Source organism: Uranotaenia lowii, chromosome 3, assembly GCF_029784155.1.
Source record: "Uranotaenia lowii strain MFRU-FL chromosome 3, ASM2978415v1, whole genome shotgun sequence".
In the NCBI taxonomy this organism is placed as follows: domain Eukaryota; kingdom Metazoa; phylum Arthropoda; class Insecta; order Diptera; family Culicidae; genus Uranotaenia; species Uranotaenia lowii.
The window spans coordinates 31209929-31281143 of record NC_073693.1 but is presented as its reverse complement, the minus strand read 5'-3'; the positions used below and the strand labels follow the sequence as shown (position 1 = coordinate 31281143).

Sequence of the window (71215 nt, the reverse complement as noted above, 5' to 3'; positions counted from 1 at the left end):
TCATCGGATTGCGGGCATTGAATCGATCGGAGAGATGGCCAACAAAATCATCTCCAACTTCAGAGGCAAATCGATGCAGTCTTCCATCGCAGAGATTCGATCTCTTTATAATTAGTTTAATTTTAGGATAGTGTTTAGTTTTAAGTTTAAAATATTTTTGCCATTACAGGATGTTCTCCTACATTAAATACTTGATTGCGCTCAGCAAGTTTAAATCTTACAAATAAATTTTTATTGTCTAGTTAACTATAGGGCTCTGAACAGTTCATTATTGAGCTGAACACCTAATTTAATGAAATAATGTAATATAAATGTAATGATGAAATGATACAAATAAAGACATATTAAAAAAAAAAGCTGGATATATGGTAACTTACGGTGACTTGTTGATGAAGCCTTAGCCACAACTGCGGAACAACCGTGCACCCAAGGTGGCTACCATACATACATACAAAATCACTAACCTTCAATTTGAGGAAATTACAGATTTTGTAGAAAGTTTGGTTTAGGATTGAAGTGGCCACGTCGTTTACCGAGGCGATATTCCATGCTACATTAGACTGAGTCGATTTGGAGTCATTTTTGAATTTCTCAAACCCTGGGGTCTTAAAATCTTCGTCTGGGTTCAAAACTCATCCATGATTTTTTGCAAAATTCTTAAGTAACGTTTACATGAGTAAATTTGAACTTTTAGGTTTGTATGGGGAAATTGAGTTTTTTGTACTGAAAAATCAACATCATTTTTGTTTCTTCTGAGGAACCGAGCCTGCTTATGGATTTTGTGCCAACTTATAAGTTTTTGAAATGAAATTTTCCGCAAAACAACTTTGTTGAAGACCGTAACTTAGTATCTCATTAGGCAAACAGTTTCTAGCAGGGTTATGTCTTTTTGCATTGATGAACAATAAATTCAATTGATATCACAAATCTAAAAGTTCAAATTTACTCATGTAAACATTCGTTGAAAATTCTGCAAAAAATCATGGATGAGTTTTGGACCAAGACGAAGCTTTTTAGACCCCAGGGTTTTAGAAATTCAAAAATGACCCCAAATCGACTCAGTCTAATGCTACATTGCCTTTCCCCCTCGTATTATCTCGAGCCAATCACGGAGTGCTCAAGAACATTTGGCGGAATTTCAGTCAGTACTTTTTGTTGACAAGCTCGCCTAGATGTTCTGGAGATAAACAAGGGAAACAATTTTTTTATGTATAGTTCTTGAGGTGTCTGAAGATCTGTGTAAGCTGCAAACTAATAAGTGTTACGTGACGGTTGACACAATTAATGGCTAAATTTACAAAGAAGGCTGCCTCCAAAAGCGATCGCTTACCCCCCATAGCACTTCCATGGGTCCCACAGAGTTGATAACCTATTTTGGTTGAATCAGGAAGACTTCCAGCTAACTAAGACTCTCTTTTAAACTGTGAATTTAATTACACTCAACCGAGGAACTTGTTATTACTATTACTCAATAATCAAAGATTTTCTTGATATAATTTTTCTTTAATAACTGATATTTTGGGGTATATATATGGTAAAACCTACAAAAAATTTTGTACAACTTCATCACACATTTTTATAAGCCAAAATATTTCCACTATTCACTTGATGATACTATTTTACCATATTTCACCTTAAGTAACCTGAACAGCTTAGCTAGGCGTCACATTCTGAGCGTATTGATTCCCAAAGTTACCCGGCGGATTGTAGTTGCAAACCACGTACACGTTCTTCCCATTAACGGCCATCCCGACACCTAGTTCAGTGGAAGCCTTCCAAACCACCTGGGTGAAATGTCCTACCCGGCTAAAATTTCCGCCCGGATTAGCCTGTCCAAAGGTGTAATCCTTCTTCTCCTGGTACCAGCTCTGCACCGCTTCTGCTCCACTGATGTCCGTCTTCCCGAACATGGCGTACAGATTTTCGCCATACTTGTTGTTCGATCGATGTTGCAGCGTATTGCGGCGCGCTATGTTCTGTGCCCATTCCTGAGCATAACGGCTGATTTCCGGATTCAGTCGTAGTGGTGGGGCCGAGTGAAGCGCCCGAAGCCGGTTGTGTTCCTCCAAAACTTTCTGTTGAAATTGCCTGTTTGCAAAGAAATTAGTGAAAACCTTATAAAACTCCTAAATTTAATTTAGCTGATCCTTACGCTGACATTTTTTCGCCGGACTAACTCAAGTTGGAACCAAATCGGTGACTGGGGCAGCACAAACTAGGTTGATCCCCAGAAAGGTTTTCCATTTTTATGCTGTTGTAAATCTTAACTGCTCCTCGGTTCATTCGGGGGTCACCTCATTTATCAAATGATAAGAAATTGGGGGGTTCTGAGAAAACGGCTTAAATTCACCATGACCAAAGCTTAGCGTAATTACCAATTGTTTCCAGAGGATGTTGCTGTTTTTTATCGGGCGCAATTTTATTTCTTTAAAATGATTAGCATGAATATTTCCTCGAAACGAACCGAGTGCTGTTAATAAAAACAGTCAATCTTGATGTTTATTATCTTGATTGTTTAGCGAGTGAATAATCATGGCATAATTCTGAGAAAAAAGAGACCCATTTAAGTAATTTATAACCCAGATGATCAATAATGTAAATGAAAACGATTATATTTTTTTCGTCTCATGAAGAAAGTTACAATAAATACAAAATTAAATTCAAATTAAGAAAAAAAAACAATTAAAAATAAAAAAGAAATATGCGAAAAACTGCATTGATCGGAGTGTTAATTATTATCAGCACTCGCCGGGAGGGTCTCTTCTTCATTTATAACTCTTTGATTGCCTCCGTTTATCGTCGTTTTGCTAGTTTACGCATCTTTGTACTAAGTGATCCATTGATTTAAAACTAAATGTAAATCTCAAGGGTTCTGGATAAAATCTTGAGAATTTCGCTTAACGGCTCCTAAAAAAAACGATCTTCATAACAAAAGGTATGATCATTTAGTATCCGGACACTTCATTACGGTGATAGCTAAATAACTAGAGATTGGATATGCAAAAATTTTGCTAAAGACATGCTAAAAATAATTTTGCACAAATTCGCGCCTTTTGCGCCTCGAAAATTCTTCATTGTCGACTTGAAAACTCATAAACTGTTGATTTTTTTTCTGATTCTTTTTTGGACCAAATGGTTCAGAAGTATAATGAGCCACTTTTGGATTCACACGAAGTTCAAATCATGCATCGGAGTGGAACCCTTGATCTTAAATATGGCAGTCAAAGTGTGTAACCATCCATTTGATGGGTTTCAATAACATTTTGGTTTTTGGGCCAAATTGGATGTTATTCTGTAAATATTGTACTTCTTTTATTGTTGTTAAATATCTAAAAATAGGACAAGATGTTAGACTCTGTGATTTTATGTTTGAGTGATATCTTTTCCTGTTTTTAGCAGCATAAGGCTGGTGTCAAATCGCGTTTTTTTTGTTTATCAATTTATTCATTTATTTATTTATTTATTTATTTGTTTATTTATTTATTTATTTATTTATTTATTTATTTATTTATTTATTTATTTATTTATTTTTCATTTACATATTATTCCGTCTCACGACATAACTTGACGAACATAATTCCTAAAATTCACTCGGTCCATGGCAATTCCAATTCCTCGGGCACCCCACGTTCGCCAGATCACGCTCCACTTGGTCTAACCACCTCGCTCGTTGCGCCCCCGCTCGTCTTGTTCCTACCGGATTCGTAGCGAACACCTGTTTTGCAGGACAGTCGTCCGGCATTCTTGCAACATGTCCCGCCCAGCGTATCCGGCCAGCTTTCACCACCTTCTGGATACTGGGTTCGCCGTAGAGTCGCGCGAGCTCGTGGTTCATCCTTCGCCTCCACACTCCGTTCTTCTGTACGCCGCCAAAGATGGTTCTTAACACTCGTCGCTCGAATACTCCGAGTGTACGCAGGTCCTCCTCGAGCAATATCCATGTCTCGTGCCCGTAGAGAACAACCGGTCTAATAAGCGTCATATAGGTTACACTTCGTGCGAGGGCTAAGTCTTCTCGACCGCAGTTGCTTGTGGAGTTCATAGTAGGCACGACTTCCGCTGATAATTCGCCTCCTGATTTTAAGAATTTAAGAAACTAAGAAATTCTATAATTTATCAATCACCCCCACGGAATGGAAAATTTTGAAAATTCTAAAGAACACCCACTAGAAAATGTTCGAACTTTTCATAAAAAATTATAGCGTTTGCGAGTATTTTGTAACGGTTTTTTGCCGCTTGGGGGGGTGATCACCCCGATCACCCCCCCCCCCCCCCATAGGACCGCGCCTGCTTAGGGTAAGTGATCCTAATTTGGCATGTGTACCTAATGTTAACATACCGTTCGATTTTGTCTGTTTTTGACGCTATTTTTCACTTATCACAATTATTAAAAAAATAATAATTTAACGAATCATCTGAACTTTCATTTTACAAACAAATTAGTTTTCTAACTCACAAGATTTTTCGTAAAATCCGGATTGTATCAAAGTATGTCCAAATTGAATGGAATTGTTAGCAAATTTATAAAAAAAACACCTGTTTAGAAATGGAAGATTAAAGCTCAATTTGTCAACCGATTTTTTATCATGATTTTCACTCTCAGTTGATCAGTTGTTCGAGTCGGACGTATATTCGATTGCTCTTCAATTCTTTACTGGTGCTCTAGTGGATAGTTTTAATATTTGGCTCTCTATTGTGTGGAAAGTTTGATTGTTTTTTCAAGGCCGACTGATAAACTGCATTAATAGTAGAGTCTGGTCCTCAAAATAAGCCCTCCAATGGGGGGATCTTCAAAAAAGAAGAAATCTGGGGCTGGTGGCGGAAATGGTGACGCATTTCCGAAACTTGATGGCCATAGAGAGGGACCTAAATTCCTCACCATATCTCGTGCGGATGAAGAAGGCGCATCTTTTGAAAAGGTTAGCCCTATCTTTATCCATAAAGGCATCAAAGTTGCGTGTGGTGAACCACTCAACACAGTGAAGCTGCGAAATGGTACCCTGCTGGTTAAGACAAAGAACATCGCGCAAGCTAATCAACTTCTCAGATGCAAGATGTTGTTCGACATGGCCGTAAAAATCGAGGAAAATGCAAAGCTGAATCAATCAAAAGGTATAGTTTCCTGTTACGATCTACGCTACGCCAAAGAGGAGGAAATTCTTGAAGATCTTCAGGGCCAAGGTGTTTGTAAAGTGGAGGTGATAAAACGGAAGAAGGATAAGATCCTTATACCAACAAGCAGTTATATCCTAACCTTCAAATCATCAAGCATTCCGGAACAGGTGAAAGTTGGGTACCTCGTGCTCAATGTCCGAATTTTTATACCACGACCTATTCGATGCTATAAGTGTCAATACTTCGGTCACTCATCGAAGTTTTGTGAGAACGACGAGGTTTGTAGCATGTGCTGTGAGGCAGGTCACAAATCCGAAGAGTGCTCAGGTACAACAAAGTGCAGGAACTGTGGACTACTCGATCACCCATCATGGTCAAATAAATGTGAAATATTCCAGAGAGAGCAGGAGATAGTAAAAATAAAAATTTTTGAGAACGTTAGTTTGGGTGAGGCTAGAAAATTGTATAGAATTAGGAATCCGTTCACACAAACTTTTAGACAAGTTGTTCAACAAAATGACACACAAAATGAGACAAGTAATGAATCCAAAACTTTAAGCAATTCCACAATATTAGTTGATAAACAACACACACAAACACCATACTCTATAGATGATAATCAAACACCAAGTACAAGTCACACTACATCACACAAACAGAAAAATCATGAAGAACTCACTGAAACTCAAATGGAATTTACTACTTCTAAAATGGCTCGTCCACTCTCTATTGATTCTAATGATGAGGTTATTGTTCATAAAAGAAAGAAAGATGATAGCAGTATAAGTTCTAATTCTGAAATATCTTCTCCTTCACGTGATGGATTTTAATCAATCAATTATTCAATGGAATTGCAATGGTTTTTTTAATAGTTTCCAAGAACTCAAACTGCTGGAATCATATTTTTCTCCCATTGTCTTTTGTTTACAGGAATCACATTTGAAATTTAATCAATTAGCGACATTTAAAAATTTTGACTTTTATAGATGCGATGCTTCTAGTCCACATGATAAAGCTCATGGTGGTGTTGTAACATTGGACGATCTATTTCAGCATCTCGTCGAATCAGTATTGACACAACTATTCAAGCAGTAGCGATAGAACTTCTTTTTCCAGTTAAATTCACCCTTTGTAATATTTATCTTCCTCCTAATGAACAAATTTCAAAAACTGATATTCAGAATTTAATTAATCAATTACCGAAACCGTTTATTTTACTAGGCGACTTTAATGCACATCACTCCCTTTGGGGATCTAAATTGATGTCATCTCGAGGAAAACTCATAGCCGAAATAATTTCAAATAATGATATTAACATATTAAATAATGGAAATGGTACTAGAGTTAATCCTATTAATGGTAATACATCTTGTATTGACCTGGCCCTGTGTTCTCCAAGCTTAAATACTATTTTTCATTGGAATATTCATAATGATACTTGTAACAGTGACCATTATCCTATTTTTCTTTGTCCTTACAATAATCGTATTTCTGAGGAGAAAAGATCACGTTGGATGCTTAAAACAGCAGATTGGAATAAATTTTCTAGTCTTGCAAAATTCGAGGATAATTTTTTTACAGCTTCTATTGATGATCAAAATGCTCATATCGTTAACACTATAGTAAAATCAGCTCAAAAAAGCATGAAGAAGTCATGTTCAGTTAGTGGACGAAAGTCAGTTCCTTGGTGGAATGATTCGATTTCCAAAGCAATAAAAGAAAGAAAAAAGTGCCTTAGAGAATTTAAAAAGAAACCCACTGAAAGAAACGAAATAAAATACAAAATAATTAAAGCGAAGGTTCGAGCCCTCATCCGTTTTCATAGTAAAGCGTCATGGAAGGATATGGTATCATCTATTACTTCTGAAACTCCACAATCTACTATTTGGAAACAAATAAATAGCATTAGTGGCAAACATAAAACTAGTTCGATAACAACTTTGAAAAACCCGATTTAATACACTTAACAGTGGATTGTAGCCTTTCTTACAGTCTAAAAATTATATTTGGATACACATGACACAAAATAATAAATAAATGATAGATTTATAAATACTGAGTAATGATTAAAGTATTTCGAACGTAGTAAATCCTAAATGAATTTAAGTAATTAGGATTCTAAATTTTTTAAAGGATGAAGGTATTTTGAAATAATTATAATTTTCACATAAATAATAACATAATTGTAAACTAATTGAAAAATTTTGAATGATTTAATTCTGGGATATCTTGTATGATCCCGTTTCTATGACATTATGATCTTATATTTATAAAATAGAAGAGGTCTAAAAATGAAGGGTATAATTTTTAAAAAAGATTCCTAACCATGTGTTTCAAATAATTCAACCTCTCAAGAAAAGGAAGCGAATAAATGAAAAAAAAAAACTAAAATACGATGCTTCAATGTAGATTACAATTATCTATCGATTTAACAATAGATATTAAACATTTTGACAACTTTGAAATGTCAATATTTTCAATTATGTCTATTTTATCATTTTTGTCAATTTTGTCAATTCTATTAGTTTTGTCAATTTTGTCAATTTTATAAATTTTGTAAATTTTGTAAATTTTGTAAATTTTGTAAATTTTGTAAATTTTGTAAATTTTGTAAATTTTGTAAACTTAGTAACTTTTGTAAATTTTGTGAATTTTGTAAATTTTGAAAATTTTGTAAATTTTGTAAATTTTGTCCATTTTGTCCACTTGGGTAGTTTTGTCAACATTTAGAACATTTAGAACGGCAAGTGAAATTGAATGATGCAAAAACTTATACTCGACAATATTTAAAATATTTATTTTTGATTTTTGACTTTAACTTGTCAATATACATGCTACTGCTAGATCAGTTGATCCTAGTATCACATTATTTTATTTCCAATAAGATTCTATTTTCCCTAACCAGCATGAGAGCAGCAGTGGTATAAATTATTTTAGCATACCTTTCAGGGGCATTCTTACTAGTATACAAGAAAGAATGCCCCTGATAGGTATGCTAAAGACTTTGATTTCTATGTTGATTCATTTTTGGAAAGGACGAAAGCTGTTTCGAGAAAATCGCGTTGAAAGTAATTAGGTTTAAAATGTAAGTCTTCAAACGGTACTTTTTCACCCAGCTGACAATTTGATTGTTAACATTTGGCCGCACGCCCTTTTGAAAAAAATTATACCACTGCTGCTCTCATTCTGGGTAGGGAATAAAGAATCTTAAATGGGATTCTGGGTATGCCAACGAATGATTCGCAACGTAAGGTCGATTTTTGAAAAGGGCACATTTTTTGCCATATTTGCAAAATTTGTCAGGTTATCAAGTTTGTGAATGTTGTCATTTTTTTTTTCAATTTTGTCAACTATGCAAGTTTGGTCCAATTTGTAATTTTTGATGATTTTAACAACCATGTCATTTTTGTAATTATAGACTATTTTGAAATGTTTGTAAATTATGTCAGTTTGGTAAATTTGATTAATTTTTTTCTATATTGATTCTGTCAATTTTGCATATTTTGAAAACTTTTTCAGTTTTATGATTTATATTCATTTTATCTATCCAGTTTTGTCAATTTTGTAAATGTTATAATTTATGTCAATCCATCCAAAATTGGTAAATTTTGGTCAATTTTTCCCATATTTGCGAAATATGTCAGGATTGTTAAAACTTGATTAAAGTTTGTGAATGTTGTCTATTTTGTAATTTTTATCAATTTTATCAATTATGTAAATTTGATACACTTTGTAATTTAAGAAAATTTAAACAATTGTCATTTTTGTAGTAATTGACTATTTTGACATTTTTGTCCATTATGTCGGTTTTGTAAATTTGTTTTGAAAATCGTCTAGCGCTGGATTGCATCTGAATTTGTGGATTTTAATCTGAATTCTGAAACTCACTATTGGACCCGATTTTTTTTTTAGTTAAGTTTAAAATCAGAAATATTTAAAGTCCAGGGAATTCAACATTTTGAAATTAACACGTCTGTACAAAAAATCACTTTAAACTTTAAAACAGTTGATAAAATTAAATTGGGTGAAACTTTTTGTTGATGCATTTTCTTTTGAACGCGAAATTACGCCTATTTAAAATGGGATTTTTTTATCCGGGTAGGGCCAATAGATAGTGTCGATTTTTGAAATAGGATTTGATTAGATGTTCCGAAGTTTCAAAAGCGTTTTTTTTTTCGAGCTAACTGATAGTTTCGCCCTTATGAAATGTTACGCTATGTTTGTTTACATTTGGTGCGTTCGCCCTTTTTCAAACATACTACAAAATTATCTAACAGATTCACGCTTGCTTCGACGTATCGAAGCCAGCCATCGCTGCAGAAAAATGCGGTGTTGAACCCTACACCCATCGGTTTGATATGGCAATTCGGGGTTGTACCCCTTTATGAAACTCCATATTATCACAATATGGTTTTGAAGCTTCGGCTGCAAAATTTTTGCGACCGGTTCGGTTAATACTGAGCTGGTAAAAAAGTAAAAAAATTGTTAAGATATAAGAATTCTTACTCCCATTCTACCGCTCGTTTTGTCGTCATGAAGACATTATGAGTGGGAGTGGAGTGCGCCCATCGTGTAGCGAATAGCGTGTAGCGAACGCGCCCATCGTGTATATGACGTCATATACACGATAGTTTTCATTTTAGTGATTGCTGGTTGTGGCTAGCAAGCCAAATTGACACGTTTTTAGGAGTGATGATTTGATGATAATTACTATGAAAAATTTTTTTTCAAACTATTTTGTTTTTTTTTCTTTCTTTTATACATTGAAGAGGGAAAAAAATCAAATTTTTTAAGACGAAAATCATTTTTATTGTACTTCCTAGTTTCGCAAAAACGTGTGGACAATGTTTACAAAAAATCACACCAGCACACACAAATACACTGACATCGTCTGAACTCGTCGAGCTGATTCGATAGGTACCTATAAAGGTATATCTAAGACCCAAAATTAAGGATCTCCCAAATCGACCGATAACTATACCTTTCTGAAAGAAAGGCAAAAAGATAATATGATAGTTTCTAATCCTACACAAATTGTTGAAGTGCTAGCCGAACATTTCTCTACTGTATCATCCTCTTCTAATTATTCAAATAAATTTAAAAGAATTAAAACCCAAGCTGAAAGAATTCCTTTGAAAATTTGTAAAGTTAGCAAACCGTATAATAACTTATTTAGTCCAGTAGAATTTGAAATAGCATTGAATCATACTAAAGGCTCTTCTCTTGGTGATGATCAAATTGACTATGATATGATAAAAAATTTATCTTCTCAGTCTAAAACATATTTGTTAAGATTTTATAATCGTATTTGGGATGAAAACGTTTTCCCAGATGCTTGGCGTTTATCTTTAATAGTTCCTGTACTCAAACCAAATAAAGATTCATCTCTACCAGATAGTTATAGACCTATTTCACTTACAAGTTGCTTGTCTAAACTTCTCGAAAGAATGATTAATAGACGTTTAATGTGGTACATAGAAACTAAAAAAATACTTTCTAATTATCAGTTTGGTTTTCGCACTAACGTTCAACGATTGATAGTTTAACGATTCTTGAAACAGAAATTCAAAATTCATTTTTAAATAAATCTCATACATTTGCTGTTTTCTTCGACTTGGAAAATGCATATGATTTAACTTGGCGTAGAAATGTATTAAACAAACTGAAATCTATAGGACTAGATGGAAATATGCTATATTTTATAGAAAATTTCTTAAAAAATAGAAAATTTCGCGTAGTTCAAGGAACTGTTGAATCATCAATTTTTAATCAGGATAATGGTTTACCTCAAGGTGCTGTAATCAGCGTTAGTTTATTTTTACTCGCTATAAACGATATAGTAAATGTTATATCTCCTAAGTGTAAAATCCTGCTGTATGCTGATGATATTACCCTTTATATGTCATCGAGATTTCTTAAATCAATTAACAAACAGTTACAACTATCAATTAATAAAATTAGTACTTGGCTTTCTGACCATGGTTTCAGAATATCTATTCGTAAAACATGTGTGGTTCATTTTTGTAGAAAGAAGAAACATTCAATGCATCCTGTTTTTCAAATTGAAGGCGAGACTTTACGCGAAGAAGATGAATTTAAATTTTTAGGAATGATTATGGATAAACGCCTAAGTTGGAAATCACATATCAATAACGTCAAAACCAAATCACTTAAAGCAATGAACATTATCAAAACTTTATGTAACAAAAAATGGGGTTCTGAACGCCGTATTTTAGCTAAACTTCACTCTCATCTAGTTTTATCTCGATTAGAATACGGAGATAGCATTTATTCGTCGGCTTCTTCTCAATTGTTGAAATCTTTAGATTCAGTCCATCATCAGGGATTAAGGTTAGCAAGCGGAGCATTTAGGTCTTCTCCAGTTGTTAGCATTTTGGTTGATATGAATCATCTTCCACTTAAAATGAGAAGAGATAAACATGCAATAGATCAAATGACTAGGATTATGAATAACATAACGCATCCATTGTATAGTACTATGAATAATGTTTCAGATTATTATAACAGAAAAGATCATTCGTTTCCATCTAGATGTTTCAAAATAATCAACGACTATGACCTTCCGTTACCAAATATTAGTGTTACTCAAGATGAAGAAGATCCACCGTGGATTTTTCCCAAATTAAATATCAACTTATCAATGAGTTCTTTACCTAAAAAATTAACCGGAAGAGTTATCTTTCAAAAATTATTCAAAGAGATTATTACTAAGTATAATGATTATGATATGTATTATTCTGATGGATCTCAATGTGGTCAAAAGACTGCATGTGCCATTTATGATGAAAGTAAGGATACAACTATGCGTTTTCGTTTAGCAAATTATAGTTCTGTGTTTAGTGCTGAACTTAGCGGAATTCTAAAAGTAACAGAAGAAGTTTTAAAAAATAATAAAGATAAAAACCTTTGTTTAACTGACTCATTGAGCTCTCTTAAAGCAATCAAAAACCCCTTTTCTAATCACTGCATAGTTAAAAAAATTTACCAAAATATTTTGAAAATCTCCAAGTCTTCAAAAATTCTCAAATTTTGTTTTGTGCCAAGCCACGTTGGAATAATAGGAAATGAGAAAGCGGATGTAGCAGCTAAGCAAGCAACTAATGAATCTATTTCACAAGTTTCACAGACATCTTCAGATTTCAAAAACATAGTCAAATTTAGTTTCAAACAAACTTGGAATTATAATTGGATATCTACTACCGAAAACAAATACAGAGAAATTAGAGATTCAACTAAGAGATGGAGTTGTGTCGAAATGTTCAGAAGAAAAGATTCAGTAATTTTAACTCGTTTGAGATTAGGTCATACCAATCTTACTCACTCCTATTTAATGTCACATGATAGTCCCCCGATCTGCGATCATTGCAATGTAAACCTTTCAGTCAAACATATTCTCAATGATTGTGAAAAATATGCATCACTTAGAGAAGAAAATGATATTTCAGATATTAATGCTTTAAAAGATGATTTGGTCAACCTTAAAAATGTTTTAAAATTCCTCAAAAAATCAGATTTATATGATTCCATTTGAGTTTTTATTGTTATGAGAAATAATAGATTATAGTTATAAAAAAAAAAACACAGTTAGCTTAGTTACACACTTTTTTTTGTAAACATTTAAAACACACTTACATTTATATTTAAGATTTTATGTATTATATATGTATTTATGAGCACAATATTGTAAAAACAACGGCCTAAATAGCCTTTAGTTGTGCTGATGGCCGACCAAATAAAACAAATAAAATAAAAATTTATCATGATTTTATTAATAAGTATGTTAGTACAATGTTTTTTTCGTGTAAAAACTCAAAAAAAGGCCACAATTAGGAACACTAGTTTCAATGTGTTCCTAAGAATGGACATAGTCAAAGTTTTCCAAAGTATATCAAAGTCATAGAATGTATTTGAAATAAATTTGATTGAATTGTGTTTAAACTTAAATTTCAACGATCTGTTAAAATAAACTGTTTTGAGCTAATAAAACATGATTTTTTTACTTCAGTGAATCTCAAAGCTAAAAATGTTGAAAACATATTTTCGCCAGGTTGTAAAGAACGCACCCTTCGCGACAGAGAAGGAAACCATCAAGTTACAGAGAGCTTCTCAACGAGAACAGAATCGAAAGGAAAAAATTAAAAAAAAACTCAATAAAATACGTTGTTTACCGTCATCTGGGACATCATGACATCGGGCATTTTCATCTTCTTAAAACCTAATGTCCACAGATAATTCTACCGTTTGTACATTAAAAGTTTTAAGGTTAAAGGGACATCAAATTAACGTAGTCAGCAAAATAATTGGTTCCACCAGTTATTTTTAAATTTACAAATCATGCGATTTTCACCCTACTAAGAAAAAGGGGTAAATTGCAAAAATCATTGTTTTTATTGTAAAAATAAAATAAAAAGTTTGAATAGTTATAGTTTTTTACATATGGGGCTCTCAGAGCCAAAGGGGTATAAGTGACAAAATGTTCGATTTTGAGTTAATGATGCGAAACGATTTTGCACATTACAAACTATATTTGATGATTTTTTCGGAATTTTAGAATTTTCTTTACATACTTTTACATTAAAAAGAAATATACAAATTCCCGGAAAATGTATGGAAAAAACCAGACACATCAATTTACAAGCTTGTTTTCTCGAAATAAGCTTTTATGCACTTATACCCCTTTGGCTCCAAGGGCCTCATATTTGTGATGTCGTTAAGCATAAAGCACGATCTGCAGTTATTTTTGATTTTTTTAGAATTAAAGTTTACATTTTTTTCAAAAACAAAGCATTAGGGTGCTGTATACATTTAGGGGCAAAAACATACTACAAAAAAATTTACATCATATTCTAGTATATGGAAACAAGATTTAAACTGTGAATCATTGATTTGCATGTCGATGTATTTTGGCCCAGACTGGTAAAGGATTTTAAAAATATTTATTTAAAAAAAATTAAACGATTGTCCGAAAAATATTCATATACCAACAGAGTTGAAATAGGATTAAAAAATCCATGTAAAATTTGAAGGTAATATCATTAAGTCATTCCGTCATATTGTGTTAAGTTTTTACGGCATCAAAATATGTAAAAATTTCGATTTTTAAAATTTTCTATGAGAATCAAAAACTTCAAAAAACTATCTCTGAGAAACTATGGCATCATCGTTTTATTATCATTAAATGATAATTTTATTACATTATATTCAAATAAAAGTTATAAAAGAGTTGTGGTACACAAATGTTGCATCGAACCATGCATGATGCTCTGTTTGACTGTTCTTATTTGTATCCATTACAATGAATTTTCTACTTTTTGAAATATAACAAATGTATCCATTGGAAAAGTAAAAGAATTTTAATAAGCTGCATTTAAATAAGCTCAACATCCACTACTTTCTTCAAAACTAGCGTAAAGGAATATTGTGTAAAATTTAAATAGTCCTTATTTCTCAATTCATATTCCAAAAACGTTGTAAAATTTAAAAAAAGGTGAGTTTTGAGATTTTTTCATTGAAGTATTAAAAAAACAGACGCTGGGTACGATTATAAATTTTTCCTAATATGTTAACATTAAGAACAATTAGTGCCAAATTAGGAACATCGACACACTTCATGAAACATGATATTTTTCGTAAATTAGGGCTTTAAATGATTATTTAAACCAAAACAGAGTTCAGAAAAAAATTTGGAACTAAGTTACCAAAAAATTGTATATCTAAGTATTAAAGATTCGGCGTAATAATATCAAGTCTAAAAACCTCTGACAAAATATAGCGGAATTAGGCTCACTTACCCTATTATAATTAACAAAGTGGCGCTAGTGTGACATCTCATTTTAAAATTTTGAACTGGTTTTTTTTATATAAATGCAATTCACAGTCTTAAAATTAAGTTCTTATTTTTCGCTAAAATGTTTGTGTTGGAATATCCTGATTTGTTGGTTATAATTTTTCATTAGTAGTTCGAGATCAATTCAGGCTCGTTGGCAGTTGAAGTTCGTAAATGTTCAGAATGCAAACAAATAAAATTCTGGAAATTTAAAGTTACGGCGTCGTTATTGGTTCAAATAAAAGTAGGAGATTCTCAAAACTGCACAGTGAGATTGTGATGCTTGTTCCCAGCACCTTTCGTTTGGTTCATTGCGCAATGGTGATTATCTCGAACCAATCACGGAGTGCAACCATTTTGCCATTGGCCAGGAGGGGCCGCAGGTAAACCGTAGTTGATAGCAAGCTCAAGCTCAAGCTCAATGGATAATTTTGGTAGATCAAAATGAAATCCTTCAAGTTTTGCCTTAAAATATGTAAAAAAGACTAAGATTTCTGTCTTTCTACATATGGAAAACAAAGGATTACCTGCTGCCATTTGGAACAACATATTTGTGCGATCAAGTCTTTTCCACTCGTAGAAACATTAAAACTAGGAATAGCAGATTAATCCAAATCGCACTTACATCAAAGGTTAAAACATGTAACAGCATAAATCCTCCAAATCGTAAAAGAAGGATATTTAAAAAAATTTATTAATTGTTTTCTTTCCATAATTATTATGGAGACGATGTCGTTCCTTCGCTCTTCGCCATCAACTAACACTTTTTTTTTGGGTAGTGATTAAAAAAGTTCCCCGACCGCTGGCTTGAGGTTTGGAGATTTTTTTTTATTATCGGACAATTTGCGCCGGGGGTCTTCAGATCTTCCCAAAATTTAAATTTTGATTCATTTTTAAGATTTAACCCTTTAATGCCTGACTTTTTTAAATGAGAATTGCAGATATTGATTCAGTGAAATAATAATATTTTAATTCAAATATCACAACTGTACAGGTTGGAAGTCGTATTATAAGAGTTATGGCCCATCCAAGTTGAAAAATAATTTAGAAATTCGTAATTCCTTCTTCCAAACCTTGTTAATTGGATTCTGGAAGATGTTTGTAATTGACTGAGATTAAAAGAAAAAAGTTGTAATTTGCAAATCTGAAGAATTAACAGCAATTTTCCAAAAATTACTTTAAAAAAATATATTTGATTTTTGTAATTTTTCCCCATACTTTGTTCAATATCTCACACATTCGCTCAGCTTTAGCTGAATCTTTTTCGCTCTGCCTCTCTAAAGTAAGCTCGATTTGCTCTCCGGCAGACGACATACTCATCATCGGTGACTTCAATCTACCTGGTTTGAAATGGTGCTCCTCCCCAAGCGGCTTTTTATTTCCGGATCCTGCTCGTTCTTCATTCTCAGCATCCTCCAACATCTTTCTAGACTCCTTGAGTACCGCGACTCTTCGACAGATCAACAAAATTGAAAACGAAAACGGCCGTATGCTTGATCTCTGCTTCGTGAACGAAGGGATCAAGAATCCGGCGATTGAATCTGCTCCTGCTCCTCTTGTTAAAACTGTCCCGCATCATCCAGCCTTAGTGATTTCACTCGATATCACTAAAATACACGGCTCAGAAGAGAAAATCGCTTCCTTCTATCACGATTTTAAGAACGTTGACTTTGAAGCTATATCCCTCGTCCTGCAATCCGTGGATTGGGAGGCTGAGCTCGATTTCTCTAATCCCAATGCAGCTGCTGAGACGTTTACGAACATCCTGAATTATATCATCGATCGTCATGTGCCGAAACGCAGCACGGCTACCAATCTACGGACCCCCTGGGTGACTGGAAGTCTTCGGAGACTTAAGACGGTCAAGCAGCGCGCACTACGCAACTACAACAAGCACAAGTCCCTCTACACTAAGGACATATATCGCAAATTGAATTCTGCCTATAAGAAAGCCAGTAAGCGTTGCTACCAGAATTATATTAATCGGTTACAAAAGAATTTCAAGAACAGTCCGAAATCTTTTTGGAAGCACGTGAAAAATCAGCGGAGAGAATCAGGGCTTCCGTCTCACATGTTCCTGAACAGCGACACAGTGAACTCTGATCCCGAAATTTGTGATCTATTTGCCGTGAAGTTCTCTAGCATTTTTACAACTGGATCCATTTCTCCTGAGCAACTGGCTAGAGCTGTGAGAAATATATTGCCTATACACACTAAGATTGCATTTATCCTGCTCGGGACCATGATTCTCTGTATCACAGGAAAGCTGCTCAATTCATACGAAACTCGAGTGGGAACTCACCCGAATCTCGGGACGCTTCATATCTCCTGAAATTCGCGATGAAATGTCTACGAACGCCCAGGAACTCGAACAAGTGTCCTGTATTACGTAGGATCGTATCAGCTGTCAACCGTTTTCTGTCGCGCTTTTTATTTTTTATCCTTTTTCATCTTGTGCTGTTGAGTAAGATACCGCGTGTGTGGTAGAAATATTCAAGCGGTGACGACAAAGTCCAGAAAAAAAACTTCAAGGAACGGTCATGTTCGTTTTTGTCAATCTTTCATCATCGAATCCAAAGCATCGAAAGCTCAGTAAGTTATCTACATATGTATGTTATCAGTATCGAAATAATAATTTTCATTTTCGTAGAAGAAATGCATATGAAGTGCGTCCACAAAAACAGCGGGAGTTGCCGGAGGCTTTTTTGTTCCAGAGGATCCACTGGTGGTGTTCGAAGTCGAACAAAAAGGACATAATTGGCCTTTGCTGCATTCGTTGTTCCAGTACTTTATCAGGTTGCTTGTCCAGAAACCCCAAATGACCTGCAAGAACTGAATCAAAAGGCTGAAGGAGGTAATTTTTTAAATAATTCATATGTGCATGAAACTAAATTGACTAACTAAATTGTTTTTATTTTTCAGACAAAATGCTTAAGCAAACACCCAGGCTCAATTGATGTTACTATTATTATTAATCAATATTACAATTAATCCATTTCTCTTCGAACCATGAATAAAGATAGAAAGGAGAAAATGTTATAATTTGAAAAAAATTGTGTTTTTAATTTTCTGCATAACAAATAACTAAGTTCTATGTAAATCTCGTGAGGGAGCATTCTCGAGGCTACAGGAGAATTTTGAAACTTCCTGTAAACCACAGGAGGAAACTGTTTCGTACCTACAGGTGCATTTGACAGTTGTTTTCCTGAGCACTTCTTCTGTCCCGAGATTTTTCCTGTAATTTCAGCTGTTGAAAATACAGGACAATATCGTTCCGACCACAGGAGAAAAGATTAAGTGTGTAGGTTCTTCGATTAACGGTATCATAATCGACGATGCATCCATATCGAAAGCGACAGCTAAGCTGAAAAACTCTACATCTATGGGCCCGGATGGTATACCTGCTACTTTTTTGAAGCGTTTTATGCCACTTTTGCTGTTTCCTATTCGGCTTATTTTCCAATCATCGCTGGATGTTGGAATCTTTCCCTCACTGTGGAAGGAAGCCTACATGTTTCCTGTTCACAAGAAGGGTGACAAGAGAGATGTTAACAACTACCGCGGAATTTCAGCGCGATAGCCAAATTGTTTGAATTGATTATCTTGGATCCCATTAATTCGTTCTTCAAGCACCAACTTTCCAATGATCAACACGGGTTCATGCCTAAACGATCCACGACTACTAACTTACTCACCTTCACATCTTTTGTGCAAGACAGCTTTGCTAGGAAAACCCAAACTGACGCCATATATACTGACCTTTCTGCTGCATTCGACAAGGTGAACCACGATATCGCTATCGCAAAGCTGGAACGTCTGGGTTTCTGTGGATCCCTTCTGCACTGGTTCCACAGTTACTTAACAGGTCGAAAGTTATCCGTTCGTATTGGTGACTCTTTTTCAAATCATTTTCTTGCCTGCTCCGGTGTGCCTCAAGGAAGTCATTTAGGACCACTAATTTTCGTGATATATTTTAATGACGTACTCTCGCTCCTTGACTGCAAAAAACTTGCATATGCCGACGACCTGAAACTCTTTCACACCATAAACAGCCAAGAGGACACCAATTTCCTGCAGCAGCAGTTCAATGTGTTTGCTCAGTGGTGTGACATGAATTGCCTGCCCCTGAATCGCAGTAAATGCTCGGTCGTATCATTCTCACGTAAGCGACAGCCTCTTATTGCGGAGTACGTTCTCGGAGACGGAATCATTTCTCGGGTGGACCACATCAACGATCTGGGCGTTATTCTCGATCAACGCCTGGAGTTTAAGACTCACACAAACTACATCGTCGACAAAGCATCCAGAAACCTTGGATTCTTATTTCGCACGGCCAAAGACTTCAAAGACGTGTATTGCCTGAAAAGTCTTTACTGCTGTATAGTTCGTTCCATCCTCGAGTATGCTTCAGCTGTTTGGTGCCCTTTCTACCAGAATGGGGCTGAACGAATCGAGGCTATCCAGCATCGCTTCTTGCGGTATGCCCTACGCCATCTGAACTGGCAAGACCCGTTCCGTTTACCAAGCTATGAGAATCGCTGCCGCCTTATAGACCTAGATACGCTTCAAGCCCGCAGAAACGCTACGCGCGCTCTAGTTGTTGCTGATCTCTTAACGTCCAGAGTTGACTGTCCCGTTTTGCTGGAGGCCATTCCTCTCAGCGTGCGTCCCCGAGGATTGAGAAACCAGCTTTTGCAGCTCTATGTTCCTATTCGTCTCAACAACTACGGAGCGAACAGCGCATTAATCGGCATATTGAAAACGTTCAATCGCTTTTCTGAGCATTTCGACTTCGATGTTTCGAGGAACGTGTTCCGGACAAAAATTTTAACTGTTTCAAGAACTGTATAGACCTATGTTAATTTTTAATCTTGTATTGTAATTATCTACTATTAAGTTATCATTAGGATCTACATATGATCCGTTGATTTTATTCTAATAAACAAATAAACAAATAAACAAATAAACATACATTGAAATAACGTAATAAACATACCATCGGCTAATTTTTTTATTCTCTAGAATATTTTTATAGAAAATATATCTCTCAAAAATATCATCGCGTTCCCGAGAAATTTGGATTTTGTGAAGCCAGTTTTGCTGCAAACTCTGTACAGAGCATGACATATTTTTGTTTTTTCAATATTTTACTTTAAAAGTTGATAAAATTTCAATGCGTTTTGATGTGTTATTTTATGATTTCCGTTAAAACATAGTAGAGTTATGTTACTTTCAAATATGGTTTCATTTTAACTACAAAAAAATCTAACCGAATCTAATTCGAAAAGTAAAAATTACATGTGTTTTAAGATCGTAAAAATAAACCAAATTTTCAATTATGGGGAAGATCTGAAGACCCCCGGCGCAAATTGCCAGATAATAACAAACGAATCCCCGTATCTGCAAACAGATTCTCTCAAATTTGGCGAGTGTGAATTTAAAAGTTCAAGACGGCAAGCACCTATTTACTAACGATTAACACATTGCGGTCAAACTACGAGATATCTCGTTTTTCGCGTGCAGCAAGTTTGCTTCACTCAGAAAAACAAACTTCGATGTTTAGGATTTATCCATGAAACTTTGTTTTACAAAATCAAACACGACACTTCAAGTAACTCATGGATATAAAATTTGTAGGATTTGGTCCAATGGTTGCCGAAATAAAGGACGCAAATTTGTTTTTTTTTCAGTTCAGATTTCTTTACAGTCTACACATGGGGAAAAGGACCTAAAAAGTGATTAAAATTAATTACGGTCTCTAACTGAAAACGATAGACAATTGATGTCTTCACAAAATTTTCATATATTCCGAGGATCTTTCATATTCTGAACAAAAAAAAAAATTTTTCTACCTAGTAGAAAAATAAAAAAAAAATCTAAAAATAATTGTTCTAGAGACTTTATGGCTTCACAAAAGTTATCTTATTAATTAAAGAAACTTTGTCGAAATAAAAAAAAATTACAAGCGTTTTAAAAATATAACAAGCAATTTTAAATTTTCAATCAATATCTTTTTCATTATAAGATTTTAAAAGTTGGTATTTTAGAAAAGAAGTTGTTTGAAGCGTTGAAACATACAATACAATGAACATCTCAAATGCATACATATCTCAACTAGGGAATGAGATATGTTTAAAAATAAGGTTGCCAGATTGCCCGGTTTTATCCGGGTTTGACAAAATTTTATAAAAATAATCATGAGAGGTTTTTTGGAAATCTAAAATACAATGCAAAGTCTGTCGATAAGTTTTGATGATAAATTCAAAATTTTTCAAATTTTTTTCTTGATTTTTATTGAGTAATTTCTGGATTTTGACAAAATTCGCCTGGATTTTTCCCGGATTTAAGATTGTCACTTTTGAAATCAAATGCCCGGATTTTGTCTCGTTTTCATATCAAATTGCCTGGTTTTTCCGGCCCGAATACGTGCTGAAAAAATTCTAGAAACCTTACAAAAAAAAATATTGCCCTTTTCCAGTGTTTTAGAACTTTAAGAGTTCAGCCGCGTTCGTATAATTTTTTGAATGAGTTTTATTTGTAAGTTATTGGTTTTCTATCGATGTATAAGTTTAACATCAGTTTTGGACTTTTTTTTGCAAATTAGCAATCAATACAGAGTTAAAAATAAAAAAAAGTTTTTTTTTTTCATTTTAAGTGTTTCAAGCGAAAAAAAAATCATTAGATATTGATTTATCAGTTTTCAAAAATTGTATCCAAAACTAATGTTGAACTTATGTATATATCAATAGAAAGCCTTGATCAATGAAACTCGCCAAAAAAATTAGACGAACTCGGCCCAACTCTGAAAGTTTTAAATCACTGAAAAATAGCATTTTTTGGATATTTTTAAACATATCTCATTTTCTAGTTTAAAAATGTATTAGACATGCCCCACAAAATAATGTGTTTCGACATTTCAAACAACTTTTGCAAATATACCAAGTTTATAAATTGTATACTAAAATAGATATTAAATAAAAACTCAAAATTACTTGTATTATTTTTAAAATGCTCGTAACTTTTATGATTTTCATGCGATATTGATAGTGTCTTCGACAAAGTTTTTTAAAATAATAAGATCTACTACTTTTGTGAAGACAAGGGTCTTTAAAATGATTATTTTAAGAATTTTTTTTTTATTTCCCTTCCAGATTGAAAATCACTTTTGATTTATATTCAGAACATTGAAAGATCTTCGAAAAAAATAAAAATCTCGTGAAGACATCAATTGTCTTATCGTTCACCGTTTGGCCGTAATTGATTTTGATCTTTTTTTTCAGGTCCATTTACCCCTAAGTGCAGTCCTTAATGTTTAAAAGTGCCGGGCGCCGACGACGGCAGCGTGAAATCGTTCTGTACTATTAAGTAATGTTATGAACATTCCAGACCTCCATTCAGAAGCATGCAAATCTGAAATTCAAACAAATTTCAAAACTGTTTCGGGCAGCGTCAGGAAAATACGTCTTAAACTGGACTTGGAGAAGGTTTCCTAAATTCGACAAAAAACTTTTTCCGTCAACAACTCCATTGCAAACCGAAACAAATTTAAAATATTTTTTTTTTTTTGAAAATTGTAGCTCAATCAATGGGCGATCCCTCTCGGGGGATTTTTGGAATTCTGTTTACATTCGAAGGTATTCAAATAAAAACTGATATATAAACAGGAAGCATGCGAAGAACGCTTCAGTTGTGGGTGATTCTCGAATATAGAATATCAGGAATTTTAATTCAAAATGTCACCTCTCTGTATCTTTTTCATGATCGTTACAGCCGGTTTTCATACATGTCGTGCAGCTACAGTATCGTGAGCATTAAAATAAAATTTTTACCTTCATTTGTGTTTTAGAAAAACCGCTCTTTCCAGTCAATTCCAGCAGCAGTTACTTTCGGAACACAACCGTCTCAGGGCCTTCCATTCGGCCGGGCCACTCCGATGGAATCCCACCATAAGCAAATGGGCCCAACAGTGGGCTCAGGAAATTGCCAAACGGAACAAGCTGGAACATCGGCCCAACAACAAGTACGGCGAAAATCTGTACGCCGTTTTCGGAACGACGACCATTTCGGCGGCCCAGGTTGTGCGCAGTTGGTACCAGGAAAAGAAGGACTTCACCTACGGTAGAGATCCGGGAGCGGAATTCAGCAAAGTGGGCCACTTCACCCAGCTGGTTTGGAAGAGTACCAAGGAAGTTGGTTGCGGAGCAGCCGTTAATGGCAAGAATGTTTACGTCGTGTGCAACTATAGTCCTCCGGGTAACTATCGGGGTCAGTATGCGCGAAATGTGTCGCCGAATTAGTTTCAAGTGATGTGCTGCTAAATAATGCTGCGATTATGAGTCAATATACTTTATTATACTGTTACCAATTCCGATTTATTTCCTTTTCGTTATATCCAATTAATGTCCAACTCCTATTTCTCACAAGTGCAATTGAAACCCGTGAAGCATTAATTCATCGATCAACCCTAAAATCTGAATCGAGGCTGCAAAATTAGGTCAACGAATTTGTTGAATTTATACGACTGAAGATCATTAGTCTCAATGGACGGTTCAAGTTGAAAGTTGACGCCCAGTGGTCAAAGATGGAGAAAAACGTGAATATCGCTTATAACTTCTTTTTTTTTACATTTCATGTTATAAATGTATTCCAAGAAGTTTTACAGTAAAATAAGTGCTAAGAGATTTTTTTTTAATTTTTGATTATTTCTCTGATAGTTAGTGTGTCTTCGAACGGGAGACAAACGTGTTTACTCACTGAATGTTGTCCGTTGACTGAATCCCGCTCACGACACGACAGCCCAGTCGTCGTGTGTGTGTGCGTGTGTAGAGTAAGGACGATGGAAGGAGATCCCCGACTCGGGAAGGTCTATCAGCCGAGAGGGTGTCGTGCTCGCAATTATCGGCTACACATCTCCCCCCTACACACAAATCGAAAAAACAGAAACAAAAATGCTTTTGATGCAATTGCTGATTTTCCTAGAATAACTGTATCTCAGGCCACACATACTTCAGGAAGCTCTTATATTGTGACATAATAGTGTGATAGTTGATCTCTCTTACGCAGAAATTTTGATCAAAAAATATCATCAGAGTAAAAAGTTATGGATGTTCTTAGTCGAAGTGGCAATGCGCGTGCTTCCAATTTCTATACAATTATGAACGGTACCGTATAAACACCGTAAATTTTTGCCTCGATTTCCAGCAATTTTTTTTGCTGGAAATGTTCAACAATCCAAATTTTTGCTGAAAACCAGCAAACATCATTTATTTTGCTGGTTTTTCCAGCATACGATCCGAATTGCTGGCAGATTAGGAACTTGTTTATTTTTTAAAGCAAAATTCAATTGAGTGAAAATGGAATGACTCCATTTCGGTGAGTATATGCTTCTGGTGATCCAAATATTGACTTTTAATAAATCTAACGGCTTTTTATATTTTACAGAGTGATTAAAAAAATCGATTTTATGACCGGAGGATCAGACGCAGCCGCAAGTGGGTCCCGGTCCAAGATTTCTATCCGCCGAATTGGTAAAATTTTTGTGTAGCACTTAGTTTTTATGAATAAATAAATTATGTTAACAAAATCATACAAAAGTTAATAATTTTAGGAAATAATATCCATAAGGCAGTATGAATAACAATATTTTAAAAGCGAACATTTGTAGGTTTCCTCGAAAACCTTTTTTCAATTGCTGATTTTCTAGCAAATGAGTTTGCTGATCTTTCTAGCAATCAATATTGCTGAAAACTTTGCTAAAAAGTCAGCGGGACAAAAACCAGCAAAATTTTGCTTGTTTCCAGCAATCTATAAAAAATTGTGTTTACTAAATGCAACGTGTAGCTTCTAGCTTCTGCTTTCTTGGAACTAATAGTGTTTTCGTTTATTAGCAGTGGTAACCTAGTTATCCACGAGTTTTGCCCTAACTCAGGCATGTCAAACTGGGGGTTTGCGGCCCGCGTAGCCCCGTCTTAAATTGTCACATAAAAAACCATCTCTGATTTTTGTGTAAAATATTACTCCAAAAATACTAAAGTTGAATGTAACGTTTTCAACTTAATGCAAATGTTTTTCGATGTTCAAATTTCCTATCAGAAAAACACGTGTAACATTGTTGCTCTGAACCACAGTTTGAGGTGAGATTCCGCTTCCGTGTAAGATTGTGCGTAAACATTCATAGCGTGAACAACATAAATATCTTCCAAGTATTTTGGTTCTATTATTTTTGCTTTACCGAAGGAACAACAGACATAATTTACCGTGATTAAATTTAAAGCTCAGAATAATTTTATTTCGGTGACCACTTGTCTAAAGTTTAGTTAATTTTGGGGTAAGTTTTTTGGTTGCACCGGAATTGAACAAAAACATATCCCACCGCTGGAGTCTTCTTATTGTCTCAAACCTATCCGAATACGTGAATATAAACAGCATACATTTTTAATAACATTAGTCAACAATATTTTTAATTCGTAAATTGAGAGTCATTTTTAATACCATACCGGTCACTGAATTGAAAAAAAATATCGAAAATTCTGATTATAGCAGTTTTTGAAATACTGTAAAATGAAAAAAAAATATGTGTTTTTTTAAATATAGCTGAAGAGCTACTGTTCATAAAATTATCTTTTTCTATAATCTGATCGATAAACTGCTCTTCGCAGATATTTTTTAAATATTTTTCTGGATTCAGAGGTCGATTTTAAATTTGAAACTTGACGCCAATAAATAAAGTTAAGTTTTTTTGTAAACAATTGCTATCACATCATATGAAGCCTCAAAGCCAAAGGGGTATTAGTGCACAAAAGCTACTTTCGAGATAGCACGCTTCAAAGTTTCTTTGTTGTGCGATTTTCCATATACTTTTTGGGAAGTTGTAGTGTTTGTCCGTTCAAAAAAATATGAAGATAAAATTATAAAAATCTGAAATAATCACTGAATAAAGATTTTAATACAACTAATTGTTTAGAGTGATCAACTCAAAAATGATCATTTTTCCACTTACACCCCTTTGGCCTCAAGAGCCTCATATATAAGCCAATATGTCAGAGCTTTTTTTAAATTTCTCAGAAAAATGGAAATTATTACAGACAAAGAATTAGTTACTACAGCAGCATCTACTAGCAGGAGAAAAATACAGGATGAAAAAAGAATATTTCAGGCAAAATGGGAGTTGAGTTATTTTGGCACATCGATATTAAACAAAATAATCTGCTTGATATGTAATTTCTGCATAAGTGTGCCAAAAGAGTACAATGTCAAAGGACACAACTCTAGACACAAAAAAACTTATGATGCTTACACCGGAAATTTTTTGCCGGAATTCTTGCTATGTTTGCAAGTACCTATCTATGTGAGTAGTTTTTTTTCCATAATGAAAGCTACAAAAACTCCTCATTGTTCGAGATTATCTGATACAAATTTATCGTCAATAATGAAGGTGTCAGTGACAAAGAAACTTCAACTTGATATTAATGAACTAGTATCTTAGAAAAGATGTCAAGCATCAGTACAATAGATATAAGTTTACTAATATGTTAAAGTCTATTTCACATAGAATCTGGTCGAATCTTTTCGTTTACTGCAGCGAAAAATTTCATGAAAATTTCATCAAGATTGAAGCAGTCAGTCAAAAGTTATCGACGATGGAACGCGAAAGGCGAGAGAAAATCCTGCACACTCACGTAGAGAAACCGATGTGGTCAGTGGTAAAGATCGCGAAATTCCTGAAATATCCAAAATCGACTGTAAATTCGGTACTGCAACGTTACCGGGAGACCCTTACGGTGGATCGAGCAAAACAAACCAGGCGTAAAAGTGGAACATATGGCCGGAAGCTGCGAGCAAAGATAATTCGATCAGTTCACAATAATCCAGGAATCTCCTTGCGTGATTTGGCGAAAAAATTCAAGGCGAACCACAGTATAGCTCGACGAATTTGTTTGCGAGAAGGCTTGCGGTAGTATCATGCAAGAAAACACCCCAACAGGACGCTGAAACAAAACCTGGTTGCCAAAACCAGAGCAAGGAAGTTGTTACGAGAAAGTGTTGACCAAGTACAACGGATGCATTTTGATGGACGACGAAACTTACGTCAAAATGATGTGAAACAGACTTTATGTTTTCTAGCTGATTTTGGCTGCGGCCCTCTACGTCATAGAAAATTTTTAATGCGGCCCGCACACCTAAACGAGTTTGACATGCCTGCCCTAACTGCTGTTTTTGTGTTCATTTATTGATTCAGAAGTCCACTAGTAGTGCCCTAGGTTTGAACCTCAAGCAGGCGGTTGCAACCCGTAGAAGTTGTCAGTGTTGGGGTAAGCATAAGGGTGAGAATAGCAACCATATATTTGCATCGTCCAGGGCGACAATTCTGTTTGTTTATTCAGAGAAAGTTTTGCCCCGCGCCAGTGGAGAAAAACGAAAACGGTATAAGTGAAATTCGTTTTAAGCTTTACGCAACTGATCTACAGCCTTTTTTCCGAAGCATATGTCTGACAAATATATTTGTGGTGGATTATGGGGTTTCGAAAGCTATAAATTTTGTAAAAATCGGTGAGAAACAAAAGAGATATAGCGGTTTAGTCAGAAGTGTCAAATTGACACTCCATTGACTGTAGCAATCGAAAATTCCAGGGACGGATGAGGGTTAACAGCTTAAAGTCTGCTTCATTTAATATTGGAACAAATTCTTTTGCTCATTGTGGCGCTCCGAGTGGACGGATTTGGAAACTTTTTTCACCCACGTGTCGGACAATTCATTACCTTTCACCATGTATTTATGTCATAACACCAAACGATAGCATTTTGTAAACAACCGCCATGGAAGCCGAACGGAGAGATCAAATTGTGCACAGTTTTCTTACGAGTACGAGTACGAGAATTTCTTCGAAACAGCAATGAATAATTTTTTTAATTTTTTTTTATGAAAGAGTAAAGAAAATGCTACATTTGTATGAAAAACAAATTATGAATTCGTTAATAAATGACTGAACTACACGCAATTGTTTGTGTTCTAATATTAAATGAAGCAGACTTTACATCCGTCGAACTTGGTCAGCACTTGGTCGTACAGCTTTCGAGCACGGATTCTGGCCACATTGTTCTGCTTCAGCGTCCGATTTGGCTGTTTGCTGGCTCGGAATGACCTTATTCCTTCCCGGAGACGAATTCGTCGCACCGTACTGTGAGCGGCCTGGAACTTTTTGGCCAAATCGCGGTCTGAAAGCTTGGGATTCCTCTTGACGGCCTTGATGACTTTCCCACGCAGTTTCCGGTCGACAGTTCCACTCCGACGCTTTGAATGCGGCTTCCGAGCCGTCGTCAATGTTTCCTTGTACTGCTTGATAACACGCCATACGGTTCTGGGCATTTTAAGCTGTTTAGCTAGCTTCGATGCCGACAACAATGGATTTTCAAGAAAACTGTGCACAATTTGATCTCTCCGTTCGGCTTCCATGGCGGTTGTTTACAAAATGCTATCGTTTGGTGTTATGACATAAATACATGGTGAAAGGTAATGAATTTCCCGACACGTGGGTGAAAAAAGTTTCCAAATCCGTCCACTAGGAGCGCCACAATGAGCAAAAGAATTTGTTCCAATATTAAATGAAGCAGACTTTAGGCCTGCTGCCTTCGACAAACTTGCTCAAAATACAATTTGATGAAACTTTGAACTTCCAGTTTCTTTTTTTTTGCCGTTCTTACAGTAAAGTTTAGTTGGGGGTGGATTTGGGAGAACATTTATTATGGGTCTTAGACATACCTCTATACGTACCTGTGGAGCTCTACAATACCGCATTCCGTACGCGCCCCGAGATGCGTCCTGTGTCGTCAACGGCTGGCGGATTAAAGAGGATGATGTAATCAAGATGGTTGCCTCATCGCCTGCTGGGTTGATGACGTCTCGGCAGGAGTGTGTCGTGATGGTTGATAGCCCAGTAGGGCAGATGTCACGACCATTGTCATCGCATGGGCACATCATTTTAAGGGGCACTTTATAGCCGTCACAGTACCTATCGAATTAACTCTGAATGCTAGAATTTTTTTTTCATTGTGAAAAATAATCAATCAAAAAAACGTGTCTATTTAGCGTGCTAGCAATATCCAGCAATCTAAGCTGTAATTCTTCCCATGCCCCGAAGTTCAATGAGTCAATTATAGGGACTTGATTCTCACATCGTATACTACGATAGCGATCTTAAGCCTCATCCTTCGCCGTACGCTATATTCTCAAGCACAGATTGCTCTGAGAAGGAGAACACAGGACGGGAACGTAATGCACACTATATGGCCGGGCTTCGACCAGACCGAGCTGAGCGCCATGCAAAAAATTTTAAACAGTTGAAATTAAATCTCTTGTGATTAATTTACTAGATCGAAAAAGAATATATGATTGACTGAAATGAATTCCTTGGAAATAAACTACCGAAAGTGGTTCAAGAACTTCAAATATTTTGTCTCTTGATAAAAATATTTGCACATTAAGTTCACGTGTCTCGAAAAAATGCTGATGACGTTCAGTTCGGTCTGGTCGAATCCCGACCATATAATCTTCTTCCAAACCCAAGCCTCAAGGAAGCTTTTCCTGAGCTCGAAAGGCATGCAAGAATTTCGTTCGTAGAAGCATATTGAAAACAACCAGACAAATGCTAGTCATTCGTCTCGAGCTTTAAGCTCTCAGGCTAGTTTTTTTTCGTTTCTTTTCTCTTTCCTTCAACACATTTTGGCAGCTTTCGTTCGCAGAAAAACCTATGCAGTACCGGTTATTGTTTTTGTTTTTTCTTATGAAGACTACAACCTGGAAAAGCAGATGACGGGAGCCGTTGTAATGTCCATTCCCAAGTATGACTCTCTCAATTGCAAAATATTTATTGAAGTCTAGTAAATTGCATATTTTTTTCGTCACTTCAATTTAAATATGTTTTGACAAAAATTCAATACTTACACCCGCTATATTTAAAAAATGACGGAATGACGGACAATATTACAAAATTTACAAAAATGAAAATTTGCAATAATGACAAATTGTCAGAACTATTAAAATTTGCAAAATTGAGAAAATTGACAAAACATAAAATATTGCAAATTGACAACATAGAAAATAAATTGTTCAAAATTACCTAATAAAGAGATTTAATTGACTACATTCACAAAATTGTCCAAATTGTCATTTCTTCAATTTTTTGTCATTTCGTGCAGCTTTCACCTTTGAAGGAATCAGCTGTAGCCCTGTAACAATGCAAGCGCATTAAAAAAAATCTTAAATATTCACTTATTGATTAACATACACTTACCGTTTTTCAAGAGGATCTAGCTTTTAATTTAGCACACTCTTATTCTCTGGTGAGAATTTATAACACAACCAGCCAAACTTCATTCGATTTTTCGATTTTCCATTCTTCTGAGTCAATCCAAAATATTTTCTAAGATTGATGTTTTTATTTCATAGAAATAATTTCTTTAAACTACATTTTTCTTTGGTTAATAAAATGGAATTAATAGGAATAAGCAATTGAACTTTTTTTTTTATCAAAAACTTCTTTAAAATCAAATTTAAAAATTATTTAGCCCAAAACATAATTGTTTTCTTTCAAAAATTATTCTTTTGAATCACAACCATAATTCATCGATTAAAATGTAACAGGTGATTTTTTTGAACCAAAAACCAATATCTTTTATTTTTCTTCCAGGAAATGCCATTCGGCGCAAAGCGTCCTAATGTCAATAGTGTACAAATCCCGTGCCAATAATGTGCGAATATCTGCATGCTATGATTGAAGTAAATCCTGATCTGTGGGTTCCTGGTCACTGGGCGAATTGAAGGACAACCAAAGGTCAACACTAGTAAATCTTAAGTCCATCATCTATAAGAGAGTTAAGGTCATGACTTCATCACGTCTTTTAAAATCAAAGTAAACTTTCTGGACTCAGTAGACGACCCACAAAGGTAACAGGTCATGGCGAATATCTCTTCGAAGATAATATTTATTTTTTTATTTACATAGTATTCCCTCTCACAATATAACTTGACGAACATATTTCCTAAAATTCACTCGGTCCATGGCAACCGTTCTCCATTTCTCGGACATCCCACATTCGCCAGATCACGATCCACTTGGTCAAACCTCCTCGCTCGTTGCACCCCTGCTCATCTCGTTCCTACATGATTAGTTGCGAACACTCGTTTTACAGGACAGTATTTCGACATTCTTGCAACTTGTCCTGCCCAGCGTATCCGTCTAACCTTCACCACCTTCTGAAGACTGGGTTCGCCGTAGAGTCACGCAAGATCGTACTTCATCCTTCGCCTCCACACTCCGTTCTCCTGCACGCCGCTAAAGATGGTTCTTAACACTCGTTGCTCGAATACTCCGAGTGTACGTAGGTCCTTCTCGAGCAATATCAATGTCTCGTGCCCCTAGAGTACAACCGGTCTAATGAGCGTCATGTACAGGTTACACTTCGTGCGAGGGCTAAGTCTTCTCGACCGCAGTTATTTATGGAGTTCATATTAGGCACGACTTCCGCTTATCATTTGCCGCCGAATCTCACGGCTGGTGTCGTTGTCTGCGGTCACCAGCGAGCCGAGATAGACAAAGTTTTCGACTACCTCCAGTTCGTCGCTGTCGATCGTGACCTTGTTATTACTGGACAAGCGAGCTCGGTCGGTCTCGGATCCACAGGCCAGCATGTACTTCGTCTTGGACGTAATAATCATTAACCCAATCCTTCCTGCTTCGCGTTTCAGTTTGCAGTAGATCTCCTCCGCCGCCGCACTATATCAATGTCATCGGCAAAGAAGGCAAGTTAACTGGATCTGTTGAAAATCGTGTCCCGCATTTCGCCCACCGCTCGTCGAATAACACCTTCTAGCGCCACGTTGAACATCATGAAGGATAGACCATCGTCTTGTTGAAGTCCCCTGCTTGATTCGAATGAACTCGACAATTCACCCGAAATCCGCACACAGCACTGCGTTCTATCTATCGTCGCCTTGGTCAGTCTGGTCAGCTGTGTCGTATGCGACTTTGAAGTCGATGAGTAGATGGTACGTAGGGACTTGGTATTCACGCCATTTTTTTGAGAATTTGCCGTAATGTGAGGATCCGGCCCGTCGTAGACCGTCTCTCCATGAAGCCGGCCTGACGAGTTCTCACGAATCTGTTAGCTTGTGGCGTTAGGCGGCGGAGTTCCTAATCCCGAACCCTTTCGGGACAACACTTTGTAGGCTGCATTGAGGACAGTGATCGCTTGGTTCTTGCAGTCCATTTTGTCACCCTTCTTATAGATGGGGCACATTGCGCCGTTAAGGTGATCATCGAATTGCTGCTTCCACCGTCCGTCAGGATTCCTCCGTCCTTATCCCGGCACATTTCGGCTTGCGGCATGAAGCCTTTGCGGGATGCGTTTAGTTTAGTTTCTGATAGAACTTTTGTGTTTCTTGCGAACGATGCAGCTGTTCCAGCTCCTCCGACTCCAGGCGGCGCTTTTTCTCCTGGAAAATTCGGACTCGCTGCCTCTTCCGCTGTCGGTGATTTTCCACATTTCGACGAGGGCTTCTTTGCACTACTGCCACCCGTACGGCATTCTCTTCATCCATCACTCTCCCACACTCCTCGTCGAACCAATCTTTCCGTCGAGTTCGCTCCACATGCCCGATGACGTTCTCCGCAACGCTGTTGATGGCTGTCTCAATGGTATCCCAACAGTCCTCGAGGGGCTTCGTCAAGCTCGCCCTCAGCCGACAGCGCTTCTTCGAAAAGCGACCTCAGATTGCTTCAGTCGTGCGAAGTCTTCGAAGACAAAAGCCCCTAATTCAAATATCAAATACAACGTTCATGGGTAGAGGCGAGTTCAAGACTTCCCAGAAATTTTCAAGGGTTAAGAGAATTGAAAAAAAGAGAGAAATACTAGGCTGAGTACTTTAGGCCAGGGTCCCACAAAAGGCCTACGAGATCCGGATACCGGCCATAAATTTAGTTCTGTCGCTGACCATTTTTTTCCAGGATTGTCATCCCTTAGGATGATTCATTCCCTACTCCAGTAGAAACAGCTTTCACAATTTTCAATAGTTAGTGATGTTAACCAGATTTTGTTTCGTAATAATAATCTATTCATGAAAAAGTATGAAGAATAGCTCTGTTCAAGTAAAAGACAATATCAATATATACAAAATAGAATCTTTGGATGGATATATAAAAAATATAACTATCACGATTATTATAGTACAAATATTTTAAATGCAAACGGGTATCGTCATAAATATTTGAAAGATACAAATATACAAATAGAGTAGGTAAACTAAGGTCATGAGCACACTACTTTTCATTGAAGCATCAATTTTTTGTCACATTTTCCCTGTATCGTCCGGTAAAATTTCCCGGTGGATCGTAATTACACACCACAACAACGTTGGACCTAAAATTAAAAACCGGAAACGATTATTTTCAAATGATTCACAACGAACAACGAACCGATAACAAACTCACCCCTTGGTAGCCATTCCAACGCCCAACTTGGTGGAACCCTTCCAAACAACTTGGGTAAAGTGCCCGACCTGGGAAAAATTTCCGGGACTAGCTTGCCCGAAGGTGTAGAATTTAATTTCGTCGTACCAGGACTGCACAGCATCCTCCCCGGACAGGTTCGTTTTCCCATAGGCGGCATACAAATTCTCTCCGTACTTTCCGTTGCTGCGATGTTGCAGGGCACAGTTCCGCGCCGCTAGGTTCTGTTAATTTTTTTTCCCGAATAAGAGAACATTTGTATACAATGTATGTAGATATGGTTTAGGTTGTTAACACGTGAATCAACAATAAAAAGCGGTAGGTACACGATCGTGCGTTTTTTTCTCTGTCACCGCGAACACAATACTCACATTAGCCCATTCCTGTGCGTACCGATCCAAGGCCGGATCGCGAGACAGGGGCGGCGCCGAGTGTTTCGCCCGGAGCCGATTGTGTGCTTCCAAAACGGCATCGCGGAAGGCTGACGGTTCCAGTGGTTCCGCTGTCCTTTGGGTGGCTTTTGAAGGTTCCGGAGAACGAATTTCCGTTTTTGGGATTTCAGGAGCTATTGCCATACGGGATATTCCGCTCTCCAAAGATTTTTCATCGGTTCGAAAAGATCGCCCCGAAAACTTTTTGAAAGATTCTTCGAAGAACGCTTCTTTGTTGGATGTGGTTGACATGCCGCCCTGGGAGCGGAACGATTCCATCTTCGTCATCGTTCGGGGGTGCCCGTTAGATTCTTCGATAACCGTGACCCGTGACGACGATCGTTCCGAGCCATTGATCGTTATAATTTCACTGATCTGCGAAAAGCTAGACCCGCTGGAACTACTGTTCTTGACGATGGTCACTTTTTGTTGTGAGTGCGACATTCTTTCTAACAATTATCAGAAGGCAGGAGTGGAACAAATTGCGCCTGGCCGTGACTCACTTCTTCTAACAACCCTGATGGCCTGACGGCGGCTTTACCGTTGTTGAGCACTTAATTTAAACCGATTGAATTAAATGTGCGAAACGAGCCTGACAAATACGCGCGCGCGCCTCAACAGCTGCTGTTGAATTAGTTAAAAACGACCAACTGTATGCACTCCGCCCGATAGAATGAAGAGCGTTGAGCTGCGCAGCGAAAGCAGATGCTCCAAACAAACTCGCAGAATTCGATATCAGTTAATCTACTCATGACGGATTTTTTTCACTTTTCGTTCATCGCACTTACAATTCGCGCCTTTAAGGAGGGGAGCGGAAGGAACAATTTCTTATCAGCTATCAATTATCAGAGACATGGTTCCGGGTAAAATAGCATTTCCTCTATAAAACTTTATTGCCTCCAAAAAAAAACACCAAAAAATCATTCCAAAAAAAACTTTTACCTGGATTGGGATTGTGATTGGGTTGCCCCTGCTGACGACTTCTTTGTGCGGGACCCACTGCTCTGGGCCGTGCGAAACGTTATGCAGCGCTTATCGAGGAATGCGATTAAATCCTGGAAACATATAAAAAAAATTAACAAAATTCTCGATAAACCAAATCCTTCTGTCCAGGAATAATGGATAAGAAAAAACAACTCACGTTCGATTCGTAGCGCAGGCCAATTTGCTTCAGATGGGCGTAGATGGCGTCCAGGTCAACCGGTTGGTATCGGAGGATTTGCTGTTGAAGACGCGAGTCCGCCTGAACCATGTTGAAGAAGGCGATGTTAAGGGGAACCGGACACCAGAAGGTCTGCGAGGGAAGAAAGGGAAAGGAAGTGGCATCTTAGTTGTTAATACTGTTATCAGCATGAGTCAGGCAGTGTTTTGTATTATTATTGGTTTTGTGGTAACATTAAACGAGACAAGTTTTTTACGCAAACAACAAAGTATTTTCAGTTGTGAAGTCATTTAGAGTTCTGATAAGTTCTACATAATTTTTTTCCTCTTCCAGCTGAATATTCATTATGAGTAATTTAAAAAAAGATTTTTTATCAACAAAGCTCGACTTTTCTAGGAAGTTTATCTTTTTTCGGAACGATACTGATCACAAAAGGAAGACAGCGGCTTGCGAAATTTAGTCAATTTACAGTGGGTACCTCTTATATGTATATCCACCCTTCCTGCTTGATACGTTTTGCTCGCTTTTTATCGAGGTGCAAACGAGTTTAGAAGTCGATTATCGTTGTTGTCTAGGAGTGTTCATCTTCTCAATAATTAACCAATAATTATATGATCTTATGTAAACGATCATAACGAATAAGGAAATATCAGGTTCGAACTTATATTCCAAACTATTAATATTTGATAATTTTTAAGTCACATTTTGAACTTGAATATAAGGATTAAAAATTCGGATAAAAAACTTGTTTCAAAAATAAAACTGTTGTTATCCATCTTCCTCGATCTCTACTTTGGCAACGACTTTTAGCATGAAAACACGGACTAGAATTGGAGCTTGGAACGTTTTAACACTTGCCCAATAAGGCAGGCTGGCTCAACTTGCTAGACAAGCTAACAGCCTTAAGCTTGAAATTCTGGGACTGAGCGTAATCCGTTGGCCTAACGCTGGAGAATACAAGACACAGTTCGGGCAAGTACTGCTTTACTCTGGCATATGAGCAGAATACGCGACCCTCATTAGATGGGAACCGATAAACGAAAGAATAATCGTAGCCAGAACACGGGTTAGAAACCTTACAATGGTCCAGTGTTATGTGCCATAACTGACATTGCCGATTTGCAGGAGAAAGAGCAATTTAACAGTCAACCAAACAGCGTGGTTGAGAAAATTCCGAAGGGTGACATTCAAATCCACTTAGGCGACTGTGCAGCCTGTCGATCTACTTCCGGTTGGAGGATTGACTTACTGGCACTACTGGCAGGATCCTAGGCTGGGAGGTGCCAATTCCGCAGTTGTGAAGTTGATGGGTTGGCTTCTAATCCGCTGGGAGATGATTAAACGAAGTCCATCTCTGCCTTAAAAAAATACTTTACATTGCTGATCAAAAGCAACAAACCAAAACAAACGTTTTGGTTACTATGATTCTTGACGCTGTATTGTGATCCCAAAATCGTCGTGTGCGTCGCGTCAGCGTTTTAGAACTAAACGTCGGCGTTGACAGCTGACGCGACGCGACGTCCGACGTGCTATTGTGCGGGGGCCTTAAGTCGCATTAATGCAACCCCCTGGCAACTTGACGTTTCCCATACAAATCGCGTGTGCCAGTTTTTTCTGGTTCTCTGGTTCTGTCAAATCGAAAATCAAGCGACTTAATATGTCGAAAGGACGCATATTGAAATATATTCTCTTTCAATTGATTCAACAAATGAAAAAATGATTCGAATTTGAAAATGTTTAGCTCAGTTATGTAAAAACGATCTGTTTTCAAAAGTTAAGTCGATGCAAACGACTCACAGACGTAAATCTTTGTGTCATTTATTAGGTCTAAAACTTCTGGACTGATCAAAATAATCCACTGATAATCGGCAGTTTTTCGGAACAAGTATCCCTTCCACCGAAACTATTGTGGACAATCGTACACAATAAATGTAAAACAAAACATTACCACAACAATCATCAAGTGATTTTCATAAACTGTGATACATATGAAAATTTTAGAATAGCAAAACTTTCACATTATAGCAGAACATTTCTTGTTTTATGGAAAAACTGTTACTATACAATAAATGAATAGGTAGATTATTGAATGTGTATAATAATTTCGGTTGAATCTTTTCTTCATTCATTCGAAAGTTATGAATTTGCCTGATTCGCACCACATTTGATGATGGGCCCTTTCCATACGCATGGCTCGAAAAGTACGTAAACAAGCGGTACACATGCGACATCTGCGATTTTGAATCAGGCACACGAAACTCGCCAGAACTGTCAAGTTGCCAGGGGGTTGCATTAATGGCATCAACTCGGAAGCGCCATAGCTGGCTGAAATAGAAGCGGCAATCAAAGCCATGAAATCCAACAAAGCGCCTGGGATTGATTGCATCCCTGCTGAAATGCTGAAAGCCGACCCTGCCAGCTGATTTTTGTCCAAATGAGGACCCCGCAAAGAAAAAAATCTGGATTTTAGGACACCACTAAATTAATGATAACAACATGCAGCTCTGCTTAGATAACTAAAGGCGAAGTGAAGGAACTGGAGACGCATCAAATTATGCATTAAAACAATAATCTACAGTAGAAAAATGAATTAAAAATCGTCGTGCCACTGTTAAAGCATTTTCTATCTCTGCTCAAATTTTCATCAAGAATTTCGGACTCTTCAAGCCACAATCCCCGAAACTAGAATATGAGTTCAAATTTTGGCTTGGTTTTTCGACTGGATGAAGAAAACAGCCTTGTTTTGTTTGAGAGAAAAATTGGATTTAAGTCAAATAAACGTCTAAGATAATTATACGAGTGCCAGGGGTGGAAAACAGAAGAAAAAAAACAAAAAAGCGCTCAAATTTCAAATTGATCTGATTAAATCAACGACCAGTGAGCAGGGATCAAATTTTGTTTCATTAGAATGAAAGAATTCCTATCATAAACGATTACAAATCTTCTCAAAAAGTGCTCATTTTTCTGTCGAAAAATAAAAAATGCTGCAAAAATGCTGCAGCAAAATTTCGATTTGCCTGACCTGGTAGGAGTGTTTTCAACTAAGTCTTTTCAGATGATTTCTGGAAGAGTGGCAGCCTTAATTAGCCCTATTTTCTTAAAATTTAACAAATTAAAGTGTTCAATCATTGGATCACAGACAACGCCAATGTTTCAATTATTGAACGTTCAATCTTGCAGTACTCGTTTCGTAAAGAAATACATGTACCAGTTATTGAACAAACATCGATTGATGTTTGGAAATATAAACAAACTGTTTCTTGGTTGCTAGCTCAACCAAAATCGCCCCTGCAAAGCATACTATCAAGCGAAATACCCCTAAATATATACAATGATATTCAATGTTTACGTGTTCAATAATTATAACATCAATCATTGGGACAAAAGCGATTTTGAATAAAAAGGATCAAATGATAATTTCAAAACATATTTCCGCAAAAAAAAATATGCCGATTCGAAGCTGAGAAACAAGCTTAAGCAACACTATTAAAATTTTATCTGAAACACCTTTCTGTGGCATCCTACAATTAGAGTATTATTTACACCAACTAAATTAGGTTAAGCTAAGCGTGAAAGCATGAGAAACTTTACAAAGGGTGAGAGCGATTTGACTACTTGGTAACTAGCCAAGCTACACGGGGCAGTCTGGATTGGACCATTTCGCGGACAAGTCGGAAATTTTCACACTTTCGTTATTATTTAATGGCCACAAATGCGTTGAATCCCAAAGATGGAGTTCAATATATAGTGTTCTTACCCTAGTCTATTGCCTGATTGGATGAAACATGAAAAAGTAGATAAAAACGTTTAAAAATGCATTTTAAAATTATTTGCCGAAAGTTGAAAACCAGTCACTGTAGGGGCATAATGAGAAACCCCCTGGAGCAGTATAAGCACAATTAATCGGGGCACGATGAGCATTTTCTGCCGGGGAATCTAGCAGCGAATTCGACTTAATGAAATCAACTAAATAATAGAGCTATAGCTTGACTTGTTTCATCTGACGATTTGGCCTATTGGTGAGGTGTTGGAGAGGTAATCAGTAGACTCGAGTTCAATTCCTGGTCAAGGTGTTTTTTTTCATTTTTCATTTATGATCGATGCATTTTGCACTAAACGGTGAGGCGTAGATTCATCAAATAAAGCAATACTTAACAAAAAAATCTAGGTATGTTTGTAGAATTCAAAGAATTAACACATGCTCATACATTATTATTATTATTAAGATTAAAGACACTCTACCGTTTTCACGGCTTTCGTGTCTATCTCATACATTATGTTTCTGGTGTTTTGTTTGACGGATGATGCTACTAGCCGTATAATGTAACAATAAAAAAAAATCAATCGTGAATGGTTGGGCTTTTGATATAGCTCAGTGGGCAAGTATGTTGTCTCCTGAGCCGATGTCCGCGAGTTCGAGCCCAAGAGTAAACATCGAACACAGTTGTACCGGATAGTTTTTCAATAACGATCCGCCAACTGCAACGTTGATAAAGTCGCGAATGCCATAAAGATGGTAAAACGACTATGATCGAAACAAAAAAAAAATCGTGAATGGTATGTGAAAAAAATCCCCTTGAGCAGGATTCGAACTCAAGTCTACTGATTACCTCTCCGACACCTTACCAATAGGCCAAACCGACAGATGAAACAAGTCAAGCTGTAGCTCTATTATTCAGTTGACTTCATCGAGTTGAATTCGCTGCTAGATTATACGGCAGAAAACGCTCATCGAGCCCTGATTAATAGTGCTCTGTTCGCCCCAGGTCAACAAATTTAAGTAAAAACTCGTTTAAAAATTGATTAAAGTGGAAAATCAAAAAATGTATGATGGCGAAAATTGAGAAACAATGTGTAAATCATGTTGCAGTGCGTACATTTCAGATCAAGATGATTTAAAGGTCATAAAAGCTTATTTGGTGGTGCTAAAAATTATAATGTTTTTGTCACTTGAAAATCCAGCTGATTATTATTTATTATTTCTGTAAAGATGAAAAGGATATTTCTTTTTTGGTGAAAAATTAATACTATAGGTAGTACGAAACAAATCCTCATGAAAATTTGTTTAAGAAAATACGTACTTTTGTAGAAAAAAGGAGTGCTTATTATGCCCTAGGTGCTCGTTATGCCCTTATCTCCCCTGCTTAGATATTTTTTTTTTTGAAAATCTGGACCAATAAGGACATTTTAAAGGCCATTTTTAAAAAATTAGCACAATTCAAGCGTTTTTGAATCAGGACGGCCTCTCGAAAATCAGGTGCCTGACACACCCCGGGCTGTCGTTCCTGCAGTGCCTATAAGCTTTTGAAAACATTTTATTCAGCTTATAAGCACTGAAGTGCTGTTATTTGTCTTTTATGTGGCTTATTACAGGGCTTAATGGTTTACAGGGAGCCAAATCACAAACCGCTCAAATCCGTAAGTTTGACGAAAAACGAAAAATGGACTGATTTTGGCAGATTGAAACTTGATGACCTTTTTTGGGTTATCAGGTAGAATTTTCATGTATCCGCCAAATTCCTATAATCCGTTGGAAATGCTGAAAATCCGTAGATTCAGCAATGCTGGGTCTCAGCGTCTTCCATTTTATTCGGGAGACACTGAGATTCAATGTAAAAACTCAGAAGAAACAAAAATCGCAGTTCAGGTTTAAAGTGGTATGGACAAGGGAATGGGAAATGAGCGACCGGGTGGTGTGAGAAAACAGCAAAGCAGAACTGTTCGTGTTTGTGCGCATTGACGTAATGTTGGAACGAAGATCAAATCAAAAACGATTCTTTCCGAAGCGAGTTTAGGCACCTCTGACCATGTCTAGAGTCATCTTGCTTGATGTAGGTAGTTAAAATGTATTCAGAAGTTCCGAACCTATCGGCCTAGGAACTTCAAAAGCTTCAGTAGTAAACGTAGAGTAAGTTTGTGACTTTCAAGGCCTCCAACGGCCTCAAGACCAAAAGAGCTCTAGGTGGAAATTGATGGCCTTAAACCCTCAGAACCCTACGTCAGGGTCCGGGTGACGGTGTGCGGGAAGACCACTGAGTGGCCGACGGTGGAGCGCATAAAAACGCTGACAACGAAAGCCGATTGTTACTTCTAGTGTAAGCTTGCCAGATTGCCCGGGTTTGCCCGGATATTTGATGCAAAATTTCGAGAAAATCCGGTCCGGCCCGGTTGCCCGGATATCGTGAAAAAAGTCCGGATATTGCCCGGATTTTTTCACAATTTTCGCAAAGAAACCAAAAAAATCAAAGTTTTTGAGTAAGGTTCAGCTAAATCGATTATCGGTATGGAAATTTTCAACGGTTGTTTCAAATAATTTCGTTGATTTACTTTTATAATCCTTTAAATATTTAAGTGTTCCAAAAAGTTGTTGGAAGTCTGCAACTACATCAATAAAATATTAATTTCGATTTTTTTTTGTATTTTTTCTTTGCTTTTATATACAATAACACCTAAATTTTGCCCGGTTTTTACCCGGTTTTTGGATTTGAAAAATTGAAATCCATGCCCGGATTTTGCCAGGTTTTTTCGGAAAAATGCCCGGAATTGCTAGGCCCGGATGGTGGTGAGAAAAATTCTGGCAAGCTTATTTTAGTGACACAGATGGACAGGTATTATTCATCAAGGGTCTACATTGGGAAATTAGGGTTCTCCATGATTGATGGTCTATCTTTAAGTACATGCGTATGCAGGCTTCTCTACTTCGAGCGGTTAGCATTGTAATACGGTAATCACTAGTCCACTGAATTTGATTCCCATCTCGGTACTGGGTGTGTTGAGATCTAAGCAATCGGCAATCTGTAGCTTGAATTTTTTCACTTTAGTAAGTCAGTTCAATTCCAAACTCCAAACTGCAAAGACCCCAAATAAAAAGCTCTAGTTAATTTAACTGCGTTTTTTCTTTACGGACCACAAACTACAAGAGGTTATGGGCACCCCGAACAATTCGGCTCACGGTATCCCCCAATATACCGGAGGTCCCGCATTCCATAATTGGAGCTTTCGTGTTCGAGCTTTCCTGGAAGCGATGGGCGTCGATCACGATCACGGAACCGGCTGAGGCAAGAAGGTTTGCCCAGGAAGACCGGAAGGCGAGAAGATACATAATTGGCTTCCTCGGGGACGATTGTCTCGAAATCGTCCGGGAGAAACCAACGGCGCGAACGATGTGGCAGGGATTGGCAAACACTTACGCGAAGAAGTCACTGGCCACGCAGAACCTGGTAAGGAAGCAGATTGGAAGTCTCAAAATGCGAGGAGGTGATTCAATGCGCTCACACCTGGTCGCCTACGAGGATCTTGTCCGGCAGTTGCAAGTGGCCGGAGGGACGTTAACCGAAGCGGACAAAGTCATCATGCTGTTTGTGTTGAAGTGTTGAACGAGAGCGCTGACGCACACACACTATCGTAAAGAGAAAAACGACACACCTTGTGTCATATAGTTATGTTGAGGTTTTTTCACTCTGTATCTTTTCTTTGAGTAAAATACACGCGGTTTTATAAGCGAACTCTTACTTATCGATTCTCGTACGCAAAGTCCCTTCCGCGGGTTGTTTCCACTACGTCTGGCTGCTATCCTTCCGATAGGTTACGGCCCCAGTGGAGAATCGGTAGTAGAAACGGTCGGTCAAGTAAAATCCGGAAAGTAAAGTTTTGTTCGGTACCGCGTCGGCTCGTGTTTGTTCCAAGATGGCGGAAACAGGAAAATTTAACCTGGTCAAACTTGGGAACAATAATTATGGAACGTGGAAATTCCAGATGCAGATGTTCCTCATACGCGAGGATCTGTGGGATGTCGTGTCCATGGAAAAGCCTATTCCGGAACCGGCAAACTGGAGGAAAACCGACGAGAAAGCGAATGCGACAATTGGTCTGTGTGTGGAGCAGAACCAGTATGTGTTGATCAAGAATTGTGCGCATGCCCGTGATACCTGGAATGCTCTTAAGGCTTACCACGAAAAGAGCACCACTACTTCCCAGCTTTCTCTGTTGAACCGGTTGTGTGATGCGAAACTCGAAGAATCCGGAGACCTCGAGCAACATTTGCTCGAGCTGGACACCCTATTCGAACGGCTGGAGGGCGCAGGGTTGGAGTTAGCGGAGAAATTGAAAATCGCTATGGTGCTGCGCAGCCTCCCGGAGTGTTATCATTTTTTGGCCTCGGCTTTGGAAGCACGTCCGGACGATGACGTCACCATGGAATTGGTTAGATCGAAGCTAATTGATGAGTATCATCGTCGCCGCGAACGTAACGGGACGGATGAGAGGGTGCTTAAGGCGGAAAAAGCGAAAAATTTCGAATGTTTCCATTGTGGCGGTGCAGGTCACTATAGACGAGACTGCCCAGAGTTGAAGAAAAGGCAGAGCTCGGGAAGACCGAAGGCGTCTGTTCCTCGAAGGGATAACAGGCAGACCCATGCCAAACAAGTGAAGAAAAGCTCGGCAGTGAACTTTAAAGTGCAAGTGAATGAAGAAGTTGTTCGCTCGAGTGTTGAGGAAAATCGGTCATGGACAATAGACAGTGGTGCGTCATGCCATATGACCGGGTGCGCTGAATATTTTGACAAACTGGAACCGTCGAGTCTGACTGTTCGAATGGCCAATGGAAACAGTGCGAAATCGGGTGGTCTTGGGAAAGTGTCGTTGCCTGGTGTGAAGGAATCAGGAGAAAAAGTGGACATAAAAATGAACAAAGTGCTTTATGTGCCGGAACTCGATTCGGGATTGCTATCGGTTGGCAAAATAACGGACAAAGGTTACAGTGTAGTGTTTGATCGAGATTTTGTGAAAATAAAAAGTGATTCGTCGAACCAAGTTGTTGCCGTTGGAGAACGCAGAGGCGATCTGTATTTCCTGAAGAGCTCGGAACGTGCATCTGTGGCCAGTGCTGAGAATCACACGCCATACTGTCAGCACACATGGCATCGTCGTTTCGGACACCGTGATCCAGCAGTGTTGGATCGGATCACGAAGGAAGACCTCGTTTCGGGAATGGAACTGGAGGATTGTGGAGTGAAGCTGACGTGTGAGTGTTGTCTGGAGGGAAAAATGTCGCGGCTTCCATTTCCCAAAAATGCTGCTCGGAAGACAACAAAGCCTTTGCAGTTGGTCCATGCGGATGTTTGCGGACCAATGCGTACCACTACCCCCGGTGGAAATAAGTATTTCCTTGTACTTATTGATGATTTCAGTAGGTATCTCGTCATGTATCTACTGAAAGAAAAAGCAGAAGCCAAAGGTTGCATCATGAACTATGTTCGGATGACCGAGAACATGTTTGGCAGGAAGCCTGTCGTTATTCGGTCGGACCGGGGAGGCGAGTTTGTGAATAGAGATCTTGAGAAATTCTATCGAGACGAAGGGATCCAGTCGCAGCTTACCGCCGGTTACTCCCCCCAACAGAACGGAGTAGCCGAACGTCGTAATCGGTACCTGCAAGAGATGGTTGGCTGTATGTTACTCGAATCTGGCCTCGCCAAATGTTATTGGGGAGAGGCAATTGCAGCGGCATCGTACATACAGAACCGGCTCCCATCTAGAACAGTTCAAAAAACGCCCTATGAGCTGTGGACAGGGCAGAAGCCGGATATTAGCAACCTCAAGGTGTTCGGATGTGAAGCATACGTTCACATACCCGACGTGAAACGTGCGAAAATGGGAAGAAAGGCCCAGAAGATGGTGTTCGTCGGATATGATTGCAAGGCAAAGGCGTATAGGTTTCTGGACCGAAGTTCTGGAAAAATCACCATCAGCCGAGATGCAAAGTTTCTCGAGATCGTGCCGCAGTCTCGGACGAATTCGAGAAAGGAGGGCGAGAGCACATTGAAACCGGAAGAACCATCGTCGGCCATGGAGTTGCAGCTGGATACGGAGAAGAAAAACAGTGATTTCGGCTTAGTTCCGCAAAGTGATAGTGAAAGTGTAGAAAATGAAGAAGTTTTTGAAGGACTAACAGACACTGATGAAGATTTTTATGGAAGTGCAACCGGAAGTGCCGAAGAAGGATTTCTGCAGGAAGAGGAGGAGCTACCACAGCCACGTAGATCGAACCGAAGAAACGCTGGACAGCCGCCCAACAATCTAAGTGACTACATTGTTGGCGTAGCTAGTGTCGTTGAGGGAGAACCAAGGAGTTACTCTGAAGCAGTGAAGTGTTCGAACAGCGCCGAATGGATCAAAGCTATGGACGAGGAGTATCAATCGCTTCTGTCGTCGGATACTTGGTCACTCGTTGCATTGCCACCAGGTCGTCGTGCGATTGGTTCAAAATGGGTCTACAAACTCAAGAAAGACGCTTCAGGAGAGGTACTGCGGTTCAAGGCACGGCTTGTGGCACAGGGGTTTGCCCAGCAGTATGGTACGGACTTCCAGGAAGTATTCGCCCCCGTAGCGATGCAGTCGACATTTCGTGTATTGCTAACGATCGCAGGTCATCGTAGACTCCATGTGAAACACATTGACGTGAAGAACGCATACTTAAATGGTAGCCTAGAAGAAGACATATACATGCGTCAACCCCCAGGATATTGTACACCCGGTAAGGAGGAGCTTGTGTGCAAGTTGAGTCGAAGTTTGTACGGGTTACGTCAATCGGCACGAGTGTGGAATGCTACCATGAAATCGCTACTGCTAAAGTTTGGTTTCCAGCAGTCAGTTGCTGATGCGTGCCTGTTCTACAAAAGGTTGAATAGCGGCGATACGATCTATCTCCTTCTGTACGTTGACGACATGATCGTAGTGGCGAAAAAGGAAGCAGACATAATACGTCTTGAAGAAGAAGTGCGCAAGGAGTTCAAGATTTCATCATTGGGTAACGTCTCTTGTTTCCTTGGCATATCGGTGAAGAAAGAAGGTGTTTACTTTTACTTGAGCCAGAAAGGTTTCATCCGTGAAGTGGCTCAGCGATTTGGGCTCCAGGAAGCGAAGTCGTCTAAAGTACTGTTAGACCCAGGATACCTGAAACACCAAGAATCGGAGTTGCTGTCGAACAATGCACAATACCAATCGCTGTTAGGTGCGCTGTTGTACATCGCTACCAATACCAGACCAGATGTTGCAGCAGCAGTGTCGATTTTGAGCAGAAAGGCGAGCTCCCCTACGCAACGTGATTGGGTTGAGCTGAAGCGCGTAGTTCGCTACCTTCTGGGAACTGAGAATCTTTCCTTGAGGTTAGGCGGACAAAAAGGGTTGGAACTTGTCGGTTATAGTGACGCGGACTGGGCTGGTGACTCATCGGACCGTAAGTCGACCAGTGGTTACCTGTTCCAAGTTGGTGGTGCACCGGTTAGTTGGGCTAGTCGAAAGCAAGGGTGCGTCGCAACGTCGACCATGGAAGCTGAGTATGTGGCCCTATCCGAAGCTGGTCAAGAAGCGATCTGGCTCCGCAGGTTACTCGAGGAGTTAGGCGAAGCACAGCGTCAACCGACAACCATCTATGAAGACAACCGAAGTTGCTTGGACTTCATCAAGTTGGATCGCCAGAACAAACGGAGCAAGCATATAGACACAAAGTTTCATCATGCTAGAGATTTGTGTGCTAAAGGTGAAATACAACTCAAGTATTGCCCCACCGGTGACCAAGCTGCAGATGTCTTCACCAAGCCACTAGGACCCACGAAGCTCAAGACGTTCTGCGAAGTTCTTGGGCTATCCACTCAGGATTCGAAGGATTAGTTGTGCGTGCATTAGCGAGGAGGAGTGTTGAAGTGTTGAACGAGAGCGCTGACGCACACACACTATCGTAAAGAGAAAAACGACACACCTTGTGTCATATAGTTATGTTGAGGTTTTTTCACTCTGTATCTTTTCTTTGAGTAAAATACACGCGGTTTTATAAGCGAACTCTTACTTATCGATTCTCGTACGCAAAGTCCCTTCCGCGGGTTGTTTCCACTACGTCTGGCTGCTATCCTTCCGATAGTTTGGAACCCTTCCCGAGGCTTATGATCCATTAGTGACGGCACTGGAAAACCTTGATGACGATCAACTTCCGCTGGAGGTTGCCAAGCAACGGTTGTTAGGCCAGGAAGTTAAGGAAAAAGCACGTCACCAAGCAACCGAGGAAAATTCTACAGCCTTCTCTGGGAAAAAGTTGAAATTTAAAACCAAGCCGAAACCAAATTTCACTGGAACCTGCTACAAATGCGGAAAGAAGGGGCATATGAAGAAGGATTGCCCCTCCAGAGAAGCGAATGCGGCTGCTGCCTGCTCCAAAGCCATTTCTTTTTTGGCTAGGCGGGGCAGAGTAGAATCATCAAACGGGCGGTTGATGTTCAAACTCGATTCTGGTTCGAGTGACCATCTTATCAACGATTGCAGATGGTTCAAGACAAGCGCCAGCCTCACGGATCCCATAATCATCAACGTCGCCAAAGATGGGCAGTCTTTGGTCTCCAAAACGAAAGGGATTATCGAGGGTCGGAGCAACAAAGGCGTACATGAGGCACAGCGAAAGGGAGCGCTCGCTCCCCGGTAAGTTTCGTGATTACTTCCTTAGTTACGAGGCAACTACCGGTTGTTCTTTTCTCTCAGATACACCGACTAAGTATGCTGAAATCGAAGGCCGAGATGATTCGAAGATGTGGTTCCAAGCTGTCAAGGATGAGCTCCGTTCGATGGAAACCAACCAAGTATGGCAGCTGACGTCGTGTCCGAAGAGCGTAAAACCACTCCATTCCAAGTGGGTTTTCCGCATCAAGCTAGATTCTGGTGGCAGGCCGGTCCGATACAAAGCGCGATTGGTTGCCAAGGGCTATCTTCAGAAAGCAGGACTGGACTACGAGGAAACATTCGCACCTGTGGCGAAGCTGGCCACCATTCGTGTTGTTCTTGCGGTTGGTGTACACCATGGTTTCCAATTTCATACCATGGATGTACAAACGGCGTTTTTACATGGAAATCTCACCGAACAGATTTTCATGGCGGTACCTGAAGGCGTGGAAGCAGAACCAGGCCAAGTCTGCCAGCTGCTGAAGTCTCTCTACGGACTTTAACAGTCCCCCCGGTGCTGGAACGAGAAATTCAACAAGGTTATCATCGACATGGGTTTTCTTCGCTCCAGGCAGGACTATTGCCTGTATACCAAGATGGACGAGGGCGATGAGCTGATCATAATTCTGTACGTGGATGATTTGCTTATCGCTGGCAGAAAGGGAGCGTCAATCAAGAATTTAAAACTTCAGTTGGCATCGAAATTTTCTATGACCGGCTGTGGATTGCTGCAAAACTTTCTGGGTATGAAGGTGGATTACGACCAGCAAAAAGGCACACTCGAATTATCGCAGGAGGTGAACCTTTCCAAAGTCCTCCAGCGGTTCCGTATGGAGAATTGTAATCCTGTCAAGACGCCGATGGAGAAAGGTCTTTCCCTAGATCGAAATGGATGCGAAACACAGGAGCCGTACAGGGAACTACTGGGTAGTTTGATGTACATAATGTTGTGTGTCCGTCCGGACATCTGTTACTCGGTTGGTTATTTGGCCCGTTACCAACAACATCCAACAACAGTCCACTTCAAGCATCTGAAGCGCGTCGTCCGTTACCTCCAAGGTACACGAATATGGAAGTTGCAGTTCAAACGTTCATCCTCAAGTTCCCCGTTGATTGGATACGTTGACGCAGATTGGGCATCCGACTCCGAAGACCGGAAATCTATCAGCGGTTACTTTTTCAAAGTTTTCGGTTGCGTCGTAGCATGGTGCAGCAAGAAGCAAACAACGGTGGCCAATTCAAGCAGTGAAGCAGAATACGTTGCCTTGAGTAATGCGGTAGCCGAGGCTCTTTGGCTCCGAGGCATAATGGAAGATTTGCGAGAACCTGGCGGTTCTGTAACAATTTTCGAGGACAACCAGGGGTGTATGTTCATGGCAAAGAATTGTGAGACCCGAAGAACGAAACACATCGACGTGAAGCATCACTTTATCCGGGACCATGTCGCAAGCGGTGTCATCTGTATCAAACCAGTTCGAACGCAAGATCAACATGCAGATATCTTCACCAAGGCCCTGGATTCCGTCCGGTTCTCTCAACTCCGAAGTTCCTTAGGATTGACCGTTTGAGAGGGGGTGTTGAGATCTAAGCAATCGGCAATCTGTAGCTTGAATTTTTTCACTTTAGTAAGTCAGTTCAATTCCAAACTCCAAACTGCAAAGACCCCAAATAAAAAGCTCTAGTTAATTTAACTGCGTTTTTTCTTTACGGACCACAAACTACAAGAGGGTGTTAATTTATTTTTAAGACAACTGGGTGTTAAAAGTTAATCTTAAGTTGTTCACGTTTATTCAGTCTGTAGAGCCTAAATCGGCTAAGACGGTAGATAAATGTCTTTTTTTTTTAATATATATGAATTGGCAAAAATTATTTTTGTGAAAATTCAAATAAGGTCACTTACCCTTTTCCTGGGCTTGGACGGCAGAACGTACTCCTCGTCGGTCATTTCTGATGTAAACGGGCACCGTTTAGAAGATTCCTCAATCTTCTTGCTCGGTGACGATGGCTGTTCTTTTTCAGTAATCGAATCATCCCTCAAACCCCCCTCGGAGATCCCCTGAACCCCATCATAATCAAACTCTTGAATTTCTACAACTTCAACGTACGGATGCAACTGATCGTAGATGTGATTCAAAATAGCAACGGCCTTCTCGCGCCGCAGCTGCTTCAGTCCATACTTGTACAGTTCCCGGTGCAATACGGGAGAGGCCATTCCCGCGTAATCCGGCCGAGCTTCTCGGTTGTCAAGCAATGAGATTTCAAACTCCGGAAACGGCGCTGCTTCTTCGGTCAGATCTGGGAACTTGTTCCGGAAGGACGATCCAGTCGTTTTACTCGAAGAAGTTGATGAAGTTTTCTTAATGCAGTGCACCTTTAGTAAGGCAGAATCGGAAAGCGTTCGCTTAACTTGAACTGGTGGTTCGACCGCTTTGTCCAATTGGGTACATGTTTGTTTCACCTGGCTTAGTATTTGTTCGATTTCTTGGTCGAGATTTTCAGACGTAGGGGGATCAGACTTCGGTTGGAGTTCTGGTGGAGTAGATTTCTGTGGACTGAGATGTTGAACTACCGAATGATCTTCGAAATCAGGTATTTCATAATTTTCCAAATAGTCACCTAATCCCGCGCTCTGCGGTTCTTTATCACAATTTGAGTCCGGCTTGGAAAGAGGTAGATTGAATCTTTTAACGAGATTATCGAGATACATCATTGTGTTTTCAGCTTTGCTACTTTTATTCGTTTCTTTTTCTTCCTCGTCTTCTGATGAGATCATTTGAACATCTTCCGTTACTTGTCCTACTAAATTGACATCAGATAATCTGTTTTTGAATTCGTCATTGAAATACACATTGGTGCAGTCTAAATCATCCTCCTCTTCTTTGTTGTCTGATGTACATTCGTCATTAATATTCCTAGGAAGAAAACTATCATCTGGTTTATTTTCAACAAGATAAGGATCGACACGAGATGTATTACACAATATTGAAAGATCATGTCTCACCGAGTAGTTAACTTCATCGTCTGAAACCACCAGAACATCGTCTTCTGAGTAGTTGGAACATTTGGAAACTCGGCTGTCCTCCAGTCCAGCTGGAGCCAGATTATCAAAGCTTTTTTCATCAAAAGATTTATCTCTTTCAAAACTTGTTTCTTCAAGAGACTCATCTTTCTCCGGTATTTCGTCCAACTGAACGGATTCTACTTTACCGAATGATACTCTACTGGATTTTTTCTCAAAAACCACCGATTGGATAGAAATTTCTTCTTTCTTTTGTGACGCACCAACTATCTCACCGGAAAGTCTAGGTTTTTTAGCAGGGGATCCACAATCTTCGTCGCGTTGAAGCACATTTTTGTCAAAGCTTTCCCCGGAACTGATCGTTATCACCCCATCATCCAAAAGTGCGTTCCTCGATGACAATTCTTGAGAAGATTCTGTTCGATGATCCACTGAAGAAGCATCGAACCGTTGCTGATGGTCAAAACTTGTGTCGTTGGCTGGCCCATTCGATAAGATCTTTACTGACGGCGAAAAACAAAAAAAGTTCATTAGAATAATTCATAATGAAAATAATTAAAAAAAAAAATTATCAGTCCAACATAACAAGAATTGAATGAAAAAATTAAAAAGACAAAACTTAAAATTCAAGACTTAAAATGCAATAATTAATTTTAAGAATCATATTCGAAATTGAAATTTCAAATTTAAAAGTTATAAACCAGAATTTGGAAATTGAACTTTTCAAAAAAAAATTAAAATTCAAAACTAGAATTAAAATTAGAAATTAAATATTAAAAATCAAAAATAAAAAATTAAAAAAATAAAAGTTAAAATATAAAAAATTAAATTTTAAATTTTAAATTTTAAATTTTAAATTTTAAATTTTAAATTTCAAATTTTAAATTTTAAATTTTAAATTTTAAATTTTAAATTTTAAATTTTAAATTTTAAATTTTAAATTTTAAATTTTAAATTTTAAATTTTAAATTTTAAATTTTAAATTTTAAATTTTAAATTTTAAATTTTAAATTTTAAATTTTAAATTTTAAATTTTAAATTTTAAATTTTAAATTTTAAATTTTAAATTTTAAATTTTAAATTTTAAATTTTAAATTTTAAATTTTAAATTTTAAATTTTAAATTTTAAATTTTAAATTTTAAATTTTAAATTTTAAATTTTAAATTTTAAATTTTAAATTTTAAATTTTAAATTTTAAATTTTAAATTTTAAATTTTAAATTTTAAATTTTAAATTTTAAATTTTAAATTTTAAATTTTAAATTTTAAATTTTAAATTTTAAATTTTAAATTTTAAATTTTAAATTTTAAATTTTAAATTTTAAATTTTAAATTTTAAATTTTAAATTTTAAATTTTAAATTTTAAATTTTAAATTTTAAATTTTAAATTTTAAATTTTAAATTTTAAATTTTAAATTTTAAATTTTAAATTTTAAATTTTAAATTTTAAATTTTAAATTTTAAATTTTAAATTTTAAATTTTAAATTTTAAATTTTAAATTTTAAATTTTAAATTTTAAATTTTAAATTTTAAATTTTAAATTTTAAATTTTAAATTTTAAATTTTAAATTTTAAATTTTAAATTTTAAATTTTAAATTTTAAATTTTAAATTTTAAATTTTAAATTTTAAATTTTAAATTTTAAATTTTAAATTTTAAATTTTAAATTTTAAATTTTAAATTTTAAATTTTAAATTTTAAATTTTAAATTTTAAATTTTAAATTTTAAATTTTAAATTTTAAATTTTAAATTTTAAATTTTAAATTTTAAATTTTAAATTTTAAATTTTAAATTTTAAATTTAAAATTTTAAATTTTAAATTTCAAATTTTAATATTTAAAATTTAAAATTTAAAATTTAGAATTAAAATTTAAAATTTACAATTTAAAATTTAGAACTAAAATTTAATTTTTTTTAAAAAATATGTATAAAAATTGAAAATCAAAATAAAATGAGATAATTTTTCACAGACACTGTTTCAGTTCAATAAAAAAAAAATAAAAATTCAAACCTAATAGGTAGAACATTTAAAATCAAAATTTCAATTTTTTTTTTGTGAAATACAGATTCCACAAAAAGAATTTATTGTCAAAATTTTTACACTTTTGTTTCGAAATTTCAATTGAAATTTCAAATCTGAATACATTAAGGTTCCGAATCAGAACCAGTTCCCCGACACCAAATTCGTTGCCAGAATTGAGTAAGCAAAAGACGTTCCAGGAATCAGAATGAGGGTAGATTAGAATCCATTTATAATTTTCGTTGAATGAATTTATTGAAAAATTTGTGGATTCATTAAAAATTTTGAATAGTTAGTAGCGTTAGTCAACTTATTTTGGCAAAGGGTCAGTCATTTTAGTTTTGCCTTCCCTAATTACCTTCCTCACTGGAGTACATCTCGTAGCCCAAAATCTGATCATCGACGGTATCATCGAATATATTTTCCGAGCTGGTACAAAGTAGTGGAGCCTCAACCTCTGCGGGATCTTCCGCTGGTACAGGTTCCACATCCTTTGCCGCTGGCAGCGAATGTTTTTGAGAAGGAACTATCATCAGATCCTCGTCAGTTGTTTCCTCGATTGTTTTCACGCTGCCGAATTGATCTTCATCTTCGTTTGCCGGAACTTCCGCTTCACTATCGGAACCGAACAAATCCGGAGAAGCAGTTCGCTGGAGCTGCTCGCTTACTTTTTGTTCTTTTGGATGTGATATGGATTTGTCCATGCTTTCTGATTTCCTAACATAAATGGGGGCCTCGTTGTTATACATCTTGGTGTATTCTTGCGGAACTGAGTACATATCCAGAAGGGCGTCTTCAGGATTCTCCAGAAGTTCTTCGGCTTCCTCCGGTGGATCAACAGCTGGTATTGGACTCATTGAAATTTTGTTGGGTGGACGTTTTTCTGGTGTCGGCTCCCTTCCGGGGATCATGCTCCATTTTTTCAGTAAGTAACCGGGTTCTACCGTTGTTTCTTCAACGAGATTTTCTATGTAGTATTCAGTGATTTTTTCAGAAGAACTTTCAGCGTTTTGATTCATCCAGAATACATTGCCACCATAATTCTGCCTTAAAGATGAACTAGAGCTTTGAATCTTTTGATAAAATTGGTCTTTCAGAATTTCATCAGTCCGTTTTTCCATAAATGCAATCAACTCCAATCGGTCTCGCTTTTTCAGCAAGGACGCACGATTATGTTTGATTTTTTTAACATTTTTTGGTCCAGCGTTTGCTCCGTTACCAAAAATAACATTTAAATCGTAATCATTATAACTATTTTTACATTTGAACCCATACTGTTCCAATGTTGTCCGGATGCCTTGAAACCTACGTTCTTGGGACGAAATCGAATGCTCACTTGTAGAAGGTCCCGGTTCCTGGTCCGGTTCCATGCTAGTATGGGATCCTCCCTGATCGACCAGCGATCGGGACATGGCCAGCGCTATTTGAAACTGTTCCGGATCTAGCTGTTCCATGGCTGTATGCTCCAGCATAAGATTTTGCAGCAACTGTTCATCGTTGTCCTTGTATTTGGCAAAAACTTTCCGGATGTCGGACTGTTTTTTGGCTTTGCGTGGAGCTCTCGGTTTTGTGCTTTTTGCTGCTGTTTGTCGCTGCACTTTAGTTTTCTGTTTGGGAACGGCCTCATTCTTTTCCGTTTCGAAATCGTCCTCTGAAGTGCGAAAGAATTTGCTTACTATGTCTTTGCCGCCATCAGGTGGTTTTTTAGGAATTTTGGGCAGCTTCGATTTTTGAGGAGCTTCAAGCTTCAAATTAGCCAGACGAGATCGTTTAGCAGTCGGTTCTTCTGTTATTTTTGCTTCATCATCCAACAAACAGATTACTTCTTGTTCCATTTTTTCAACAGTGCTAGAAATGGACTCTTTCGGATCATTCCTGAAATAAAAAAGCAAAGCTACGTTTGAAATATTTCTATTCCGAATTTATTACTATGAGTGCTAAATCAACTACAATGTTTCAACTGTAATTATAATAAAAGCATTTTACCCATTTTCCAAGGGAACAACGACGCTAGTGATACTGCTGCTACTACTCCCACTGGAACCGGAAGTCGACGGTTTCGATAAACGTAACTTAGGATACTTAATCTTAGGCATGATGATCGACTTTTTCTACTTCTCACTGTTATCGATCTTCTGTTGTTCCAGAATTTTCCGTATACTGTCCCCTCGTTTTGGTGCCAACAGAGAGTGTCGCATCAAATTCTTCCGATCAATCTCCTCTTCAGTCTGTGTAAAGAAATCCCTTTTCATACGTTGTTGCAGATCTTCACCGCCAATGTACCGGATTATCGAGCTGCCGGAAGTCAGACCACATCAATTAGAATTAAATTTTGTTTTCAATTCAAACAACTTACTAAAACGCCCCGAAGCTGAGACTGCCAACGGCAATCACAGCCCAAGCAAACTTGTTCCGGGTTTTGTTGATTACAGTTCCGTGGACTCGTCTTGGTTTCCACCTGCTGGTATCGACGCCGCCCATTCCAGTACACACACTTCCGTCAATCCGTTAGAATCCGGATTCGTTTACTTGCTTGCCAAAAAAAATTTAGAAACCCGCGAACGAAAGACACTCGCGAAATTACGTGAGCACTGCACTGACCATCCGGTCCGTTTTCTGATGAACGGCACGCGCGATACGAATGAGAATCAAAACAAAGAGCTGTCACTTTTGGGGTGGTTTTGAATAGGGTTATCAGGAGACGAATTTCAAGATTATTCAATCGGAAATTTTTATTAATTTTTTTTTAATTTCTATCAACCACATTAAATTCAAACTGTTCAGTTAGGTCATTTTTTATATCATTTACCATAAATTTTGACATTTTTTTAAAACTATTTCTGACTTACCGTGAAAGCACCAATGGCCGCGCACTTTCAACTTTAATCATTACCCGCATGGAGCAGTATTGTACAATGATGATTCCCATTATCTTTTTCCCAAGACACCCAAAAGATTGTCTTTATAGTTATGGATTATTAATGTACGATTTATCTGATATTTTTTCCTTGCAATGGAATCGTTTGGACGCACTTAACGATACAGTGAACAGGTCGTTAAGTAGAGTAACCATTCGATTTTTTTGCTTTTTTCTACTCAATTCACAATCAAAATCATACGTGTTATCTTTAGTTTATCTTTCACTTTAAAGATTTCTGATGGTACAACGTATCTTCTGAGAATCGTTTAGCGATAAAATACGTGTTATCTTCAGTTTATCATCAATTTTAAACAATTCGGACGATACTGTGTATCCTCAAACAAAGATAATACTATAATAAGACATTTTGTATGTATGTATAATACTAAAGATTTGTTTTTATTTATCAATTTTATTTCTATTGAAACTTTATCAGTTTTACATGCTTATTCTTGACACTATTTATAAATTAAAAAAAGATTTTCCCTCAAAACCTCACCAATATTCAGCACCTTTGCCTACAATGATAAATGTAAAAGTTTCGTGACGAATTACAAAAATTCGTTGTACTTCTTACTACAATAAAATCCAAATTAGATTCCCATTTTAAGGTGGCTGGACTAAAGAACTGATAGAGTTTTGACCTTCGTTCTTTTAGGATTATGTTACTCTGCCTTGGTTGGACGCTTTCATGCATAAATGGCTGCTTCGCATTCTTGTTGTTCGAACTTCGAAGACCGCAAGTATATCGAAAAGAGGGCAGTTTTTGTCCATTGAAGTTCAAATCCAATTTTAATTGATAATGTAGATTTCTAGAAATGTAAAAAGTGTAGTATGAAATCTCTCATGTTTTCATTACAAATATATATATAATATAATTTTTATAATTATTGTAAATTATTCTTTTTTTAAATAATACTGAGACCTTTGAATCAGTTTCTCGATTTAGAATCCTGGGAAGAACATCTGATTTTTTGTTTAAATTCAGATTTTTAATTGCAAGTTAACCAGTTTCTTTTTTTTTTTAATTTGATTGACTTTTGTATTCTTAAACGATTTCCTTCCATCAACAATTTTGCATAGTTACTATTCACTATTGCGTAACAAAATATTATATTATAGACACTTATCATAGTATTTATAAAATTAAAAAACTCGTGAAATTTTTATAATAACTATTTTAATTGCACTTAAAGTTTTGATAGACGTTTGAGTAGTTTATTCTGATTCTACTTCCGAGTTTTAATTGATATAGTGTCTGTAGTTAAAATTTTAATTTAAATGAAAATATTTTAATCTTGTTTTCAGTTCGTATTCTGATTCCAATAACATAAACTTCATGTATAAAATATTGCGTTTACCTTGATGTTTATCCGTATATTATGCGCTTTCGAGATCCCTCAGCGTATCTAACGAGCAACATCTTCATGGGATGAAGAATGAGCCAAAGGCAAGGCTAGCAGGCACAGGGAAGCTGGGTAACAATCGATTTGAACAGCTCCACGATAGCCGCTTCTTCCTTGTACTGTTCCTGTCTAACGAAATCAAACCTGTCTCTAGATTCCTAAACCATTGCATCTTCAGCTGCAGTAATGAATTTTTCACATTTAGAGCGAGCCAGTGCCAATAGCCAGATGGTACAGGTGATTGTTACCCTAAAATGAAAAAAATATAACTATAATTAGGAAGCATACACATTATTCTACAAACATAAATTACACATGAATAGATGGAGAATATCCGGAACAATCTTTCGAGTGAACATGCTACCGGAACTGGAACCTGTGCTGCGAGTCGGAAGCCATTGGGTTTTTACTGTGGCCCCTTCGGCCCTGCGTACGGGGTTGCAAAAAGTGTTTCGTGGGGCTTTTTATTCCCATTTAGTTTTGAATCATCTGGAGCATTTTTGTCTTCAATAGTAGGTCTAATTAGGCAATCCTTAAATTGAAGAGATTCGTTCATTTAACCAGACATAACCCAAGCACCTATTTGTTAATCTACCTAATAAAAGAAGATACCGAAAATTTTAACCGCCGACTGCTTGAATCCACGAGCAGCATAATCTTGCGTTCTGGAAAGCTGAAAAAATTGGGATAGAATTCATTACCGGGGAAAACGGCTTTGCGAGAGTGTATCACTTGCCAGTCACCCTTGCGGGTCCAATCATGTTGATTGTACTTGAAATAGTAAGCTCCGGCATAGATGAAAAACGCAATCAATCCAGCTTTTCCTAGCTGTTCAATATTCCGGCACATGCCGCGGCTCATTGGGCGACAGTTGCTGATCTTTGAGCCACTGAGCACGCCAGGCCCATTCCTCCGGTGTCATCGCGAGGATACGTTCCCGTTCGCGGACCATGCTGCCCGTAATAGTCATCGCCGCTGGAATTGGAGGATGCCATCGTCGGTGCGTGTCCGGAATCCCGCCCCGGAAAAGAGCTGAAATCAGTTTTTTTTAGCAACTCCTAAATTTAAACTAATGTTGGATGTCCATCTTACCTCGGAAATATTCTCCACCTCTCCAGAGGGATGACGGCACTGGAAAGTTTAGAATTGAACCGATTTTAACGAATATCATCTTCCGGTTTGTGTATACTGTAGCCACCTACAGCCGGAGATTGCGCTGTGCTTGCAAAGTATCTGAAATAAAATAGAAACAGGTGAAAACATTTAAAAATTGGAAATTAGACAAGTTTCCGCGAAAGGAAAAATATTTTAATCGCGGAAGAATATAGAAGAAGCTTGTATCAGCGGATTTCGTTCCTTTCGTGGGAAACCAGTACTTACCACCATAGTATGAATATTTGCTGTTTTCAATACTGCTTCCTTCTGTTGACACTATTTATCTGGAATGTTAAAATTTCGAGAGGAAACGTCTTTTCATTTCAACCGATGTTGTGCAAGAGCCAACTAGAGCACGCCATTTTATACTTTGTTTGTGAAGGATGCAATCACAGCAAAGACACAAATCGGATTCCACGAATTCATTTTCAAGACCACAAACTGTATCTTCCAGTAATAATTTCCGTTTCATATATAGCGGAGGCGCATCAAGAACGGAAACTTTATGAAAACAAGATTATTGGAGGACGATAAAACGTATAGTCACTATTACGTTGATCACCATTAAATGATATTGAAGATTCAGTGTATGATATTCAGTTATGCGGGTATTTTCTCCGAAATTCAACAACGAAAATTTCTATGTTTCGCATTTTCTGATACCTACACTAAGTATCTCACTTGCAATACTAGAAATAAATTTATTCTGCTTTTTGAGGTCAGGAAAAAATAAAAACAAACATCGTTTTTGCCGGATGCCATTTTGTCTGTTGTCCTTAGCAAGTGAGCTATGCGGGTCCCTTTTTGTAATTCAGTTTTTTGTGTTGAATTAGAGCAGCTTGGCAAAATTTTTCGGACGTAAGTTATTGGTGACTGTATAATGAATCAATTGTGAAAAAAAAGTGAACAGTTAGAAGGTTTCGTTGCTGAAAAATGACAATTTTGTTGTGCACGGCCATTGGTACACTTGATTTTTGGATGTTTCTGTCGCCGCGCACGGAAAGTCTTCTTGTATTTATCAGCACTTAAACGTAGAAAAGTTCTTCGAAAGTTCACAAAGGTTGCATAAGATTCACAGGCAAGCTTTCCAATCAATGTTTTCCATCATATAACCGGCTGAAATAACACAATTTTTAGAAACAATATCAGAAGAAACGGTTATCTAATGAAAATGGCTACAAAGTGTTGGAAATTTGAGGTTAGATCAATCTTCCGAAAATCAATCAAAACAAACACTCAGGATGCGTTTCCTGTTGGAAACATTCTGATTGTATAATGGGATAGCGCCTCTCGCAACTGCTTCGCCTGGCTGGTATGCAATCTCGATCAGCGCTCCTATCAGCTATGCAAACCGAGTCGCATCATTCAAAATAATCGGTTTAGCAAACATCGCATATCGGAGATGAGTGAGATACAAACTGATCCATTCTGAATGTAGCTCACTCAGTATCTGCCTGAATTATATGAAATTCAGAATTATTTTTTGCAGGAAGAGAAAAATCAAACAGTTGTGCGGAACACCATAAATTCTCAGTAGTTTTAACGTGACGGACGACAGTTTAATAAGAGAACTTGTAAAAATTGAAAAACACGGCGAAAGTGAACATTTTTCCCTTACAAACACAACTACAATCTGATTTTGATCATACTGATGTTAAAAAACGTTATAACAACAAATAAATTTATTAATTTGCTATATATCAAATCAAACAAAATACGCTAATGATCGGCTTCATGTATCACTCACTCACTGCCTGATCCATTCACTCCTGATCGAAACCAACAAGATTCGCCATATGCATTGCGCATTGGTGAGATTCCAATTTGATGATGGTGCTGCACTGTTTTGACAGCAAGCATCGTGCGAGGTGATCTGTATTTTAGCGATGAATTGAACGATCGATGATCGGGTAGGTCCAGTAGCAATCAATAACGAAACCCGACCGCTGTACGTTCAGGTGCGAAGTGCTATCAGAAACATTCATTGAAAATGAGTGATATTCGGAACACTGGGTTAGATAGCGATTCGGATGTGTTTAGTTTTAGTTCGCCAATTTCCCCGTGAATTTTCAGAATGTGTGATGATTTATCGAAATCGGGACCGAAAACATTGTTCCAAAACATCTTCCGGCAAAATAATGCTCTGTAAAAATGGCGTCTCAGCACCAGACTAGTTTCACAAACAATGGAAACAAATCGGTGTTTGATGTGTAAATCGCAAAAAGCCTCACCTGAGAATATTCACAATGAGCCTGAGAGCCATGTAAACAACGTTTTAAACTGTTTGGATACCTTATTTACTGTTGAAACCCTAATTAAGACGTGCGCGGCCATTGGTACACTTGTGAGCGGCCATTGGTACACTTGTGAGCGGCGATTGGAACAAGCAACATATGCGTGCGCGGCTATTGGTACACCGACACTTTTTACAAAATCCCGTTTTTTGTGGCGTTGCAATGAAAAATTTATCGCTTTTAAATTTTTCCCTTAAAGTACGTAAGTTTTACTACATGTCAGTGCTTTTCTTTCCAGAATCGCACAAAACATAATTTTTGTACTGCACAAAGAACATCCATCATAGCTTAAATGCGCGGCCATTGGTGCTTTCACGGTATTTCTGACAGTTATGTTATTTTTGTAAGGTACACCGGGGTAAGTGTGGACGGGTTTTCGTATAGTTCAACTTTAAAAAATCATTAAAAATCAGCAGTGGAGCAATTTTGATAAATTGACGTTCAATGTGATGCAGAACATGTTGTTTACAAAAGCTGAAGAGATGAGCTCGATAGAAGCAAAACGAAAAAAGTTATCACGTAAATCGTTATGGACGGCTGGTGTCTTCACTTACCCCGTTTTATGGGGTAAGTGTGGACGGTAGATTTTCCCTTTGATTTCTCAGGAAATTTTCAACAAATTTGTGTTTTCTTGGTTGAATACGTTACTTCATTGCTAGAACCGTCCAAAATTTTTGAAAAAAGTTCATGATACTATTATTATAGTGTGTAATGTATGTTAAAACACACGAGATCCGATTTTATCAAAAACACAGAACAAATAAGTACTTTACTCAAATTTTCATGATCCGAATGCTAAATATAGCTAAATAATACAACTCATACAGGATGAAGGACAGAAAATGTGTAAACATCAAGTCTTTTTAAAGCCGTCCACACTTACCCCAGGTAGGGGTTGGAGACAAAATTTTAGTTTTTTGTAAATAAACTCTTTTTTCTTAATTTTTAACCGCCGTTTCTTTTCCTAACTGGTTGTTTGGAATGTAAGGATTGTTTCAATGTAGAGTTTTTTATCGAGAGCCAGCTAGTTTAGGAGAAATTTGCAATTGAAAAAGATGCACATCAACTCGACATCGTAGTTGAAAATAGAAAATTCCGAAAAAGTCGCGGTAAACATTCGTTATTGTCTGAATCGTATCTTTTTCACAGTCACTGGATAGATTACAAGTAAATTGAACATTCTGCATCAAAAGTTTGAAAAAATAGTGCACAGTATTGTTTTTATAGCCATCGTCCACACTTACCCCGCGTCCACACTTGCCCCGGTGTACCTTATATGCTTTTTTGATTCTTTTATTCGTTTATTTGGGGACATCCATAAATTACGTAACGAACGTTACGAATTGTGACATAGGGGAGGGGGGGAGGTCTGCTCATCGTTACGTAACGATTTTTTCCTTAAAAAATTTAGTTAGTGTAATCGCAGCGATTTTGATGTCATGCAATTTTTGCAGAATGATAAACAAACCAAAATCAGCTTAAAATTTGTAGGCTTCATCATGGAACTGGTTTGTAAGTTTTCCTCTTCTGAGATAGACTCCTTGAAATGTGTATTAAACATCCGTGAAATAACCGTTGGAAAACCGAATATTAGGAACATTTACCCCCAAGAACTCAATTAACCGGAAATTTTACTATTTTTCTCAATTGATTTAAATAAATGCAATTTTGATTATTCCGTCGAAAATTACCCAATGGAGTATATTTTGCATAACAAGTTATGCTGCAGTGAACAAGCACAGAGCAACTCGTGACAATCAAATTGTTTTATGAGATCAGAGATGCAACATTAAGTAGGTACTAAGAAGCGATTTGGATGAATAATAATTCCGTTTCGAAGAACGTTAAAATTTTTTATTTTAAAATCTCTTTTTGATCTTCGCAAATCAGTATTCAAAAACATGAGAAGATATGAGGGGGGGGGGGGGTAATTATCAGCGTTACGTAATTTTCATAGGGGGGTACGTCGAATCGTTAAGATTTGTGACATACGGGGGGGAGGGGGTCAAAAAAGTGCATATTTTGCGTTACGTAATTTATGGATGCCGCCTTTTTGCAATCACTCAGAAATTTTTGGAGTTTCTGTAATTTGGTAAATTTTTGTATAATTTGTCATTTTTGTCATTTTGTGATTTTTGACATTTTTGTAATATCTGTAATTTGTGTCATTTTTGTCATTTTTGTCATTTCTGCCATTTTTGTCATTTTTGTCATTTTTTGTCATTTTTTTTGTCATTTTTTTTGTCATTTTTTTTGTCATTTTTTTTGTCATTTTTTGTCATTTTTTTGTCATTTTTTTGTCTTTTTTTTGTCATTTTTTTGTCTTTTTTGGTCATTTTTTTGTCATATTTTTGTCTTTTTTTGCCATTCTTGTCATTTTTGTAATTTTTGTAACTTTTGTAACTTTTGTAACTTTTGTAATGTTTGTCATTTTTGTATTTTTTGTATTTTTTTGTAATTTTTGTAATTTTTGTCATTTTTGTCATTTTTGTCATTTTTGTTGTTTTTGTCATTTTTGTCATTTGTGTCATTTTTGTCATTTTTGGCATTATTGGTATTATTGGCATTATTGGCATTTTTGTCATTTTTGTCATTTTTGTCATTTTTGTCATTTTTGTCACTATTGGCATTTTTGTCATTTTTGTCGTTTTTGTCATTTTTGTCATTTTTGTCATTCTTGTCATTTTTGTCATTTTTGTCATTTTTGTCATTTTTGTCACTAATGGCATTTTTGTCATTTTTGTCTTTTTTTGTCATTTTTGTCATTTTTGTCATTTTTGTCATTTTTGTCATTTTTGTAATTTTTGTCATTTTTGTCATTTTTGTCATTTTTGTCACTATTGGCATTTTTGTCATTTTTGTCGTTTTTGTCATTTTTGTCATTTTTGTCATTCTTGTCATTTTTGTCATTTTTGTCATTTTTGTCATTTTTGTCATTTTTGTCATTTTTGTCATTTTTGTCACTATTGGCATTTTTGTCATTTTTGTCTTTTTTTGTCATTTTTGTCATTTTTGTCATTTTTGTCATTTTTGTCATTTTTGTAATTTTTGTCATTTTTGTCATTTTTGTCATTTTTGTCATTTTTGTCATTTTTGTCATTTTTGTCATTTTTGTCATTTTTGTCACTATTGGCATTTTTGTCATTTTTGTCATTTTTGTCATTTTTGTCATTTTTGTCATTTTTGTCATTTTTGTCATTTTTGTCATTTTTGTCATTTTTGTCATTTTTGTAATTTTTGTAATTTTTGTCATTTTTGTCATTTTTGTCATTTTTGTCATTTTTGTCATTTTTGTCATTTTTTTCATTTTTGTAATTTTTGTCATTTTTGTCATTTTTGTCATTTTTGTCATTTTTGTCATTTTTGTCATTTTTGTCATTTTTGTCATTTTTGTCATTTTTGTCATTTTTGTCATTTTTGTCATTTTTGTCATTTTTGTTATTTTTGTCATTTTTGTCGTTTTTGTCATTTTTGTCATTTTTGTCATTTTTGTCATTTTTGTCATTTTTGTCATTTTTGTCATTTTTGTCATTTTTGTAATTTTTGTAATTTTTGTCATTTTTGTCATTTTTGTCATTTGTGTCATTTTTGTCATTTTTGGCATTATTGGCATTATTGGCATTATTGGCATTATTGGCATTTTTGTCATTTTTGTCATTTTTGTCATTTTTGTCATTTTTGTCATTTTTGTCATTTTTGTCATTTTTGTCATTTTTGTCATTTTGGTCATTTTTGTCATTTTTGTCACTATTGGCATTTTTGTCATTTTTGTCTTTTTTTGTCATTTTTGTCATTTTTGTCATTTTTGTCATTTTTGTCATTCTTGTCATTTTTGTCATTTTTGTCATTTTTGACATTTTTGTCATTTTTGTCATTTTTGTCATTTTTGTCATTTTTGTCATTTTTGTCATTTTTGTCATTTTTGTCATTTTTGTCATTTTTGTCATTTTTGTCATTTTTGTCATTTTTGTCATTTTTGTCATTTTTGTCATTTTTGTCATTTTTGTAATTTTTGTAATTTTTGTCATTTTTGTCATTTTTGTCATTTTTGTCATTTTTGTCATTTTTGTCATTTTTGTCATTTTTGTCATTTTTGTCATTTTTGTCATTTTTGTCATTTTTGTCATTTTGGTCATTTTTGTCATTTTTGTCACTATTGGCATTTTTGTCATTTTTGTCTTTTTTTGTCATTTTTGTCATTTTTGTCATTTTTGTCATTTTTGTCATTCTTGTCATTTTTGTCATTTTTGTCATTTTTGTCATTTTTGTCATTTTTGTCATTTTTGTCATTTTTGTCATTTTTGTCATTTTTGTCATTTTTGTCATTTTTGTTATTTTTGTTATTTTTGTCATTTTTGTCATTTTTGTAATTTTTGTCATTTTTGTCATTTTTGTCATTTTTGTCATTTTTGTCACTTTTGTCATTTTTGTCATTTTTGTCATTTTTGTCATTTTTGTCATTTTTGTCATTTTTGTCATTTTTGTCATTTTTGTCATTTTTGTCATTTTTGTCATTCTTGTCATTTTTGTCATTTATGTCATTTTTGTCATTTTTGTCATTTTTGTCATTTTTGTCATTTTTGTCATTTTTGTCATTTTTGTCATTTTTGTCATTTTTGTCATTTTTGTCATTTTTGTCATTTTTGTCATTTTTATAATTTTTGTCATTATTGGCATTATTGGCGTTATTGGCATTATTGGCATTATTGGCATTATTGGCATTTTTGTCATTTTTGTCATTTTTGTCATTTTTGTCATTTTTGTCATTTTTGTCATTTTTTGTCTTTTTTGTCATTTTTGTCATTTTTGTCATTTTTGTCGTTTTTGTCATTTTTGTCATTTTTATAACTTTTGTCATTATTGGCATTATTGGCATTATTGGCATTATTGGCATTTTTGTCATTTTTGTCATTTTTGTCATTTTTGTCATTTTTGTCATTTTTGAAATTTTTGACATTTTTGTCATTTTTGTCATTTTTGTCATTTTTGTCATTTTTGTTATTTTTGTCATTTTTGTCATTTTTGTCGTTTTTGTCGTTTTTGTCGTTTTTGTCGTTTTTGTCATTTTTGTCATTTTTGTCATTTTTGTTATTTTTGTCATTTTTGTCATTTTTGTCATTTTTGTCATTTTTGTCATTTTTGTCATTTTTGTCATTTTTGTCATTTTTGTCATTTTTGTCATTTTTGTCATTTTGGTCATTTTTGTCATTTTTGTCATTTTTGTCATTTTTGTCATTTTTGTCATTTTTGTCATTTTTGTCATTTTTGTCATTTTTGTCATTTTTGTCATTTTTGTCATTTTTGTCATTTTTGTCATTTTTGTCATTTTTGTCATTTTTGTCATTTTTGTCATTTTTGTCATTTTTGTCATTTTTGTCATTTTTGTCATTTTTGTCATTTTTGTCATTTTTGTCATTTTTGTCATTTTTGTCATTTTTGTCATTTTTGTCTTTTTTGTCATTTTTGTCATTTTTGTCATTTTTGTCATTTTTGTCATTTTTGTCATTTTTGTCAATTTTGTCATTTTTGTCATTTTTGTCATTTTTGTCATTTTTGTCATTTTTGTCATTTTTGTCATTTTTGTCATTTTTGTCATTTATGTCATTTTTGTCATTTTTGTCATTATTGGCATTATTGACATTATTGGCATTTTTGTTATTTTTGTCATTTTTGTCATTTTTATAATTTTTGTCATTATTGGCATTATTGGCAATATTGGCATTATTGGAATTATTAGCATTTTTGTCATTTTTGTCATTTTTTTTCATTTTTGTCATTTTTGTCATTTTTGTCATTTTGGTCATTTTTGTCATTTTTGTCATTTTTGTCATTTTTGTCATTTTTGTCACTATTGGCATTTTTGTTATTTTTGTCATTTTTGTTACTTTTGTCATTTTTGTCATTTTTGTCATTTTTGTCATTTTTGTCATTTTTGTCATTTTTGTCATTTTTGTCATTTTTGTCATTTTTGTCATTTTTGTCATTTTTGTCATTTTTGTCATTTTTGTCATTTTTGTCATTTTTGTCATTTTTGTCATTTTTGTCATTTTTGACATTTTTGACATTTTTGTCATTTTTGTCATTTTTGTCATTTTTGTCATTTTTGTCATTTTTGTTATTTTTGTCATTTTTGTCATTTTTGTCGTTTTTGTCGTTTTTGTCGTTTTTGTCATTTTTGTCATTTTTGTCATTTTTGTTATTTTTGTCATTTTTGTCATTTTTGTCATTTTTGTCATTTTTGTCATTTTTGTCATTTTTGTCATTTTTGTCATTTTTGTCATTTTTGTCATTTTTGTCATTTTTGTCATTTTTGTCATTTTTGTCATTTTGTCATTTTTGTCATTTTTGTCATTTTTGTCATTTTTGTCATTTTTGTCATTTTTGTCATTTTTGTCATTTTTGTCATTTTTGTCATTTTTGTCATTTTTGTCGTTTTTGTCATTTTTGTCATTTTTGTCATTTTTGTCATTTTTGTCTTTTTTGTCATTTTTGTCATTTTTGTCATTTTTGTCATTTTTGTCATTTTTGTCATTTTTGTCATTTTTGTCATTTTTGTCATTTTTGTCATTTTTGTCATTTTGGTCAATTTTGTCATTTTTGTCATTTTTGTCATTTTTGTCATTTTTGTCATTTTTGTCATTTATGTCATTTTTGTCATTTTTGTCATTATTGGCATTATTGACATTATTGGCATTTTTGTTATTTTTGTCATTTTTGTCATTTTTATAATTTTTGTCATTATTGGCATTATTGGCAATATTGGCATTATTGGCATTATTGGCATTTTTGTCATTTTTGTCATTTTTGTCATTTTTGTCATTTTTTTTCATTTTTGTCATTTTTGTCATTTTTGTCATTTTGGTCATTTTTGTCATTTTTGTCATTTTTGTCATTTTTGTCACTATTGGCATTTTTGTCATTTTTGTCATTTTTGTCATTTTTGTCATTTTTGTCATTTTTGTCATTTTTGTCATTTTTTTTTCATTTTTGTCATTTTTGTCATTTTTGTCATTTTGGTCATTTTTGTCATTTTTGTCACTATTGACATTTTTGTCATTTTTGTCATTTTTGTCTTTTTTTGTCATTTTTGTCATTTTTGTCATTTTTGTCATTTTTGTCATTTTTGTCATTTTTGTCATTTTTGTCATTTTTGTCATTTTTGTCATTTTTGTCATTTTTGTCATTTTTGTCATTTTTGTCATTTTTGTCATTTTTGTCATTTTTGTCATTTTTGTCATTTTTGTCATTTTTGTCATTTTTGTCATTTTTGTCATTTTTGTCATTTTTGTCATTTTTGTCATTTTTGTCATTTTTGTCATTTTTGTCATTTTTGTCATTTTTGTCATTTTTGTCATTTTTTTTTCATTTTTGTCATTTTTGTCATTTTTGTCATTTTGGTCATTTTTGTCATTTTTGTCACTATTGACATTTTTGTCATTTTTGTCATTTTTGTCTTTTTTTGTCATTTTTGTCATTTTTGTCATTTTTGTCATTTTTGTCATTTTTGTCATTTTTGTCATTTTTGTCATTTTTGTCATTTTTGTCATTTTTGTCATTTTTGTCATTTTTGTCATTTTTGTCATTTTTGTCATATTTGTCATTTTTGTCATTCTTGTCATTTTTGTCATTTTTGTCATTTATGTCATTTTTGTCATTTTTGTCATTTTTGTCATTTTTGTCATTTTTGTCATTTTTGTCATTTTTATAATTTTTGTCATTATTGGCATTATTGGCATTATTGGCATTATTGGCATTATTGGCGTTTTTGTCATTTTTGTCATTTTTGTCATTTTTGTCATTTTTGTCATTTTTGTCATTTTTGTCATTTTTGTCATTTTTGTCATTTTTGTCTTTTTTGTCATTTTTGTCATTTTTGTCATTTTTGTCATTTTTGTCATTTTTGTCATTTTTGTCAATTTTGTCATTTTTGTCATTTTTGTCATTTTTGTCATTTTTGTCATTTTTATAACTTTTGTCATTATTGGCATTATTGGCATTATTGGCATTTTTGTCATTTTTGTCATTTTTGTCATTTTTGTCATTTTTTTTTTTTCATTTTTGTCATTTTTGTCATTTTGGTCATTTTTGTCATTTTTGTCACTATTGATATTTTTGTCACTTTTGACATTTTTGTCATTTTTGTCATTTTTGTCTTTTTTTGTCATTTTTGTAATTTTTGTCATTTTTGTCATTCTTGTCATTCTTGTCATTTTTGTCATTTTTGTCATTTTTGTCATTTTTGTCATTTTTGTCATTTTTGTCATTTTTGTCATTTTTGTCATTTTTGTCATTTTTGTCATTTTTGTCATTTTTGTCATTTTTGTCATTTTTGTCATTTTTGTCATTTTTGTCATTTTTGTCATTTTTGTCATTTTTGTCATTTTTGTCATTTTTGTCATTTTTGTCATTTTTGTCATTTTTGTCATTTTTGTCATTTTTGTCATTTTTGTCATTTTTGTCATTTTTGTCATTTTTGTCATTTTTGTCATTTTTGTCATTTTTGTCATTTTTGTCATTTTTGTCATTTTTGTCATTTTTGTCATTTTTGTCATTTTTGTCATTTTTGTCATTTTTGTCATTTTTGTCATTTTTGTCATTTTTGTCATTTTTGTCATTTTTGTCATTTTTGTCATTTTTGTCATTTTTGTCATTTTTGTCATTTTTATCATTTTTGTCATTTTTGTCATTTTTGTCATTTTTGTCATTTTTGTCATTTTTGTCATTTTTGTCATTTTTGTCATTTTTGTCATTTTTGTCATTTTTGTCATTTTTGTCATTTTTGTCATTTTTGTTATTTTTGTCTCTTTTGTCGTTTTTGTCGTTTTTGTCGTTTTTGTCATTTTTGTCATTTTTGTCATTTTGGTCATTTTTGTCATTTTTGTCATTTTTGTCATTTTTGTCATTTTTGTCATTTTTGTCATTTTTGTCATTTTTGTCATTTTTGTCATTTTTGTCATTTTTGTCATTTTTGTCATTTTTGTCATTTTTGTCATTTTTGTCATTTTTGTCATTTTTGTCATTTTTGTCATTTTTGTCATTTTTGTTATTTTTGTCATTTTTGTCATTTTTGTCATTTTTGTCATTTTTGTCATTTTTGTCATTTTTGTCATTTTTGTCATTTTTGTCATTTTTGTCATTTTTGTCATTTTTGTCATTTTTGTCATTTTTGTCATGTTTGTCATTTTTGTCATTTTTGTCATTTTTGTCATTTTTGTCATTTTTGTCATTTTTGTCATTTTTGTCATTTTTGTCATTTTTGTCATTTTTGTCATTTTTGTCATTTTTGTCATTTTTGTCATTTTTGTCATTTTTGTCATTTTTGTCATTTTTGTCATTTTTGTCATTTTTGTCATTTTTGTCATTTTTGTCATTTTTGTCATTTTTGTCATTTTTGTCATTTTTGTCATTTTTGTCATTTTTGTCATTTTTGTCATTTTTGTCATTTTTGTCATTTTTGTCATTTTTGTCATTTTTGTCATTTTTGTCATTTTTGTCATTTTTGTCATTTTTGTCATTTTTGTCATTTTTGTCATTTTTGTCATTTTTGTCATTTTTGTCATTTTTGTCATTTTTGTCATTTTTGTCATTTTTGTCATTTTTGTCATTTTTGTCATTTTTGTCATTTTTGTCATTTTTGTCATTTTTGTCATTTTTGTCATTTTTGTCATTTTTGTCATTTTTGTCATTTTTGTCATTTTTGTCATTTTTGTCATTTTTATTTTTGTCATTTTTGTCATTTTTGTCATTTTTGTCATTTTTGTCATTTTTGTCATTTTTGTCATTTTTGTCATTTTTGTCATTTTTGTCATTTTTGTCATTTTTGTCATTTTTGTCTTTTTTGACATTTTTGACATTTTTGTCATTTTTGTCATTTTTGTCATTTTTGTCATTTTTGTCATTGTTGTCATTTTTGTCATTTTTGTTATTTTTGTCATTTTTGTCATTTTTGTCATTTTCGTCATTTTTGTGATTTTTGTCATTTTTGTCATTTTGTTGAATGGAAAAAACACAATTTCTAAATTTTATCTCTCTGAAAAAATAGCAAAAAAGATTTCCTTTATTAGGTATTTGATTTGGAAAAGAACTTAAAAGACACAACAGTTTAGTATGTTTTCAAAATTTGACATAGATTTCTTATCCAGATTATCAAAACAAAATTCTAAAATACTGGACAGTTGAAACGACGATCTCGTAAACGTAAACAAATCCCTGGAATTCTGATTTCATATCGACTTTTTGCACTACGAACACAGGTAAATTTTCGCGCCTTTTTCGAAACCTGTCAGAAGAGGTATAAAAAGAAGCACGTGTTGCTCACGCGATGTCCGGTGCATGCGCACAGGCTTTGTTGCTTCCTGATAGAACTGTCACTTAAATTTTTATCAACATTCACGTCATAACTAGTGCAAGCTTTACGTTTTCGAGCCCAATAAGTTTTATTTTAAGGACAAACTTCATTAAAACTTTTCAAATGTATCAAATGAGATAAAGGCTAATATTTGTGAATCAGTTGGAAATGCGTATGCGGTTAAAATCGTTGGAAAAAGCACTTCTACTCGAGGAGCTGGAGTGTTCACTGGAAGGTAAGTTTCAAGACCATCCATTTCTTCTCAAGGTAATGGAATTCACTGCCTGAAACTTTTCAGATTTTCAAACAAACTTCATTAAAACTTTTCAAATGTATCAAATGAGATAAAGGCTAATATTTGTGAATCAGTTGGAAATGCGTATGCGGTTAAAATCGTTGGAAAAAGCACTTCTACTCGAGGAGCTGGAGTGTTCACTGGAAGGTAAGTTTCAAGACCATCCATTTCTTCTCAAGGTAATGGAATTCACTGCCTGAAACTTTTCAGA

General features: G+C 35.8%; 7 protein-coding genes and 1 pseudogene across 8 annotated transcripts in view; 3 read left to right on the top strand and 5 right to left on the bottom strand.

The window, feature by feature from the left end:
• LOC129756979 (uncharacterized) overlaps window positions 1-333 on the top strand; it is a 1590-nt gene extending 1257 nt beyond the window's left edge. For both annotated transcript variants that reach the window (XM_055754060.1, XM_055754061.1), the window contains exon 2: window positions 1-333. This exon is cut by the window's left edge and continues 1037 nt beyond it. The gene's annotated coding sequence lies outside the window, so the exon portion shown is untranslated.
• A 1154-nt stretch (window positions 334-1487) lies between these two features.
• On the bottom strand, window positions 1488-2282 carry LOC129757957 (uncharacterized). The gene is made up of 2 exons (XM_055755370.1): window positions 2153-2282; window positions 1488-2088 (listed from the first exon to the last, which is right to left on the bottom strand). The coding sequence occupies exons 1-2, from the start codon at window positions 2158-2160 to the stop codon at window positions 1653-1655; spliced, it is 444 nt and encodes a 147-aa protein (XP_055611345.1). The 5' UTR covers window positions 2161-2282; the 3' UTR covers window positions 1488-1652.
• Window positions 2283-22631: 20349 nt separating this feature from the next.
• LOC129757751 (uncharacterized) lies at window positions 22632-23285 on the top strand. Its single transcript, XM_055755045.1, has 2 exons — window positions 22632-22766; window positions 22827-23285. Exons 1-2 carry the CDS (start codon window positions 22696-22698, stop codon window positions 23257-23259), a joined length of 504 nt encoding a protein of 167 aa, XP_055611020.1. The 5' UTR covers window positions 22632-22695; the 3' UTR covers window positions 23260-23285.
• A 9763-nt stretch (window positions 23286-33048) lies between these two features.
• On the bottom strand, window positions 33049-34572 carry LOC129754419 (uncharacterized). The gene is made up of 3 exons (XM_055750481.1): window positions 33837-34572; window positions 33448-33689; window positions 33049-33376 (listed from the first exon to the last, which is right to left on the bottom strand). Exons 1-3 carry the CDS (start codon window positions 34338-34340, stop codon window positions 33295-33297), a joined length of 828 nt encoding a protein of 275 aa, XP_055606456.1. The 5' UTR covers window positions 34341-34572; the 3' UTR covers window positions 33049-33294.
• A 181-nt stretch (window positions 34573-34753) lies between these two features.
• LOC129754418 (structure-specific endonuclease subunit SLX4) lies at window positions 34754-54711 on the bottom strand. Its single transcript, XM_055750480.1, has 5 exons — window positions 54573-54711; window positions 52945-54461; window positions 49445-51066; window positions 35038-35190; window positions 34754-34951 (listed from the first exon to the last, which is right to left on the bottom strand). Exons 1-5 carry the CDS (start codon window positions 54680-54682, stop codon window positions 34835-34837), a joined length of 3519 nt encoding a protein of 1172 aa, XP_055606455.1. The 5' UTR covers window positions 54683-54711; the 3' UTR covers window positions 34754-34834.
• On the bottom strand, window positions 54504-55240 carry LOC129754421 (uncharacterized). The gene is made up of 2 exons (XM_055750482.1): window positions 54943-55240; window positions 54504-54881 (listed from the first exon to the last, which is right to left on the bottom strand). The coding sequence occupies exons 1-2, from the start codon at window positions 55065-55067 to the stop codon at window positions 54698-54700; spliced, it is 309 nt and encodes a 102-aa protein (XP_055606457.1). The 5' UTR covers window positions 55068-55240; the 3' UTR covers window positions 54504-54697.
• Window positions 55241-55956: 716 nt separating this feature from the next.
• LOC129758011 (uncharacterized) lies at window positions 55957-58424 on the bottom strand (annotated as a pseudogene).
• Window positions 58425-70731: 12307 nt separating this feature from the next.
• Window positions 70732-71215, top strand: part of LOC129755005 (putative glycerol kinase 5) — a 36642-nt gene continuing 36158 nt past the window's right edge. The window contains exons 1-2 of the mRNA XM_055751301.1: window positions 70732-70944; window positions 71008-71151. Of these exons, the coding sequence (XP_055607276.1) occupies window positions 71085-71151 (67 nt within the window). The 5' untranslated portion in view covers window positions 70732-70944; window positions 71008-71084. The remainder of the gene's footprint in view (window positions 70945-71007; window positions 71152-71215) is intronic.

What these genes read in the sequence shown, in the direction of transcription:
- LOC129757751 (XM_055755045.1), top strand. Translation starts at nt 22,696, where the DNA reads ATGTCACCTCTCTGTATCTTTTTCATGATCGTTACAGCCGGTTTTCAT. An exon ending in TGTCGTGCAGCTACAGTATC is followed by an intron (nt 22,767 to 22,826) that starts GTGAGCATTAAA and finishes CGCTCTTTCCAG; the next exon opens with TCAATTCCAGCAGCAGTTAC.
- LOC129754419 (XM_055750481.1), bottom strand. Translation starts at nt 34,340, where the DNA reads ATGTCGCACTCACAACAAAAAGTGACCATCGTCAAGAACAGTAGTTCC. An exon ending in ACGCACAGGAATGGGCTAAT is followed by an intron (nt 33,690 to 33,836) that starts GTGAGTATTGTG and finishes AAAAATTAACAG; the next exon opens with AACCTAGCGGCGCGGAACTG. An exon ending in GTTGGAATGGCTACCAAGGG is followed by an intron (nt 33,377 to 33,447) that starts GTGAGTTTGTTA and finishes TTTTAATTTTAG; the next exon opens with GTCCAACGTTGTTGTGGTGT.
- LOC129754418 (XM_055750480.1), bottom strand. Translation starts at nt 54,682, where the DNA reads ATGCCTAAGATTAAGTATCCTAAGTTACGTTTATCGAAACCGTCGACT. An exon ending in GTTGTTCCCTTGGAAAATGG is followed by an intron (nt 54,462 to 54,572) that starts GTAAAATGCTTT and finishes TTTTTATTTCAG; the next exon opens with GAATGATCCGAAAGAGTCCA. An exon ending in GCCTGCGCTACGAATCGAAC is followed by an intron (nt 34,952 to 35,037) that starts GTGAGTTGTTTT and finishes ATATGTTTCCAG; the next exon opens with GATTTAATCGCATTCCTCGA.
- LOC129754421 (XM_055750482.1), bottom strand. Translation starts at nt 55,067, where the DNA reads ATGGGCGGCGTCGATACCAGCAGGTGGAAACCAAGACGAGTCCACGGA. An exon ending in CTCAGCTTCGGGGCGTTTTA is followed by an intron (nt 54,882 to 54,942) that starts GTAAGTTGTTTG and finishes GACTTCCGGCAG; the next exon opens with CTCGATAATCCGGTACATTG.